The 72,089-nt window shown below is 46.8% G+C and overlaps 1 protein-coding gene across 2 annotated transcripts; it reads left to right on the forward strand.

Annotated features, from left to right (window-relative positions):
• Positions 1–28,070: 28,070 nt before the first annotated feature.
• Positions 28,071–59,640, forward strand: LOC144753947 (carbohydrate sulfotransferase 5-like). Of its 2 annotated transcripts, none has more exons than XM_078641472.1 (2): positions 28,071–28,202; positions 58,107–59,640. In XM_078641472.1, the coding sequence occupies exon 2, from the start codon at positions 58,119–58,121 to the stop codon at positions 59,223–59,225; it is 1,107 nt and encodes a 368-aa protein (XP_078497598.1). In that variant the 5' UTR covers positions 28,071–28,202; positions 58,107–58,118; the 3' UTR covers positions 59,226–59,640. The 2 variants fall into 2 exon arrangements, with proteins under 2 accessions (XP_078497598.1, XP_078497599.1); XM_078641473.1 differs by lacking the exon at positions 28,071–28,202 and adding an exon at positions 55,189–55,538.
• Positions 59,641–72,089: the final 12,449 nt, after the last annotated feature.

Here is a 72,089-nt window from a genome sequence, read left to right on the forward strand (position 1 = left end):
CTCTCGACCCATTCGGACCCCCTGTGTCCCATGATACATGAAAAGTAAGCGAAAACAAATTAAAACATAGAAATAAATGAATGTATTACATATCATGATTTCGTACTTCAGGATTATTATTATAAAAATATACTATGCTATTAAGGGTAAGTGCTACACATAACAACACGATGAGCAACAGCACGAGCTTCACCTCGTTATCACATTAAGCGGCCATCTTATAGCCATTACGCATGCGCACCCTTTCCCTCCAGAACTACATCTAAGTAGAGTCACGTGAGTGTGACTAACGCATGCGCAGAAGCGAAAATTCAAGCAGCGGCCATTTTAGGTACAAGGGTTATTTGCATTAGTAGAACACATAGGCAAGCTTCACTAATACACACGCATATCAAAAATAAAGGAGATTAGTAAAACGTACAATTTGGATTACGGGATTATAACAGATTTCGAGGTTCTTGACTCGAGCAAGTCGCGATGCGAAATCTTTCTCTATCACTAGTATTCCGTTCTTTGAAGTTATTGGTAGTAATTGAGGTATTCCCTGCTTGCAAACAAGCGTAGAATAGGAATATTCCCTCTTTGCAGGCAGCGAAGGACAGGTAGTACGGACCTTTGTCCACGACCTATTGAGATATTTATTTTGACCGCTTGTACGTCATGCCTGTCTTCTCAAAATTGTTTGATTGTTTTGGACCGGACCGTTTGTTAGAGGTCAGTCATCCAGCACCGCCGGAAGGCATCCCTAACAAGGACATGTATGTCAAATATGGAGTAGCCATCGTTGCTTACAGCAAACTATGGCACAAATATACTAGAAAGGACCGGGTAAATCAGTGGCCACTGACGGGACCTTTCGATCTTGCTAAAATAGAAATCTTAGAAATAGCGCTCTTTAAAAAGAAAACTACGCCAGCCATGCTCGACAACTTCGGCCTCTGGCGAAAAGAAGCAATACAAAGAAAGAAAAGAGATGAAGCCAGACAGGATAAGGAAACACGAAAGTCTGCTTACCAGAGCTGTAAAAAGTTAGAAGATGATATCAAAGAAAGAGAGAACGATAAAAGAGAACAAGAAGTGAAAATAACAGGCCAGTGCCGTGTTAGAACGCCTTCAACTTTGTACCCAGAGTTACCGGCTAAGCAAAGAATAAACGATGACCTCTTATTGGGTCCCCCGATTATTTACATGCCACCTCCTTAGGCCCCTAATCATTCCGTAGTACAGCAACAAGAGCAACAAGGTACCAGCGGAGACGCCACGATCGTTTCCGCTCCAATCGAGTCACTTGCACCAAGTGCCTCATCAACGAACACATTAGTGGTAATAGGACCAATAGAAAAAGGGTTACCCAGGGTTCCACGACTAAGTACGCACGAGCGGGCAAACATTGACAAGATAGTCAAAACCCTAGTGAATAGGAGAGAAACAAAAGAGTATGTGACAGACATATGCAATTCCTATGACGCAAGCCACAAGCGATTCTTCATTGGGCGCTTCTGCTACTACGCACTTACTGCCTATGAAGAGAAATACCAGGATGTAAGACCAGGGAGGCTAATGGCTCTTTATAGAAAAGTGGACATAGGAGACGAGAATGACAGCGAGGTAGAGGAACTCTTCTTGTCCACGTTAGAAGTATTCCGCCACCTCAGAGAACAAGGGCGGATAGATGTAGACAGAGCATCGAAGCCAGTAACTCCCCCAATAGAGAAGCCAAATAACATGATGCCGATAAAGGAGGCTGCCCCGGATTGGGTCCCCCCTAGAGGACAAGGGCCTCATGACGACATAAATCACCAGGACGCTAAAGGGAGGGTGGTGTACAATTGGGTGTATCAGCCATGGGCCAGGCAGGACATCCAGACATTCCGTAAATCTCTTCCAGATTTACAGAAGAATCCCACTGCCTTTTACACAATAATGACACTTGCCAACATTGACTTGTTCTTTGGGTTATGTTTGCCGGCCGATGTGTGGAAGCAGGTCAGGAAGATAAATCACACAGAATTGTTCGGCCATACCTGGGAACAACTCGACACATTAGACAAGCAGCGGAATCCTGGCCAAAAACCAGGTAAAGCTATATTGGACCGCCCCGATAAAATAGCGCAGAAAGTAAAAACATTGATACCAGAGAAAAAGATAGACTGGTCCATAGTGACAGCGTGCCGCCAGAAACCACAAGAGGATGTTTCCGAGTATTTCTCAAGATTCGAGACAGTGTTCTCCGACTACAGTGGACAGGACATGTCCACTGCGACCGGACACCACTTATTCGTGCAGAATTACGTTAAAGGATTACTACCGGAGGTATCCCAGAAATTACAGAGTAGCGAAAGTAGTTGGGCAGCCTCTAAGCCAGCGGCTATTCTCCAAATGGCCCAGTATTATGAGCATCAGAAGAACGAGAATGACAGAGCCACAGAAAAGAAAAAGAAAGACTTAAAGGAAAGAGTAATGATAGCCCAGCTCCATGGGGTGAATACAGGACGGGAACCATACAAAGGAGGATACCAACAGAATGTCCCTAGAGTACAACCGCCTAGAAATGACTCAGTGACACCATATGTACGATGCCAGGGCTTAGGACAAGACTAATGTGCATTCTGCAAGGAATACGGACACTGGAAATCTCAATGCCCAGCCTTATTAGGGGCTAGTAGAGGCAGAGGGATGAGAGAAATACCACATGAACAGGGAGGAAGAGGACGTGGAAGAGGGTATGCGAACGAAGCTAGCGAAGGAAGGCCAGGAAGAGTAAACACGTTTGACCGCCCTAGACAGAACCAGTGCCAATAGACAGATTACGATAATATGTATGACTTTGCATAGGATAGCCAGGGGCAAGGGAGGGATCCAGTCGAGCTCTATGTTGACCAGCAAGGCCCTTATGTCACCACAAAGGTTCTGGGCACAGAGTCGCCATTTTTGGTAGACACAGGAGCAACAAGTAGTGCGCTATCCAAACGACTGATTCCAGGGCACCCTTGTCTGGCTCACACATCACCTCAATAGGATTTGACGGTACACCCTCCACCAACCCTTTGTCCAGACCGATCCCCTTCAAACTTGAGAACGATGTTATCAACACGACGTTCCTTCTCTCCTCCAACACTCCAGACGCCATTATGGGTCTCGATCTACTGAAGTTTTTCCGTGCGACTATCAGATGTTCGCCAGACAGAGTACGAGTCATCTTATATGACAATCACCAACACCCGAGAGATAATCCAGCCCAACACATGTATCCCATTTCTGAGACAGACATATCTCTACTAGACACTTTGCCCTCGCATCTGTGGGCTAGGGCTGATTCTGACATAGGACGAATGATGATTGACCCAGTAGATGTGACAATACGACCAGACGCAACCTTACCGAAAATACCCCAGTATAAGATATCGCCAGAGGGCAAGAAAGCCTTGACCGAAATCATATAGGGGCACATGCATCAACATTTTTTGCATTCGCAAACGGTGCGAATCGGAAAAATCGGCCGTTTGCGAATGCAAAAACCGTTATTGGGATGCATCAAACTTTTGTGCACAATTCGCATTTTTTAGAATTTCTAAAAAATGCGAATGCATTTAAGGAATCGCATTTGTGCGATTCCTTAAATGCAATGCATCATTTTTTCTAAAATTGCGAATTCAAAAATTGGAAGTGCAAATTAACACGAGGTTGACCCTCGTGTTAATTTGCGAAAATTGTTAAAAAAGAAAAAAAATGCATTTTTATAACTTGCATGTTACAGACACACATGTCTTAAAAATCCACTTAAAAATACATTTTTGGACCCCCCCTGCACCCGTGGAATGCATCAACAAATTGCGAATTCTTAACTGCCTTCCCATTGACTCCTATGGGCCTTTCGGCCCATAGGAATCAATGGGAATTGCGAAAATGCACTTTGGAATTCGCTATTTATTTGCGAATCGGTAGAAATTGCGATTTTTACCGATTCCCAAATAAATAGAGAAAAAATTGATGCATAGCATTTTGCAATTCTTAATTTGCGATTCGGTAATTTTCGCAAATTAAGAATCGCAAATGCTATCAATGATGCATGTGCCCCTTAGTCACTAGTAGAGGCAGGAGTGGTAGAAGAGGTAGTGAGCAATGTTTGTAATAGTCCTATTTTTGAGTTCAAATCTTTTTTTATTGAGCAATAACAAAAATGAGAGCGGCAATAAAGCATCAGTAATTATACAAGCATATTGGAGATATGCCGAATCAAGCATGGGTCAACACCTATAAAACGATACATGAAATAAAGAAAAGTAAAGTATATTAAACAATAAAATAAACATCATTCCGTATCTGTAAAAGAGGTGATAACAAAGTAACAAACAGTAATCCATCATCCTTGCATTATTACTGTTTTGCACAATTCCGTAGAAGCCTTCCATCCAAATCCATCCATGTAATACCATGCAATACCTCGTCATCCCTGCGCTTTACGTCTAAAGTTATTATGCCCATGTAATATGGATCATACCCAGTACAGTTTGTGCAGTAGTCACCCCAAGGAATAACTAAGTATCGATTTAGTCAGGCAGCATCTCATGGTGGGTCGAAGGTGAAGGAGGCCTGATCTAAGGAGGACCATAGTTTTTTGTTGGTGACTTGCCATGGTGACGAGTGTAGAGCAGGATTGTCAGTGCCCCTAATGCAGGACAGCCATTCCCTCCAGGCATTGAAGGAGACCTCAGCCGCTGTTTTGCAATTAACTCTAGTATATATAACACCCGCCCTACCTTCCATCCTCACAATCACGGAAGCCACGGACTGAGGAGGAAGCACAACGAGGCTGGGGGCTGAGTAAGTACGGCATAGCCGCAAGGGGTAGACACAAGATTGGTGCAATACTTGGTTTTAACCAGGTTTTTTCTTTGTAGTTACCTGCCATCAAACTACAGGGAAAGGAAACCATGTTTCCCTTCTTTTTCTATCTCACCTGCAGTTGGACCCCCAAATACCCTTTTGTCCGGTGTTGGCTCATGGGGCATTGTTCCTCACCTACCCAGTATGTATTTTAAGGATGAGTACATACCCTTTCTAACTAAACCTGTTGTACCATATCCAAGACAAGTGTGTGTGTTTAACTGAATGTGTGTTTAACAATGTGAAGCTATTCACAGATCCTTAGCACCAGATTATGGCTCTATGTGTGTTCTCTTTTTTCACAGGTATTTTAGAAAATAGCGCTGTGGGATCCACGCATTAATAATCCCGTGCTCTTGTCTTTCAGGCATACTACATCAGTATCTTAGCATTAGCAAGGGAATTGTATAAATATAAAATGTATATCTATACACATTGATAAAAAAAATCACCACTACACCTTTTTGTACATACACATTTTATTGTGGAAAGACATGAGTGAGTGACAGGGGGATCTGACCCCGGTCCTGACGAAGGGGCATGGCGCCCCGAAACATGTTGACCCGCACAGGAAAGTAAGCCCATTAACCCGCTTAACCTTTCCGACACCACATTTTTAATTGATACCAGCCAGTGTTTATTAAAAAGGTTTTTCTATCACTAGGCCAGGTATTTTTTAACATCACCTTATTACTTCACCCCTGACCCTACTGACACTCACTCCAACTCACTCACATAGCACCCACATTTAAAAGGTGCTCCAGCGTAGTCGCTTGTCGCAGCACTGCCCCGTCCGGCAGCGGGGCGGGAAGACCCCAATGATGAAGCATGACACCAAGGGCCCTTTTGGTGTGTGAGGGGCATTTTAACACACTGTGTGTATTCCATTAACAACAGGATATACACAGATCTTCCTTGAGGTGAACCTTTTTGATTAATAGTACTTTCGCAAGAGGAGGACGTGCCCACCTCGGTGCCACCCAGCACCACCTCTTCTATCCCTCTTTTTGATTCCCTCACAACATATTTAGGTCACCTCTTATCGAAAGAAGGGAGGAAGCTCACCCCCATACAGGATCCAGGCAATTCTAGACACTCCCGTTCCCGAGAATCAGAAGCAAGTCCGCTCTCTGATAGGCCTCACCTCCTTCCGCCGACAGTGGTTACCAAACTTTAGCCTCATTGTCAAACCCCTTCTCTCCCTCTTAGCCAAAGACACCCCCTCACCTTTCCCTTGGACACCCGAATGCCAGTCAGCATTCAAAGAATTGCGAGATGCCCTTTGTTCAGCACCTGTTCTAGGAACCCCGGACTACTCCAAACCATTCTTCCTCTACACACATGAAAGGGAGGGATGTGCATTGTCTGTCTTAGCGCAATCAATTGGTCACAAACATCGCCCTTATGCATACATCTCTGCCACCCTCGACCCAGTAACTAGAGCGTTGCCAGCGTGCTTGCGCGCTGTGGCAGCTACAGCAGTATCCATACGCCAGAGCGAAGGAATAGTGCCTCCAACCCAATAACCATGTTAGTACCCCATGCAGTCGACACACTACTGAACCAGACCCAGCATCTGACTAGCGCACGACTGACAGGTTACGAATTGACCCTGTTAGCACCACACATCACCCTGAAGCGATGTACCACTCTCAATCCAGCCACATTGTTACCTCTACCCGAAAACGACCCTGGTGTGACTCCACTGCACGATTGCGTGACCCTCACTGACGAACAGACAAAGAGTAGAGTAGATCTCCGAGACACTGCCTTTCCAGAGCCAGATGGGGAACTATGGGTAGATGGCTCGTGCCTAAAACTTCCCGATGGCACCACCTCAGCAGCATATGCCATAACCACAGCCCGAACCATCCTAGAGACAGCCCGCATTGCTCAACGATCCGCACAAGCAGCAGAGCTCATTGCCCTTACACAAGCCTGTATTTTAGTGTCTGGCACCACAGTCAACGTATACACTGATAGCCAGTATGCCTTTGGGGTGGTTCATCATTTTGGGCTCCTTTGGAGGGAAAGAGGGTTCCTGACCTCCCACGGCACACCCATCCTACATGGAGATCTAGTCTCAGCATTAACAGAAGCAGTCCTCCTCCCCAAGCAGTTGGCAGTAATTAAGTGCCAGGCTCACAAGAAAGTGACCGATCTCATTGGCCAGGGAAACGCACTAGCTGACATTACTGCCCGAACCACAGCCCAGAACAGAACCACGACACAGATGTACGTGACCAGGTCACAACTGATGCTAGAACGACTATAAGGGACATACAAACAACAGGCACACAGGATGAACTGACTGAATGGGCTCGGGTGGGACCAAAAGACGAAGAAGGCTGCTGGAGGACAAAAGACGGGGACAAATGGCTGCTACCAAATGCCTATCTGATCCCTATATTGATCATGGCACATTTACCCGCACACATAGGATCTGCCCTCATGACCGAACTGATCACCAGAGTATGGCATAACAGTAAGATAGCAGAATCCGCAAAACGACTAGTACAGCAATGCATAGTATGCCTGCAACACAACCCAGGGAAAGGGACCGTCGTGCCACGGGGAGGGTTTGGAGTCCCCGACCATCCCTTTGAAGTCCTCCAAATGGACTACATCCAGCTAGAAAGATGCTGCGGTCTTAAATACGTACTGGTGATCGTGTTCTCTTTTAGTAAATGGGTGGAGGCTTACCCCACCAGCGACAACACCGCCTTAGCCACAGCGAAGGTGTTACTAACAGAATTCTTCCCTCGATATGGCCTTTGTAGAATTTTATGGAGCGACAATGGCCCCCACTTCGTAGCAGAAGTTATACAAAACATATTAAAGGGGTTGGGGTGAAGCAAAAGTTCCACGCCGTTTTCCACCCCCAATCAGCGGGCCTGGTAGAGAGACACAATGCTACACTAAAACTGAAGCTAGCAAAAATAGTCGCCACAACTGGGTTGAAATGGCCAGACGCTCTCCCACTGGCATTGCTATGAATGCGCTCCACCCCAACAAAACACCGACGGACCCCCTATGAAGTGGTCTTTGGCAGACCCATGAACATTTGGGCGGCACCAAAGCCAACTTCCATCCACGATGTCCCGGACATACTAATGTCTGATTACCTGTACAAGTTAACGAGCGAACTAACTCTTATCCACCAACAGGTGCTGCATGCCATTCCAGACGTATCCCGCGGCCCAGGACATGATATCCAGCCTGGGGACTTCGTGCTGATTCGAAACTTCCAGAGGTCGAAGAGTCTAGAACCCAGGTGGATGGGCCCCAGACAAGTCCTAATTACCACCCGAACTGCCCTTCGAGTGGAAGGAAAGAAGAACTGGGTGCATGCGCACCACTGCAAGAAGATACCTCCAACACTGATGGCCCCCGGAGAAGTGAACAGCCAAGAAGAGCTCCTGACCAAAGACCGACCAGCCCTGAGTTGCTATGCACAAACAGAGACACTTGAATTGGCAGAGTCTCCCGACCCCACGGTACCATCCAAGGAGGGGTACAATTTGAGGTCGACGGAAGGAGAGTGCTCCGACAAGCAGACCACTAACTTAGTCAAAAAGTCTCAGATCGATAGCTAACACTACAAGACTACCGGGAGATACGCTAGATGAAAGTATGTGGTTCTGCTAGTCGTCGAGTCTCTTGAAGGTGATGGAAGATCCCGGACGACCGAAGAACCACCGCGACGACTCCAAACTTGGCAAACTGCACAGTGCAAAGACAATAACTCTTGTGGCAGCACCTCTCACCTGCCTCTTGCTGATTGTTGCCATCTGGTACCTTGAAGAAAATGCTCCCGCTTACAGGACAAAGTCACCCACCATGCAACCCACCACCAAGAAAGAACATTACCTGCTGTCACTGTCGCCGTGCCTCCGAGAACGGTGCAAAGAATTCTGGAACAATTCCTTTGTACAATTATTGCACCAGCACAATCTTGCCGCAAATGCCACAACCTGTCGGATCTGTGGGTTGCTACCTCATATGCAATCAACGGGAGAGAAAGGGTTGAGGAGGCCACTCTTCAACCCCTAATCATCAAATTACAACAACAAAAGAGTGCCTGATACTGTGAATTCGCAAGTGACAGTATCCCTACCTAAAGGAAATCACAGTTTAGAAAGAAATATACTAACATGAGCGGTCAACAGACTGAAAAAAAGGAGAAGAAAAAACTATTTTCTAAAAAGAACCCTCACTCACCCTAGTGGTGACATGCTTCATCATGGGTTTCCCACAGGTCAGTGATACAGGTGATTGTTAAAAGATCACAGCTGGACCCAAACAACTTTATTAGTGGACCAGCTGTTCACATTAAAAACAGTGAGGCCACATGGTGGTTTGTATTAGAACCCCAGTGTCCTGGTGTAGATGGTCAACATGTTTCTGCTGTCTAATGCGTGTTATGCTCAGCTTTCTTCAGGACCAGTGAAATAAAAGATAAAGAAAGAGTCCTCCGGGGGTCCACGCTCGCTAAGGCGTGTCCACTCCGTGGGGACACCAGTGTGAAAACAAGGATACAAATCTTTCCTTATTTAACTCACGGTTTTACCCGCAGCCAGTACTCCTGGAATTTGCCCGGAGACGATCTGTAAATCAATACAAAAAACACACATGAATATCATGTGCATGCTAGGCAGTCTCATCGACCTGAGGTGTATGAACTATTTTGAATCTAAGGTTTACCAAGACCCTTTCTGGGTCTCCTTCTTACATAGTACATATTCTGTAACTGACTGCATTTCAGTCACTATCTACAGATGGACCTCATTATATTTTAAAGGTCTAATGGAATTATGTACGTATCTCCTGGATTCATGGTAGCAACTTGCCCCTACACCTCCCAAGGAGTCGTATCCCACGATTAAAACCAGTGCAGTACCCCATTAAAAACCGGTCAAGACCCTGGTTAAAGAGTTAAATGATCAGTAATCCCAGGCAAATCATAGAGAAAGCCTTAAGTCAAACATACAATCACTTACATAGCTCACAAAGCAAGCGTGCCACATGGACTATCAGTGTGGCAATTTCTTCACGTTATGCTCGTTCTGAAAAAAGCAAAACAGATAGCCAGTATCAGCGTAATGATGCTACTAGATTCTATAGCAACAAACCCCTTTCGTGTGGCTGCGAAGCGAGCACTTTCTTGAAACACAACGACTCGCCGCCCGGAACCTAGATTTAGGTCCACTGTAGTCCGGATCTTGCTTACAATACACCCGCCACAGTATTTTATCAGAAGTCCCGTGCACGTGACCCTTCCAGGTGTCACGTGGTAGGGATCACCGTATAGTAGGCGGGTGCTCCAAAACGGATCGCCCGCAACTCTTTGCTAATTTTAGAGTTTTGAATCCCAGAACAGAAATGTTATTCAGGGTAAAGTCAGGCACCAATTGTAAAGTTTCACAGTGCACTCGATAACAAAACCGATCTATCAGAAAAAGTACACTTCCGGTAAGCGTGCACTTCCGGTAACCGGTCAGGAGACACTAGACCGTCAACTTCCCTTCTCTAGTGATCGAAATCACGAAGCTTTATTAGTCAGCAATCATTGAACAACATTTGTTGTTACATCGATATTTTAAGAAAGATAAAAGCCAGTTCCTGCTAATCCTATGTTCTGTAGGAAATTACAGCTCCTCGGTGGTGACAATATTTTGCTGCTAGCACATTTATACAAATGGTTACAGAAAACCACCATTTAGCCGATAAATATCTAGATGTCCATTAGACACTTATCTCGGGTATCTACTGCTTTCTGTTGTCACTCTAAAAAGGGGGCAGAACAAGCCAAATAAAACATTGGGGACCAAGTAAATAGCGTATCCCAATTGTTACAGAGGTCATATTTACAGAATTCATCCTTAAATCCAAAGTTGTGTATGAGGTCATCTTCTGGGTTTCATCTGTGGATCATGCTACGCAAGAGAACACTTAAAATTGATCAGTGTCTCAGAACACTACCCCATGGTATGTCATCATTCAGACCCTTAAAATGAGACGACAGGCGGTGCACCCACCTCTGTTCCTGTTCAAAGAGTCTATTCTCAGTACCATGTTGTAAATGCTTGATCACTGTCCAATGGATCTCATTGGGGGAATGTCTGTGCTCTAAGAAGTGTGTGGTCATTTCAGTATTGTTCTTACCACATCTTATGCTACTCCTATGTTAACATATGTGGAGTTTGACCATCCTTTTAGTCATCCCCACATATCTTAACCCGCAAGGACAGGTTATCAAATGCACGACATTGCTTGTATTGCAATTTGTGTGGCTTCTTTGTTCCCAAGTTTTGCTGGGTTCCAACTCCAATGTTTTTGAGCTTGAGGTACATAGACACACACTGCAACTGCCACAAGGGTAGTGGCCCACCACAGGTGGTAAACCCCAGGCATTCAGAACACTTCTGGGGGTTTCATGAAATTTTTGTGGGCGTGTGTGAACCAGAGCGTCCTTAAGACTCCGAGCTCTCTTATAGGAGAACAAAGGTTTCGCCCAGTTGCAATTGTTGGATGTAAGAATCCTCCAATGTTTTTTAATACTCCGGCTCACTATATTGGATGCTGCGTTATACGTAGTAACACATGTCAATGGAACTTCATTGATGTTATTCTTCGGAATCTCTTCTAAAAGGGAATCGCGATTTTGATTACGAGCCCTTTTGTAACTTCTTGTGAGAAGGTGTTTGGGATAGCCTCGGTTGTGCAGTTTATCTGTCAGGCTACTAGATTGTTCCTTGTAATCTCTGACATCGCTGCAGTTCCTCCTAATTCGGAGGTTGCTACCTCATGCCACTGAACATTCCATTCCTTTCATCCCTTCACCCTTCTCTGTTCATGGACCCTGCCTTGCCTGGTTAATGCTCCTTCAAGAGAGCTACAAAGACAATGCCACGTCCGATGGGACCATCAAACAGTTTTACAATGAGTTCTGGTTGAATAAAACGGGGAGAACCTCTGCTCCCTTCTGCCCTCTGACTTCGAATGCAACCTTTCCTATGAACATTCCTGCCAAAGAAAGAATTGAAATGCAGGTGTACCACAACCCAGCCAGACCCACCTTTTCCTATCTGAAAAAACGAACTGCCGCAACACTGACAGTGGCCCTATCTGTGGTGAACGTCTCAGGCCTAGTCTGCATCGAAGGCCACGGGACTAAGATCGTAGGTCACAGCTCTTGCCAGATAATGAAGACTCTGAACACTGCCGACCCTCCTTCATTTGTTGCATCTCCCAACATGTACTTTATCTGTAGTACCAAAGCCTACACCTGGCTCCCAAAAGGCTGGGGGGGCACTTGCTACATTGCCTTTGTTCTGCCGCCAACCTACACAGCATCTGCAATCCATCACAGAGAAAGGCGATCCAAAGATACAGAACAAGCAGACTCTGACGCATCACAGTTCCTTGATGCAGCAAAAGGACTCGTCCCGCTCTGGGGCCCGATGGCAAACAGCCGAGCCATCCGACACCTATCACTAGAAGTAGAAACAGCCTTGAACGTCACAGCTGGCATCCTCACCAACAACACAGCTGAGCTTCAGGCAGTCCGCTTGGTAGCTTTGCAGAACCGTCTTGTTCTAGACCTGGTACTGGCGACCGTGGAGGAGCATGCCGCATCATCGGTGCCAGCTGCTGCACTTTCGTCCCTGACAGCTCGCCTTCAGTCTACAAAGCAATTGAACATCTCCACAGGCTGGCATCCGAGATCCACCAAGAACCAGAGATTTGGACACTGGGAACCTGGTTTTGGGGCACATTAAAGGAATGGGGTTGGAAGTTATTGATGGTCCTCTTGGTTCCGTTCTTAGTAATATGTGGCTGCTGTTTGGGGATACACTGTATGCCACCCTTGTGCTCTCTTTGTTTGAACTCTTTGCGCCCTAAGACTTTGGACACTCAATTCGAAAGCATGAAAGCAATGTATGACAGAGAGGTACAAGACATTATGGACATTGACGTGAACTGACAAGCTGGCTAGGATATGTTTAAAGGGGCGACTGTAACAATACAAAACGACAAATATGAACATTGCCGGCACCATCTTGCTTAGCGAAGGCCTCCGCGAGCGCGTAAGCAGCAACCATTTTAGATATCACAGCCATTTAATTCACTGCTAGTCACCTATGAATCCCCCTGACCTCGCAATCATCCCCAGCACCCTGACTATGCATGACCAAACATACTGGGGTTATAAAACCTTGTCCTCGTGACAAAGCCCCGGAGCCACTTTCCGCCCTAAACCCATTTGTCCTTTCATCCTCTGCACATGAGCAAAGCCTACTGATAACCTCCCTGACCGCACCTGGCTGCTCAATCCGGTCTCAGGCACTAACCGACCCCTGCAGACATAGTTTATTGCCCCCACACGGCAGGACTTGTAGCACTAACAAAGAAGTCTATTTTAATCAATAGCACGAACCCTCAGATCTGACTGATCCCACACACTTTTAGATCCTGTCGGAATGTCCAGGTGCAAGATAGCAATCATCTGTTAGATTTGGGAGGGGAGGGGCGACAGCTGCTGGGTGTGTGTGGGAACCTGCTGGAGGCAGGAATTCCAAGGATGTTTGACCACCAATAAACTAACTGAAATGTGTATAAAAGACTGAGCAGCGGAGAAGTTGCTAGAGCACCTCCTGACGATAGCCCCGGTGTCCGAAGCGATGTGTTCTCCTCTAGAGAAATAAACCTGTTCTTCGCCTTCCAATTACCAGCGCCTGCCTCGTTATTTGATCTCTAAATCTTAAGGTGAATTAGAGGTGGTTTGCACCAAGCGGCATCGAAAGTCTTGGGAGTCTCGCTGCTTTTCATCACCTGGCTGGCTAACTCAACATCTAGGAGCTCAGTGATTCCAGAAATAGAATCGGAAACGGGCGATCGCTTGTATACCCATGAGGGTATAAATAACAGATTGGACCAATACTGTTATTTATTATACACCCCCCCTGCCAGCTTTGCTCTGACAGATCCATGACTTTTTGGACCCATTGGTGCTCCTGAGGAAGCGGAGTCCCTGGATGGGCTATTACGCTGGAGGAAATATGAACCACGATTAATGTGACAGCCCAAGGTAAGATCCTTGCGACCGATGGTCTACCAGTGGAATTCTATGCAGCATATGCTGCGGAAATAGCTCCAAAATTGGTCACCCTCTATTCAGTAGCCAGAGAGATGGGGTTACCTGCCTACCTCTATGGGGAAGGCGTCATCTCTACGGGGGAGGCGTTGGTTGTCCAGTTCCTGATGCCGGGCCAACTCCCTAATGATGTTAGGGCTTAACGCCTCCTATCCCCCGCTGTATCTTTCAAAATCTTGAGCCTTTGTTGGTTCAATTTGTTTGGGGATCGGATAGGTGCCACATGGAACTAACTAAGTTGCAGTACCCGATGAAAGAAGGGTGGGGGGGGGGTAGCAGCACCAGGCTTTGAAGCCTACTACTTAGCAGTGCAACTTAAATGGTTCAATCAATGGATTTTTGGGGGGGGAGGCAACCCGAATAGCCCCACACTATTCCACATACTGCTGAACCCCAGGCTTGTTTTCGGTCCAGTGAAGACATGGCTTGGCAGTTCGGGTTGGACTGTTCCCATGAGGCACATGTTCAAGACTGATTTGCATATGGCTGTGTCTGAACTGGGGTGGCAAAGTGAGCTAAAGAACGATGATGGATTCAACTCAGATCTGTGACTGGGGGTGAGTGTGTGAAAAATTTCAGCGCTCAGTCCATCATCTCCTTGTGTTTCCTGTGCCTCATGGGAACAGCCCAGACCGAACTGCCAATCCAGGTCCTCCCTGGACCGGAAACAAGCATCCTGGGACCGGTTTCTGGGCATTACCCTTCATCAGCCAGGTTAGCTTGAATCCAGTGGCACAGTGAGCAAGGGACCCACGTCTGGGCATACCCATCCCACTTAGATGGATTTAATGAATGACATTGTTCTGCATTCTGTCCATCAATTGTTAATGCTAATTTTAATGTTAATGTGAATGGAATTTGTACAGCGCACGAATACCCTCAGGTGTCTTGGCACTAGCGGACTAAAAGTGCTGTGCTCACCTATATGACTACTGAAATAACCTTTATCTATTATTTACTAGGATTGGAACCTGTAGCCTGCAGAGTTGGGCACATTCACATAAAGAGAAGGGACACAATCACTATATCAGACTCCACTGGTGTGATAGGCCTAAAGCCACGTGTAGGGTTCCATTGCAGTCTGTGGCAGAGGGAAGGTTGCGCTGGGGCGCATTGTGAGTCGTATCTGTTCTGTGTATGAGAGAAACGTGTACATCTGTTGTCATTGCTGTAGCTGGTTTGTGTCTCAGGCAAGCCTAAACTGCTGCTAAATGTGCTGTATCATGTATGTGAGAGAAGCTATCATATTGCTCACTTTGCAGTTTGTTCTGTATGTGCATGAGAAAATGCACGCACTGTTGCTGCTTCTGCTGTATCATGTATAAGAGAAAAGATATCATGTGGCTCACTCTGCAGTTTATCCTGCATTTATAAAGAGGGGAACAAAACTGCAAGTACCAGAATGCAAAGACAAAATACAGAACTTAATGAATACCCACATTGAACATTCAGTAACTTTAGCAATGTGACCTCATACTGGGCCTTGATCTCACCCCCCCACCCCACTTGCCCAGGCCCAGCCTCTTAGTGACGTGCCATTGCGTCTCGAGTTGGTAGCAGTTGCGCTTGGTGGTTCTAAGCTCTGGGGTGTACCAGCTGGCTTGCTTTAAGGTTTTGTTGACTTTTGCTGGTTTCAGCAGGGAGACTCTGTTGGTGTATTTGGTGTTCCAGACAGAGAAGTTCTGGATGGCCTGGTCAAGGTCTGCTGAAGTTTCAGGTTGTGTGGTGCTGAGGGCCTGTGTCCACTGAGTCTCGGTTACCTTGCTCCAACTGTGGTGGGTGGCGCTGTGGTGCTTGGTGATGGTGTACTGGGCGTCGGCGATGGTGAAGTGAATGATGGTGTGGTCAGTCCAAATGAGTTATGTGACATGGGGGAATTTGATTCTGTCGCTGGAGATAAAAATGGCATTGAGTGTGCGCCTGACTTTGTGCGAGGGTTCAGTGACCAGTTGGGTGAGACCAATGTCATTCACGTTCTCCAGGATGGTAATAGAGGGGGAGTTGTTAGGGTCATCAATGTGGAAATTGAGATTTGTCAGTAGGACATAGTGGTGGGAGTTTATGGCTAAGGGGGCAATGAGGTTGGAGATGATATTGCAGAACTCTGGGTTTGTAAGCGAGGGTGCCTCTTACAATTGTCTGAGCATCGGTTTATAGTCGGAAGTTGAGGTGTTCCATTAGAGGCATTGAGTCGTTGTTAGTGATGCTGCATGTATGGTTTCTTTGAAGATGAAGGCGATGCCCCCTGCATGTCCGTTGGAGTGGTTTCTGTGTATCATTTTGTAGCCGTTGGGCGTGGCGAAGTCAGGGTTCTAGGAGGTGTTAAGTCACCTTTCAGTGATGAAGGCCATGTCAGGGGAGAGGGTGGTGAGGGTGTCCCAGATTTACATGGTGTCTTTGCTGAGGGAGTGGGCATTGAGTAGGATGCATTGGAGTGGTTCCAGGTTGTTCTTGGTCTACTGAGCAGAAGCACCGTGGGGTCCAGTGTGGGCAGGTGGTCCTGTGTAGCAGGAGAAGCAGCAGTGGTTGAAGGTGAAGGCTTGGGTTGTGTAGCAGCGGATGGCGAGGAGGCCAGGGGTCCTGGCACTGGGCGTGGTCCAGGCACAGAGGGGGGCAGATGGGCTAACACTTCCGACAAGTGAGGCAGGTCAAGTGTTTCAAGCAACGCGACCAGAGGTATCTTTATAGCCGATATGAGGGAAAGAAGTGGCACATTTTGCAGTTTAAACACATTGGACACGCCTAATTTGATTTTGATTGAAATATTGGAGTCCATGGTTACACCTAGATTCCTCACTAGGGTTGAGTTATTTGTGGAGGCCTGGATGCTAAGGCCATTTTGTTCATGGGTGGTGTTTGATCCTTTTTCCTCATATGAATATTTCGATTTGTGACATGTTTATTTTGCTGTGGCTTGAGATCATCCTTTATGTGACCTCTTGAGGCAATGCCCTTTTAGGTATGAGTGAAAGTCAGATGGGTTTTCACACTTTAATCTAATTTGTGTATTATCTGAATAACAGTAGCAGTTGAGGTCGAAGGAGGAGATTAGGTCTGGTGGAGAGCTAATGCAAGTGTCATAAGTGAGGTATACCTGCTAGGCACTTTAGCTGTGAATTGAATGTAGCAACCTGAAGGGATAAGTGAGATGATGATCTGTCTGATAGAAAAGATGCAATCTGCTTCACTTCATTTCCTGTACTCTGATGTTGTCAAGTCGCCGTAGAAGCTTGGCGTGAAGAACAGTATCAAAGGCAAGGAAGAGTTCAAGTAATAAGCAGGCTGGTACTCCAATGCAGATATTTGTCTTAAAGCGCATCTTCCAAACTTTCTATCTTATTTGCTAAAACAGTCTGTTATTGGACATAAGTTAGAAGGATCTATTGTTTCAAGGCATTTTTGTTTTATGTTGGGTTTATGTATGACATTAAGAGTTCCTTTGGGAGCATTACTGTTTTCAGGGAGTTGTTGACAGTTCTGGCTGCATTGGCTACAGTGCTATTCCAGATGACATTGGTCTGCTGATGATTCTGCTGGCTACAAGAGTTTTCAGCATTGATGAATTTTAATTCTTCTGTGGTCAGGAAGGTTAAAGGTGATTAACTGTAGTTGCATTCATGTTTTGTTATCTGGTGAAATAAGCTGTGCTGCCAGAATTGCGGCTGAGCAGTAAGAAGGCAAGGAGGAAGGCTGACACCGGTGGGTGGGAAGTATTTCAGGTTTGTCTTGCAGACAGCAAGGGTTAGTGGTTTGAAGGCCTTTTTACTGAGTTGCCAAGGAACCAAGATGTCCTTAGGTACTACCACTTTAGATATTGCAGTTGACTGACCCTTCGTACTCTGAACTCTTCTAGAGGGGCTGTTGCTTCTGACCTTTAGGCCCCTCATCAGATCGACAGGCCCCTCGGCAGCTCTCCCTGTTCAGATCTCCCTTCCTGTGTTACGCGCTCTTGGCTGCGGTCAGCTCACCAAGCTGCAGCTCAGTTCTCCAGGATGTAGGGATGGCCTCCCAGAAGCAAGGCAGACATCAGGTATTGCTTCAGCCAGCTTTGTTTGCTACCATCTCCAGAAGAAAAGTAAATACAACATCCACATTTTTCACCATTTCAAATCCGCAGAATGGCTAGTACCGCAGGAGTGCATGGAAATAATGTATATTTAGACCAATGCCTATACACATTTGCACTTGTTTAGTGCCCACAAAACATCAGATTTACAGGAGGCAACTAAACATGTACAGAGTGAAAAAACCATACTAGAAGCTATAATAATTTAGAAAAACATAATATAGCCTGAACATGCTCTGTGAGGTATACAGTCATGATGCTCCATCCTGAATATTAGACTCTGAGTATCTGGTATTCCAGAGATTGATTTTGGCCCTACCCTTGTGCTAATCTAGTGTATAGAGTCCTATGCTGACCCTTGACATGACTGGGGTCCTGGACCTGTCTTGTGACCGGGAGGCACATGTCAAGCATGGCCTCATTTTCCCACCAGCCTGCACAGGTTTATCATGTAGATCAATGGTGCGCTACACTATGTTTCGTGAATCCATAGTCGTGACCAGACCTTTTTATCTGTGTCACTGGAGTGGAGGTCCCACCCATGGGAAGTTCTGCTTCAGTGCGCTAATCCTAATCCTTGTGCTAACATTACCAATATCTGTTTTGTGTGTTTAGCTTGTGTGGTACATGCAATATGTACACCTGTGTGACCGTGTAATGGAGGCCTCTAACCTCCATTCTGGAAGCCCCTAACCTGCTCTTGTGCACAATATGGAGGTGAGATTAATAATTTTTCATTAATTTTCGCAAACAGGGTAAGTATTTTCCTGATATTCCTAAAGCTGGAGGGAGGAGACCCAGACAGTGAAGTGTTGATGCAGAAGACAAGACACCTTTAGAAATTCACTGAAGACCTTTTGCTGGGAGGAGCTGCTGATTAGTCTTCCAGTAGCACTGCTATTTGGAAGATTGTGGGGGGAAGAATGAGACTTAAGTCTCTTTTTCAGAGTGGAAAACATATTTAGGTGAGCCCTGTTCACTGTATAGTGTGACTGTTGCTAAGCTCTCGCCTCTTTGTACCTCTGTTGTGGTTACTCCAGGATGCAACTCCTTTACTATATGGAGCATCACTGTACTCTGCAGCATACTGTGATGACTGCTGTATACCCGGAGCTGGGGTCTGTCTGACAGCCAACTTCCCAGATGACACGGGTTATACCCTGGTGTTTTGCCTGGCTGCAAGCACTGTATCTCTGACCCTAAGTGCCTGGAAGCCAGCATGCCTACTGAGAGAGGGAAAGATCCTGCCAACCCTTTATGAGGTGTTGGAGTACCAGTCAGACTCTGGTGCTGTAGGTCTACCCAGGAGAACGGAGACTGCAAACACCAATTGGTGAGCCCGATAGTATGGGTACAGCCTCTCCAGAAGTGAGGTGCCAAATGGGAATTGCGTATTGTACTATAACCCTGCCGCAGTGCAAAAGAACAATTGTGGGTGTCTCGCTGCTAAAGTGAAAGACCTGAAGTCCAATTCTAAGTTTACCTTTGTGAATTGGGCCCTTGGACTTCAGGTCTAAACTTAGACTTCAGGTCTAAGTTTAACTTTGTAAATCTGGCCCAAAGTGTTTGTTGCACACCAATTGGCTGCTTAGGGTTGTTACCTTGCCTAATATGTCTCCCCCATTAAAATGTAATGACATGTGGATGTATGACGGTACAACGCGTACCTTTACGACGCAGGTTTAACAATGCAAGTCGTTACAACGACTTGCGTTGGGGGGCGCTGGATAGTGAATAGTTTAATTTACTATTCCAACTCCAGTCCCCGTGGATAGTAGGGAAGGTGTTGGATAGTAAATTAAACTATCCCCTATCCTAGAGTGCCCTCCAGCGAAAGTCATTGTAACGACTTTCGTTGTAAATCCTGCGTTGTAACGGTACCGCGTTGTAACGGTTCCGTTGTAAAGGATGTTTCCCGCTGGCAGCAGTATGACTGGTAGGAGTATTGGTGAATAGAGCTTGTCAATAAGGGTTTGTCCCTCATTCAAGTGGTTGCTATATAAAGTCTGAGCTTCTTTATGTTTTTTCTTCCCCATCTGCACTTATGACGTGCAGAAAGCACACCCACCCTTTCAGGCACTTCAGTGGACGTGCTGTTCGCTGCAGTCATAGCCTGCGGGGGGCTGCATCAAAACGCCCCCTACCAATACTTAATCCTCCCACGCAAACCCACAGCCTCAGTTCACTTTCCCCAACTAAACCAGCTCCTCCATAACCAGCTCCCCTCTCCCACACTAGCCCCAACAGCCTCAGCTCGCTCTTCTCTCCAGTAGCAGCCCCTGCAGTGTCCTGCCACTAAGCAGGCCAGTGGGCTCGGATGCTGGCCCACACTGTGGCTGCAAAGACAAGTCTGGCCACCGGCCCCCACCTCCTTCCTTCATGGCAGCCTATGAAGGCCAACAAGGCTCACGTTCCTACCAGCTAGTGCATCTACAGCCTGTGCCCCCTCATCACACCTCAGCCTGCAGTCCCCACTCGACTCTCACACCAGCCGCAGCCTCAGATGCAGTGCTTCACCCTTTGCCTGTGGTGCCTGCTTCGCCTCCAGTAGTTTCCGCCTGCTTTCCCCTACTGTACCACATCACCACCACTCCCTCCCGGCTTACCCCGACAAACGATGACTGATCTCACACCCATATCAGCCCCCTCAGCCCAATCTCCCTTCCCATTCCACCCCACAGCCTCAGAACACTCTTCCCTCCTGCGCCGCCCTGTGGTTGCCTTTGGAACTGAATAGCATCTAGTACTAGGGGCAGAGCAGATCTGCATTTGTGGACATATGTGCATGGTTACAAGTGTGGGATAATGTAATGTGTGCTGTGTGAAGGGGGTGCCCATGTAAGTGCTGGTTGACAGTGAGTGGTGTGAATGCATGGTCAGTGTTGTGAGTGCTGAGTGGCAGGTGTGCCTGAATGAGTGCACGGTCAGTGGGCTGCCCATGTGACAGCTGGGTGACTAGTGTGTCCATGTGAGTAATGGGAGGGCGGAATGCCCTGTGAGTTCAGTGAGTGATGAACCTGTGTCAGTGTAGCCGCCCACCCCCTTTTGTCAATCAAACCCCCTCTCTCTTCATCTGGTAGCTAAATTGTGCAACGTGAAACCAGGATACCGGGGATCAAACGGTTTACTGGCTTGACAAAATTGTGTGATTCTAGACAATTACCTTACTTCATTATGTCCCTTATTCCCGTGTCATCTCATTTGAGTGTACCTTAATGAACCTCAGTTTAGTATGTGTGCTCTACAAAAAGCTCACTTACATATGTTTCAATAGATTTGAATTTTGCTTCATATATTATTAAAACCTTAGCAGGATTCACATGATAATGTGAATAACAACTCCTCCCCAAACAGCCACAGTTCACCCTCATCCAAGCGCACATCCATTTACCTACCTTCATCAATCAATTTGCAACGCTAGATCTATCCATCCACTCCTGTATCCACCCACTTATGCCACCACATCCATCCATCTACTCATCTATTCATCCTTGTATACAATCAGGTAGCCATCAATTCACCCAACCATCCATCTACCCAATACCCATCTGTTTGAGCCTGTGATCGGTGACTGCATGTATGTCTGTATTTATATTTGTATGTGGGTGGGTACATGTACGTGGTTTAACCATGCATACAAACACATTGCACAGTGGCATACTCTTATTATAATACCGAACACGTAAATCTAAAATAAGACTTACCTACTGGCTTTGGCAAAGGTTATTTTGCTGTTGCATTGGATTGTCTTAATTTGAGGTCGTGCTTCATGAATTGGACATGTAGCAGTTTCTTTTTAATCGCCATGGTACATACGACTGAGTGGCCTCTGTTTCTGCTGAATTCTAAGTTAAGTATTCTCTTCAGAGAGATCAAACATTAAAAACAAAAGTTCACGTGAAGGTCGTGTGGAGTGATGGGATTTTAATTTACCTCTGTTTGATTTCCCTGTTGAACCCATGCCGGAGCTTCCTCGGGTGGAGAGGGCTGCTCATACCACATGCCCATTCAGTGGTTGGTTTCTTGGCAGAGAGGGCCAAGTACAACATGGCGACGTGGCTTTTCTGCATGTTTTTTCCACGGTACTGCTAACGTTGTCATCACTTCTTCTCTCCGAGGTCACTGTCTGGCCTGGGACACACCTAAAGTCAACAGATGGGATAATGCAGGGGCGTGGCGGTGGGCGCCTCCCAGGAGCTCAGCAGGGGGCCTCCGGCGGATGATGCGCCTTGGCGCGAGTGAAGCCTCCTGGTGCCTGCTAGAGGAGGCTCAGACTTCAGGAGAGGCAGCAGATGTAAGCAGATAGAAGGGGCCCGCCGTCCTCAGAGTCCCTGGCAGCAGGACACCGCGGCCCCTCCAGGGACAGGAGTAAGCTGCAGACCACACGGGTGGTCCTTGCAGGATTGCGGTGCAAAGCGCTGCTCTCTCTTGGGTACCTGTCTCCATAACAAAGGTAAGTTCATGTTTTTCCACAGTACCGGAGGGGTGTCGGTGTGCTTTACACTGACACAAAATGAGGAAACAGAAGACTTGACGACTTATTGATACAACAGAAGCCACACAGTTAACAGCTGGCGCTGCACTGAACATCTGTTGACTCATTAAGAAGAAGTGGAAGATAATGGAGGACAGATGAACTAGGTGGGCATGATGAGGGAGAGCTGGGGGGGGAGATCCATGGAAGGCATCAGATGAAGAGGAGGGCCTGGGTCAGGATCACACTTACAATATAAACCTGCAGCTGTGGGGCCTCAGAGAGTGACCTAGCATCGTCGTGGTCAGGATTACACGTAAGAGATAAACCTGCAGCTGTGGAGCCTCAGAGAGTGACCTAGCATTGGCAGGGTTCGATTATACTTAAAAGATAAACCTGCAGCTTTGGAACCTCAGGGAGTGACTTAGTATGCCCTGGGTCAGGATTACACTCAAGAGATAAACCTGCAGCCTTGGAACCTCAGAGAGTGACCTAGCATGGCCGAGGTCAGGAGTACACTTAAGAGATAGACCTGCAGCCGTGGAGCCTCAGAGAGTGACCTAGCATGGCCGAGGTCAGGATTACATTTAAGAGATAAACCTGCAGCTTTGGAACCTCAGAGAGTGACCTAGCATCGTCGTGGTCAGGATTACACGTAAGAGATAAACCTGCAGCTGTGGAGCCTCAGAGAGTGACCTAGCATTGGCAGGGTTCGATTATACTTAAAAGATAAACCTGCAGCTTTGGAACCTCAGGGAGTGACTTAGTATGCCCTGGGTCAGGATTACACTCAAGAGATAAACCTGCAGCCTTGGAACCTCAGAGAGTGACCTAGCATGGCCGAGGTCAGGAGTACACTTAAGAGATAGACCTGCAGCCGTGGAGCCTCAGAGAGTGACCTAGCATGGCCGAGGTCAGGATTACATTTAAGAGATAAACCTGCAGCTTTGGAACCTCAGAGAGTGACCTAGCATGGCCGAGGTCAGGATTACATTTAAGAGATAAACCTGCAGCTTTGGAACCTCAGGGAGCGACCTAGCATGGCCGAGGTCAGGATTACATTTAAGAGATAAACCTGCAGCTTTGGAACCTCAGAGAGTGACCTAGCATGGCCGAGGTCAGGATTACATTTAAGAGATAAACCTGCAGCTTTGGAACCTCAGAGAGTGACCTAGCATGGCCGAGGTCAGGATTACATTTAAGAGATAAACCTGCAGCTTTGGAACCTCAGAGAGTGACCTAGCATGGCCGAGGTCAGGATTACATTTAAGAGATAAACCTGCAGCCGTGGAACGTCAGAGAGTGACCTAGCATGGCCGAGGTCAGGATTACACTTAAGAGATAAACCTGCAGCCTTGGAACCTCAGGGAGCGACCTAGCATGGCCGAGGTCAGGGTTACATTTAAGAGATAAACCTGCAGCTTTGGAACCTCAGAGAGTGACCTAGCATGGCCGAGGTCAGGATTACATTTAAGAGATAAACCTGCAGCCGTGGAACCTCAAAGAGTGACCTAGCATGGCCGAGGTCAGGAATACATTTAAGAGATAAACCTGCAGCTTTGGAACCTCAGAGAGTGACCTAGCATGGCCGAGGTCAGGATTACATTTAAGAGATAAACCTGCAGCCTTGGAACCTCAGGGAGCGACCTAGCATGGCCGAGGTCAGGGTTACATTTAAGAGATAAACCTGCAGCTTTGGAACCTCAGAGAGTGACCTAGCATGGCCGAGGTCAGGATTACATTTAAGAGATAAACCTGCAGCCGTGGAACCTCAGAGAGTGACCTAGCATGGCCTTGGTCAGGATTACATTTAAGAGATAAACCTGCAGCTTTGGAACCTCAGAGAGTGACCTAGCATGGCCGAGGTCAGGATTACATTTAAGAGATAAACCTGCAGCCTTGGAACCTCAGGGAGTGACCTAGCATGGCCGAGGTCAGGATTACACTTAAGAGATAAACCTGCAGCCGTGGAACCTCAGAGAGTGACCTAGCATGGCCGAGGTCAGGATTACACTCAAGAGATAAACCTGCAGCTTTGGAACCTCAGGGAGTGACCTAGCATGGCCTTGGTCAGAATTACACTCAAGAGATAAACCTGCAGCCGTGGAACCTCAGAGAGTGACCTAGCATGGCCGAGGTCAGGATTACACTCAAGAGATAAACCTGCAGCCGTGGAACCTCAGAGAGTGACCTAGCATGGCCGAGGTCAGGATTACACTTAAGGGATAAACCTGCAGCTGTGGAGCCTCAGAGAGTGACCTAGCATTGCCTTGGTCAGGATTACACTCAAGAGATAAACCTGCAGCTTTGGAACCTCAGGGAGTGACCTAGCATGGCCTTGGTCAGGATTACACTCAAGAGATAAACCTGTAGCCGTGGGGCCTCAGGGAGTGACTTAGCATGGCCGAGGTCAGGATTACACTTAAGAGATAAATCTGCAGCCGTGGAGCCTCAAAGAGTGACCTAGCATTGTCAGGGTTAGATTATACTTAAGAGATAAACCTGCAGCCGTGGAACCTCAGAGAGTGACCTAGCATGGCCGAGGTCAGGATTACACTCAAGAGATAAACCTGCAGCTTTGAAACCTCAGGGAGTGACTTAGTATGCCCTGGGTCAGGATTACACTCAAGAGATAAACCTGCAGCTTTGGAACCTCAGAGAGTGACCTAGCATGGCCGAGGTCAGGATTACACTTAAGAGATAAATCTGCAGCCGTGGAACCTCAGAGAGGGATGTATGACATAACAACACATACTTTTACAACGCATGCTTTTACAACGCAAGTATTACAACGCATAGCACTTAGGGGTCCCCGTGGACACTAGGGAAGGTGTTGGATAGTAAATTAAATCTATTCCCTATCCTAGAGCGCCCCCCAGCGCAATGCGTTGTAATGGTTTTCGTTGTAAAACCTGCGTTGTAATAGCACTGCATGATAAAAGTTGCGTTGTAAAGGATGTTTCCCCTCAGAGAGTGACCTAGCATGGCCGAGGTCAGGATTACACTTAAGAGATAAACCTGCAGCTTTGGAACCTCAGAGAGTGACCTAGCATGGCCGAGGTCAGGATTACACTTAAGAGATAAATCTGCAGCCGTGGAACCTCAGAGAGGGATGTATGACATAACAACACATACTTTTACAACGCATGCTTTTACAACGCAAGTATTACAACGCATAGCACTTAGGGGTCCCCGTGGACACTAGGGAAGGTGTTGGATAGTAAATTAAATCTATTCCCTATCCTAGAGCGCCCCCCAGCGCAATGCGTTGTAATGGTTTTCGTTGTAAAACCTGCGTTGTAATAGCACTGCATGATAAAAGTTGCGTTGTAAAGGATGTTTCCCCTCAGAGAGTGACCTAGCATGGCCGAGGTCAGGATTACACTTAAGAGATAAACCTGCAGCTTTGGAACCTCAGAGAGTGACCTAGCATGGCCGAGGTCAGGATTACACTTAAGGGATAAACCTGCAGCTTTGGAACCTCAGAGAGTGACCTAGCATGGCCGAGGTCAGGATTACACTTAAGAGATAAACCTGCAGCTTTGGAACCTCAGAGAATGACCTAGCATGGCCGAGGTCAGGATTACACTCAAGAGATAAACCTGCAGCTTTGGAACCTCAGGGAGTGACTTAGTATGCCCTGGGTCAGGATTACACTCAAGAGATAGATAAACCTGCAGCTTTGGAACCTCAGGGAGTGACTTAGTGTGCCATGGGTCAGGATTACACTCAAGAGATAAACCTGCAGCTTTGGAACCTCAGAGAGGGACCTAGCATGGCCGAGGTAAGGATTACACTCAAGAGATAAACCTGCAGCTTTGGAACCTCAGGGAGTGACTTAGTATGCCCTGGGTCAGGATTACACTCAAGAGATAAACCTGCAACCCTGGTACCTCGAGAGCTGCCAAAATGGCCTTGACCTGCTGCATAATAAAAAGAGAATTGTTCTACACTAGACCCTTAATCAGGGGCCTCCTGTGGCGTGGATCAGGAATATAGTAAGCACATAAATGTTTAGAAGTCACACATCAGACAGAGGGCAGCCTATACATATCAATCATGAAAAGTGCTGGTGAAGGGAACCAATTTCCACTCCCATATTCCCTTAAATCAGGCCTATAATTCAGGTATGAACCCCAACAGTCCTATATGGCAGGTTTCAGTCTCTGACCAATTCCAGTATGGGAATGGATCAGAAAGAAGTCAGCGAATTCCCACAAACTCTCAAGTTCATGCTTGTTCCCAAACTTCCCAAGCTATCCGTGTCCTGGAACACTCACTCCTGCGCCCTCGGAGTAGCACTCACTCAGGTGCAATAGTACACCATTGTGGGGTAATACTGCCTAAGTAAATGGGTTTACCTTATTGTGAATGCCTTATACTTAGAAATCAGGCCGTGTCAAGGTGTAAGTGGAACTTAACTTACAAATGATTGTGGAAAACTAGCTCTAAGTGTCAACGGTCTGTGATTTTCTTTTAGGTCAAACATTGTACAACTTTTATAAATAAATCTAGCACTTGTGATTTTTAAAGGCTCAAAGTTTATTTTTATTATTGAGTCATGTTCAACCTACTGTTTCCCTTCCAAACCTTGTGACTGAAGTAAGGCTGGCATGGTTATGTGGAACTTTAGTAATTGCACAGCACCTCCACCTTGTCACAGCTGTATGTATGTATGTATGTATGTATGTATTTGGGATTTGTATAGCACAGTCTAAGCCCAAAGGCAGTGGAGTTTGCTCAGTGTGGGAGTACATGTGTGGTATTACTTAATTGAGACCTTGTAGAGTCATAGTGAGAAGAATGCTGGTCAAATGGATATTGAGATCCCTGGAGATTTATTCTGTGAAGATCCCAGGGGGATCTCAACCAAGATGCCAAAGAGATCAAACCAGTCTGTCCAGACCAGTCCGCATGCAGAGGCCCTTCCTTCATACGTGTAAGCTACCGTGTAAGCTACCGTCACACTCTAAGTACCATGAACATGAGGTCACCACAGGTATGTGCTGTGCACTGAGCTGTTCAATGCTGGCTCAGAGTAGGGGTGAGGAGGCTAGTGGAGATGCGTGGTGCCACTGCCTCTGCAAAAACATGGTGAGATGCTGCACAGGGCCAGCATCCATGGCTAGCATGTCAGCTATGTCAGGCAGAAATATACATTCTTACTAAGGAGCAGGAATAGGTTGTAGTAGCTAGTCAGGGTAGTGCAGTGTAGTGCCTTGGTAGGATAATGACTCTCAGCCTAGGCACTACAACAGAGCACAGGGCAATAATACCCAGATGGTACCTCAACAAATGAAAGCCAAACATCCATATGGACTTGAAATTCCAAGCTTACAAAGACGCCAGGTCTCCAGAGAGACCGGGGCAGTGGAAAGCTGTCCTGACAACCAGGCTGACATCCCACAGGAGGCAGCAGTTGAATGTGGGCAAATTCCAAAAGAAAACATTCCGCGCTAGGAGACCGCGGAACCCTAAGAACAGACTGGAGAACCAGGAGAGGCAGCAGGGCAGCAGGCCAAGACCAAGGGACCCGGGAGGTGAAGGGCAGGATGGACTGATGTCAGAGGGGACTTCATCATTTTCTATCTCAGGCTACAATTTTGAAGAAACCTCAGGTACAAGAGTGTGTGATTGTAATGAATGAAGATGTGTTGAGGTTTCTTATCGGTCATTACTCTGTTTATTTCCGAACACAGACATTCAACACAGGCACAAGGAGGTGCAGCTGCTGCCTTCACCCTCAGCACCTGGAAAGGACCTCAGGGAAATTCAAACACTAACATTCTTCAGCACGAATGAAGAATACAGAACACTCCTTATGTAATAGTTTGTTTCACAAAGATAAAGAAATAAGACACAAAACACCTCCCTCCTTACACAAACACGCCTAACTGCAGACCCACCATCAAAACCAAGAAGTGCCACAGAAACACGGTCAGCAGAGGGATGGGTACCCACCAGAGGAGAACTAACACACAACAACACCATCGCCATAGTACCATCAGGCATCCTGGCCTGATCATGTGGATATTGTCACCTGTACCACAAGTTGCTGCATGTAAATCATTTTGTCCAGCTGATCCCGCCCCCTCCCAACCCCCCTAAAATACCACGTGGATCTTGCAGTCCACACCAGGCCTCTGGACGTGGGAGTGAAATCAAGTCAGAGTCACTGTGGAGTTCCACCTCATCACACCGCTCCCACCAAGAGCTGACATCAGACCTTCTAGGCACACTAGACCATCCCGCCCCCTGCACTCTTTGAGAACCAGCTGAAGTGCCACACCTTGCCATCGCTCAATCTAACTGAGTTATATGCACATGCTTGACTTGAAGTGGTAGAGAGAACTTGCTTCCCCCTTCCTTGATCAAGAACCTGAGTTCACCTAGCCACTGTCCAAGACGCAAGAAGAGTTCCTTGGTGTCCTGCTTCCTGTCATAATACTCCTTAACAGTGGTTTAAGCCCTCCATATATTCCACCTGACAACCTATGAAAGTGAAAAATGTGTACAAGAATGTGAATATGTGCCTGTGCTCAAAGCTTTGCTAAGAAGTCCATGGCCTGTGTAGTTAAATGTCAGGGAGCTGAATTCCAAGGCTGTGAATTCTTAAATCCACCCGATGCCTCTTCTATCCACTACCAGAAACTCCCCACCCCTTTCTCTCACTCTTGCAGGTTCCTGCTTTCTCCCTTTACCCAGTTCTTTCTTTCTTTCTTTATGCATTTGTATATAGCGCAATCTTTACCTGAAGGTGTCAGAGCGCTTTACAGTAGAACCAGTTATGTTATGTTAAGGGGATTTTGTATAGCGCACTGTCACCAGAGGTATCATGGCGCTGAAAGGGTGCTGAGGAAACAGAGGGAATTTAGCGGGATTGTGGAAAAAGCCAGGTTTTTAATGATTTGCGAAATTGAATGAGAGTACCGGAAGTCCTAACTGAGAGGGGGAGAGAGTTCCAAAGTTTGGGGCCGAGAAAGGCAAATCTTCGACCCCCAGATCTACAGAGTTTGAAGGGAGGGACCACCAGAAGATGTAAGTGAAGTGATCTAAGGTTACGTGAGGGACAGTAGGGGCAGATAAGGGATTTCAGAAAGGCGGGACAGGAACCAGAGAGAGATTTGAAAATAAGACAGCCAACCTTAAAGGCAGCCCTTAGGCTGACCGGGAGCCAGTGTAGCTTGGTAAGGAGGGGTTTGGCGGACTGCCACTTCGGAATCCCGAGGGCCAGTCTCGCCGCCTGGTTTTGAATGACTTGCAACCTATTGATGGAACATTTGGGCAAGCCGTAGTAGATGGAATTTGAAAAATCCAGGCGGGAGAGAACAAGGGCCATGATGACTTGAAGCAAGGCATCGGGAGTAAGAAGGTAGGCCACCTTCCTGATCCTGCGCAGTTGGAACATGCAGGAGGAAACCACTGTCCCCACCTGCGGCCCAGAGAGAGCCCAGCGTCAATAGTGACCCAGAGGCTTTTCACCGAGGTTACCGGGGAGGGAGGAGAGCCAAGCTCTGTCGGCCAGAAATGTGGACCCCAGTGGACGGCGCTCTTACCCGGCAGGAGGAGCTCCGTCTTACCGGGGTTCAATTTCAACTGGTTCTGACACATCCACTGGAAGATATGGGACATGACTGCCTGAAAAGTGGGGATAGAAGAAGAAGAGACATACATACATAAGGACTTCAGAGTACACGAATTACATAAAAGATACAAATAGATAAACTCTAAACTCACATAAGAATGGTAGTAAGTACATAAGTCTACTACAGATATTAGTGGTTAAGAGTTACATGTATACAAGTTGCAAATTCACTCAAGATTACATTTTAAGAAAGGTAGAAGCAATTCGGGTTGAGCATATAAATATATATATATATATATATATATATATATATATATATATATATATATATTACATATTTACACAGCATGAGACAGTTTTTCCATCTTTCTCTTCCTCCATCTTTCCGCTTTGTGGATTTTCTCTTTTTTGCTCTTGGTAAATGTCTGAAGTAAAAATAAGTGCTGGCCCCGAAACTGAGTGCCTGTGACTCCTACTGGCAAATACCCGCTCAAATTAAGCACTTATTTATGGTCATCAATCCTTCTACCTCTCTACAAATGTTCATGCTAAGTTGTCCCTAGTGAAAGGCTCTTAATTCCTACCACATTTTACAACTATCTTCACAGCACCCATGATCACTCAGTTAAAGTGCTCAATAGCTCCATTACCTGCAGGGCGGTAAAGAGAAGTGTTCTTGTGAACCACACCATTATGCTTAAGCAACTCATCCAAGACCTTAGAATTAAACTAAGCCTATTGCCTGCCACAATATAACTCAGCAACCCCTCTCTCTGGAAAACCTAATCCATGAAATTCACAACACCACTGGCATTGGTCCTGTTAAAGAAACAGAACTCAGGCCAACTGGAGTAAAAATCCCAGGGCAAAAAGACATATTTCATGCAAGAAATGTGGCTTATTATATGGTGTGGTTGTGCGACCTTATTGTGTAACAAGGACACAATTCAGGTCCAGTCGGGTTTGTTTGTAAACCGTTAGGGCAGTCCTGGCCAGCACTGGCTCAGAGCAGTCAGACTTTATCAAAGCATTAAGAAGTACAAAAACAGCCGAATAAGAAGAAAACGCAACACAATAAAAATTTGACACCAGGATCGAGTACGGAAGTGTCTCTCTTTGCGGCCTCCCCAAAGCTATAACAGCACCACTAACGCTGCAGCTAGACTCATCACGGGCTCAAAAAAAAGGTCCCACCTCTCCCCCGACTTGAAAGCCTTGAATTGGCTACCATGGGAAGCCAGAATTCACCTAAAAATAGCCTGCATGACCCACAAAGCCATTCACCATAAAACACCCAGCTATCTCTCTCAGAAACTGTCTGTCTCTGGGGGTAAGAGATCCACAAGAAGTGCACAAAACCTATTACTGAAGCCACACAGATTTAATAAGACGAAAACGTATAAACGCTCTGACACGCTCCTTCTCAGGGATGGCTCCTCGGATCTGGAACGCACCACCCACAGTAACCAGACTTATCACATCTACTGCATTGTTCAAAAAGGAAGTAAAGGTGATTCTCAAGGAAAAATTCACATGATCATCACCTAAGGATACCATGACTTATATGGGTGCAAACAGACAACCTACATGGCACTGATGCTCTCTCGGCCCGCACTTTTCTCTTTATTTTATTTTGCACAACGTAGGATGCAGATTTGATCTACCTCATTTGTTTAAAAGTAATTGTTTAATTGGTTCACCCTAAATTGGCATGTTAACCTACATATAACCTCCTACTATATGGTACCCGGGGTATCCAGGGCCTGTAAATCAATGTAGGGTGAATCAATTAAACAAATAATTTTAAGGGTTTTCAACTTATGCTTTCACATTATATATCCATCTTAATATCTATCTATCTATCTATCTATCTATCTATCTATCTATCTATCTATCTGTCTGTCTGTCTGTCTGTCTGTCTCCTTTGTGGTTGCTCTAGGTTTCCCTCCAGGACCGTCTCTCACCTTTCGGTTACTCTCTTTCTCAGCCTCGTTTCTTCTTTTTCTCTATCCCTCTCATCACTTTTTCTAAGCCAGAGTGCTCTGAAAGCCTCTTCTGGCTTCTTTCCTGAAGCCACTCCCTCAACATTGCTATTACAGAGCCCACTGTTTGCCAAAGGGCTCAGCGAGGCCAGCCTTTTTCTTTGTGAGGATCTGTGCAAATAGTCCTGGGTGGGTAAGATTTGCCACATGTCCTTTGCTTGACATATCCATTAATAATTGGAAGTGTGACAAACCTGAGGCTTTAGGGCTTTCCCAGATATCCACACCCAGGGTAATTTTGACGGTTATTCTGAAGTTTGAAAGTAAAATACCATGCACTAGGTGAGAGTAACACTCTATCTCCATCATTAGAGTTAAAGAACATGAATAAAAAGGTAGCTTTTCTTCAATGCCTCTTCAGGCATCTGTCTTTTTAAAACATGCTTTACACTAAATAATATACAGATTAATGCAGAGAAAGCCGTATACCGACTGCTCTGAACAACATCCATTGCGTGTACCCAGATCGACTTCTCAGAAATGTGATTTGTCAACCTTTTCAGATCTGAAGGACTGAGGGGGCTTGTTGGCCAGGTGTCTCTAGGTTCACGGGCAGCTTCTTTGTAGAGGTCTTAGATCCACGGACTTCAAGAGAGAAGAGGCAGTCGCTGTTGGAAGGGGTGGTCACGGCTGTCTGTGCTGTCTGTGCTGGTGCTGAAGATTGTGAGGGCACACATTCCTGTAGCAGAAGGTTAACACAAAGTTTTGGTGGCTGGAGGTGTCAGTTGTTGGAGGAAACTGGACAGTCTATGAAGAAGAAATTATGGTGTGTGGTAAATTGCTTGGGTGAGAACACAAAGCCTTCTTAGATGTTCTCCATTACCAACATCATCGGGGTATTGGCTTCAGTTGATTAAGGATACAAAGCACTGCCTGGGATAGAGTTTTGCTTCTTGCCAGGAAGTTTGTGATAGGAGGAATTGATCTGAGCAATGTTTAGAATAGACCTTTTGGGGCAGGTGTGTCATTACTACTTGTTTGATCTTGGCTATGTGCTGTAGTTGTGAGACAGACACTTTAGTAGGGAGGGCACAGGGAAAATTCCAATAAGCCTTGGAAAGGAGGGGGGCTGCTAATAAGGTTGGGTGGGATGCACGCTCATCGGCTTATGCAGCCATAAAAGAAGTCCAGATGGAGAAGCGGACTTATTTTTATTGGTGGACATAGTTTGCTGCAATAGAGAAATAATACTCCAGGGTGCCTTGTCTATCGGGAATAGTTCATGAGTTCCTCTTCATGGCTGCCTTTCAAACCCATGTATTTTTAGCTCTTATATTTGCAAAACTCGATTTTAAAATGAATTGTTGGGTCTTATTAAAAATTAAGGGAGGAAGGAATGCACAAGCTCCCTCGGAGAGGGAGGGACTTGCTCGTTCCTACAGTCTGGTATGGACCTTGTTCTAAAACATTTTGTAGGGCTCCATTTCACTCCTATCCAGTCCCTTCTCTTGGTTAAGTCTGTTGCTGGTGCTGGGCTCAGCCGCAGCCATGTAAAGCAATGAGAGGGGGGTGAGCAGGGCCGGCTTTAGCATTAGTGGCACCCTGTGCGACAATGTTTGTTGGCGCACCCCCCCCCCCATGACCACCTCTGTCATGAATTCCCTCACTAGTATCCTTTAACAGTGCCCCTTAAGTCTGCATAACCACTGTCTCTCAGATTCATTTAGGGGCATATTTACAAGGGCCATATCTCCGCTTTTTTGGCTTTTAAAGACAAAAAAGGAGAGATAAAAATATCGCCCTATTTATAAGAGGGTGATAACATGCATTAGCGCATGTTAGCACCCTGTTACCCGACGCCTCCCTTTGCCTTTCTAATGAGATGCAAAGTGGAAGTCACTGGGCAGAACAACTTTGTAAATATCGTTGATGTGCACATCGTGATATTTACAAGGAGGCCCAAGCATTTTTGCAGATGTTAGTTTCTGGCGAAAACGTCTGCAAAAATGCTGACTTACCTATACTTTATATTGGAGGTGGATTATGCTGATACGACCACAAGGTCGTATCAGCAAGGTTATCGACATTTTCCATGGAACATCGCTGGAAAACCAGCAATGTTCCATGGAAAACAAAGCTATCGCTGGAATTGCACTATGTGTTGTTAATACAGCGCTAGCATGGCGATAATTATCAGCGATAGCCGGCGATAACAATTCTCACGCTAAGAACGGCCAGTGATAATTATCGCTGGCCATTGATAATATGCGAATTAGTTTTTTATAACACCACTGATAACAGTGTAAGGTGTCAGAGCACTTTACATTACACACACATTCCACAGGGACAGTCATATGCGTGTAAATCAGTGTATAGGAAATGTTACATCACACAGAACTACAAGGTGTAGTATAGGATTGACATGTCATCGATACTGGCAGGCAATATAGCTTGAGTCCTTATTCTGGAAAAGCGCAAATTCAGAATTTAAAACATAACATCATTGTTAGGGATTCTCTTTAATAATAAGAATTGTTTTCTACCCAAATAAACCCTTTTCACAAGATTAGGATGATAAAAGACTGGGCAAAGAAATATATAGTGCTAACTTATACCTTGCAGTTTGAATGCAGCTCTTTCATGACAGTTAATAGCTCAATGTTCTATATTAGGATTTTGACTTATAAACGAAAAGTATCAAAAGGAGGTCTCTTACAGAAGCAGTAACCCACTGACCTATTTACATTATATGCTGTTTTTTATCTACATGGTACACATTCTTAGCAGCAAGCATTTTAACCCTCAGTTCTACCTTTGGATGAGTTACAACTTCCACTAGACAAACCTCCAGCCTCTTTCCAGGAAGACGATTAATCATAGGAGTTATCTTGACATTTTAATTGATGCCTGAAAATGGCTGGAGGCCAGGAAGCTGGAGCAGGTGCTTCTAAAGTGATAAGATTCTTGTAAGAATGACAACCCCACCCCAAGTGAGCGCCCGGTGCGATGGCACCGATCGTACCGCCCTAGAGCTGGCCCTGGGGGCGAGTGTGGACTGGCGCAGGTGCGAGTGTGTGTGTGTGTGTTGTGTGTGCACTTAAAAAAAAAAGCAGAAAACAATTTTTTTTAAAACTGTTTTTATTGGCATTTTGAATCAAATCAGAAATAATCGACATAGGCCAATTAATTTTCCAGCTCACCGAACACTCCCCCGTCCCCCCGCCTGCAGAAAACAATTATTGTTATAGGAAGGAAATAATGAGACCCTTCACAAGGTAATAGTACCGCGAAGAGAGAGCGAGATCTTCAGACGGAGGTGAAGGGCTGGGACCGTCTCAAGCAAACTTCTGTCCCAGGCGCCAATCCACGGGCCCACTGCGGACTGGTAATCACTGGATCCCTTAATCACTGGATCCCTTTTACGGGGCCAGGCTCGTACAGTTGAAATACCAGAAGGATAGCTGGGTTTTCACTTTGTGTTTTACATCAAAAAGTTGTGTCTCTAAAAGACCCCCAGCTTCCATAATATCTAATTTAGATGCGATCATGGTGCCACGTGAACAATCAAACCTGAATGAACCAATGAAAATGGGAACTGAGGCTTTTATCTGAACTATACAAATCCCAGATATTTGACGAAGTCTACAGACTTCAAAGGACCCCCAGCAAGGAGATAAAAGCGCAGATGAGTAGGGCATATGCTTGAGGCTGAGAAGAATGACTACTCTGCTGTCTGCATCTCAATTGTGGCTGTGAACTCCAAGCGCAGCTGATCCTGATATTAACAGCATGCCAGAAAGAGCTGCCACTGTTGGGACATGGATATAAGTTTACACATGTTGCCTGCCCACGTGGCAGTGGTGGCACATGGATGGGTGAGGGCCTCAGCAGGGGTCTTGGATGCCACAGCTGGAAGCTGATCGTCTTCCTCGTTCTTGGCTTCAAAGATTGAGAAGAGGCAAAGCACTCAGAGACAGAGGTTTCATGATGATGAAAAAGTGACAGTCGGTGTGTCTAAGACATTACAATTTATAGGGTAATAGAAAGTGAATGCCTTTGAATATCAAGTATATCGAGGTGAAATGTTTAGGCCAATGTCTTCACTCTGATTCTCTTGGGGGACAAATCCTTCTTACGTTTCTACCTCTGTTCAATCAATCAATCAATCAATCAAAGCATTTATATAGCGCACTACTCACCCAGAGGGTCTCAAGGCGCTGGGGGAGGGGGGTCCGCTACTGCTCGAACAGCCAGGTCTTGAGTTGCTTCCTGAAGGCGAGGTGGTCCTGGGTCAGGCGGAGGTGAGTCGGGAGGGAGTTCCATGTCTTGGCGGCGAGGTAGGAGAAGGACCGTCCCCCTGTGGTGGCTCTTCGGATGCGGGGGACGGCGACGAGGGCGTGGCCGGTCGATCGAAGCTGGCGTTTGGGAGCGTAGAAGTTGAGGCGGCTGTTGAGGTATCCTGGGCCTTGGTTGTGTAGGGCTTTGTGTGCGTGGGTGAGGAGTCGGAAGGTGATTCTCTTGTTGACCGGGAGCCAGTGCAGGTCTCTCAGGTGTCCGGAGATGTGGCTGCGACGGGGGATGTCCAGGATGAGACGTGCCGAGGCGTTCTGGATCCGCTGGAGTTTCTTCTGGAGCTTGGCGGTGGTTCCAGCGTAGAGGGAGTTGCCGTAGTCCAGACGGCTGGTGACGAGGGCCTGGGTGACCGTCTTCCTGGTCTCGGTGGGGATCCACCGGAAGATCTTACGTAGCATGCGCAGGATGTTGAAGCACGACGAGGAGACGGCGTTGACTTGTCTGGTCATGGAGAGGGAGGAGTCCAGGATGAAGCCTAGGTTGCGTGCGTGGTCAGTTGGTTTGGGTGCGCTGCCTAGGGCGGGGGGCCACCAGGAGTCATCCCAGGCGGAGGGTGAGGATCCCAGGATGAGGACTTCCGTCTTGTCCGAGTTCAGTTTCAGGCGGCTGTTCTTCATCCATTCGGATGCCTCTTTCATCCCTTCGTGAAGGTTGGCTCTGGCGGTGGCGGGGTCGTTGGTGAGGGAGAGAATCAGCTGGGTGTCGTCGGCGTAGGAGATGATGTTGAGGTTGTGCTGGCGGGCGATGTCTGCGAGGGGGCTCATGTAGACGTTGAAGAGGGTTGGACTGAGCCAGGAGCCTTGAGGAACGCCGCAGATGACTTCGGTGGCTTCAGATCTGAACGGGGGGAGGCGGACTTGTAAAAAGTTCAATCGGGTCGGGGACAATCGATATTTGCCCGGCGGTATTGCCTCTGTGACCCTCTAGTTATTAAATCAAATGAAGAGGCAGGCGCTGGAGACTGGAAAGCAGGAAACAAGTTTTTTTTTATTCTCTCCGGAGGAGAACACAACGAAACGGACAGAAGGTATCGTTCTGAGGTGCTCTAACTGTATTCCTGAGGCCTCGCCTCTTATACCCACATTTATGACTTTATTGTAGATTACACATACATGTTAAAGCTTTGATGTACGGAAAAGACATTCTCGGAACTCCCCTTTGGGCCCGTTCCCATACACATTTACAGTTGAAGTCCCCACCCTAGTCACAACAGGTGATGAGCATCGCGCAGCTGGATAATCCGCCGATTCACGGAATGTGGGGGGTTTGATCGGGTCTCATGGGGTGGGGGCTTTGATCAACCCGGGGATTCTTTGATGGGGGAAGCTTTCTATTGTACGGGGAGGGGCAAGGATGGTATCGGCAGAGCTGGGTGTCGGCTTGGGAACGGGGAGGACAAAACGGGCACACGGGGAAAAAGGGGGTTTGCATCTAAGGGCCGGAGATCATGAAAGGAAAGCAGGGAGGTGTCGCGCTGGGAACAGGATGAGGGCCTGGGGCAGAGCAGCGCCGAAGAGGGGTTTATGACTCAAGGCAGGTGCAAGCAGGGGGTTGGTCAGCGTGCAGGCTTAGCGAAGGCAAAGGGCTATGTCAGGGGCCAGCGGCATGCAAAAGGGTTTGTTCTGATCGGGGCATCTTAAAATGGCGGGCGCGCACGACAAAAGTGTGGCATCAGGGGAAGAGGCAAGATGGCGCAGATAATGTTCACCAAAACGCACTAATTTTCCACAGTCCTCCCTTTAACATATTCAAGACATCTTGCTGGTTCATTTTCTATTCTGTTCTACTGTGGTGAGCATGAGAAAAAACGGTAGGAACCCTAGATGAAAAAAGAGTTGTAAACAATACATTTTGAGGTTTCAAGTTTTTTTAGGAGGTGCACCTATTTGATAAACTTTGATAAATTTGTTCAGCAGGAAAGTCATAGGAATGAAATACAAAAACGGCGAGCAGCAAGTACATATCATAACGTGAACTGGCAGGTTAATACATATGTCAGATTCGGTTTGGAGCAGGATCAATACAATGGCGGCTGGGAGAGAAATGAGGCATAAAAAAACGGTGATTGAGGATGTCAAATGTTCGAAGTTTTATGAGTTCTCATTGTTCTTTGTGGTCTTTCGCTGGCGCTGTTGAGCACCGGCGGTGGAGCTACAAGTCCAGCTCTGTTCTAAGTTCTGCGTTGCAGGGCACGACCCTTTCCTCGCGTTTCTGGTCGGAAAGGTCCTTTTCGCCCTGTGTCCTTTGAGGTGATTGTCAGAAAGTTCCGATGGAAGAAGAGCGTTCAAAACAGTCCATAGGGTAGGTCAGAGGAAAAAGGGGGATGGAGCAAGGCCAAATTGGGAACAAACTAGGGGAACGAGAGACTTCAAATAGGCGGGCGTGTGACGGAATTCAGAGAGCGGGGACTTGTCGACAGGCACTGGACGTCGAGCAGGGGCATCAGGTCGACCCTTTCTTTTCATGCTGTCGAAAACAGTGCCTCGTCCTGCAGCTCTTTTCAGTCGTGGTCTCGCCTTGGCTAATGTCGCAGGTGTTCCTTAGTCTGCAGTCAGGCCTCGTGCTCCCACATCCGGTCCTTCTCTCCTCCAACAGCAGTACCCTTAAACAAGTTTGAAAAGACAGTCTTTAGAAAATTTGCAGATGAAGATAATCAAAAAGTCTATTTCTCTCCCAGCTCCAGGCAAAGAATGAAAATGTCCGTTATATTTAATGTTCACAACTGGCATATGAATGACCGGTGGCGGACCTGTTGGATTTACTATGACTTTCCTTCATAATTATTTATTACAGGCATGACAGTTCATCTGATGGTAACCCACCTTCGGGAGACAAATCTGGCAAAGATATGCCGTTCTCTAGAGTTTTACATTTACAAAAGGGTACAGTGAGTCGTCAACATGGTACTACACAGGTATTTTGCTGAGAGACGAACATGGCTAAACATTTCCTTTCTATCGGTGCATCCTGCTTTTCAACTACTGCGGGGTTCATTTTGATGATTTCTTTACCTTGGTCTAGTCTGTTAACCTTGTAAAACATCGTTCTGGGTCCTACGTAACCTTTTACAGCCCGGTTACTTAACTAGGAAGGACAGGGGTTTTATGGGAAACAACCAGGGACATAGACAGGGGGGGTAACGGGGGTGGTCACTTTTCCGGTTTGGGTATTGCGACAATTCGGGGAGGGGAGGGTCGCGTATTCTGAGGTCCTTGATTTATACTATAGGAGCCGTTTGACATGTAGTTCCCTTATTTCGGGTCAGATTAGGGAACCTCTGTCGTCTTACCTGTCCTTTCCCTTACGGCCCAACCTGGGTTCATTGACTTCTAGCGGAAAAGGAGAGGTAATGACGCGGCCTCAGGGTGATTGTATTAAAGACGAGCGTTTGTGCAAATACTGACGGTATTTGAAGCCAATTAGGTGGTGTGCTAGGGGTGGCAATCGGCCAATTTCGGGGCTAACCACTCGGAAGAGTGGTAGTGAAAAAAATAGAGAGAGAGAGAGAGAGAGAGAGAGAGTGAGAGAGAGAGAGAGAGAGAGAGAGAGAGAGAGAGAGAGAGAGAGAGAGGGAGAGAGAGAGAGAGAGAGAGAGAGAGAGAGAGAGAGTGCAACGGCAGGCTAAATAGTACACGTGCAACAGAGAGGGTGGCAGTGTATTCAAGAAAGGCTATTTAGGGCATTACACAGTAAAGGGTATTCATGAGTCCGCGTTAGAATCTTGTAATCATGCAGTTTGAGCATTAGACAGGGTAGAGGGGACGTGCTTTGAGAAAAGGAAAGAAGGAAAAAAGGAGGTACCATTTTGTCGCACTTTCTCGCATTCTCGGTCCTTTGACCAGTTGGGTCAACGCCTCAGTCACACACACACACATTCCCTCACAGTTTCGCATCATACGTGACATGGGTTCATTCGTCCGGTCTGGTTTAAGGGTGATCACTTTCTATCAAGTTGTGCTAATTTTCCGGGTCTGCTCGATACGTGAGTAGTTTGCAGGCGTGCTTAGACACCACCCTGCGGCGCTAGTCCGTCTCGTGTATTTAGACATGGCAAGGTCTCAGATCTTCGCCACACCTTGGCTGTAATCTCTGATGTAACCTGCAGAGGGAGGAAAAAAGGGGGGGGGGTGGGGGAGACAGCATTCGCGCGCATTCAAATACATGGATTCATAAGTCCTTTACTTACCTCTTACTCGTCTTTCCTCCTTGGGGCAGGGTCCCCGGGGATATGGTTTCCGGAGTCGAGGGGGGGGTAGTGTGTTCATGCAGGGCGTGTGCGGGGAAACATAAAAAGGAAACCAGAGGTGCCTAGTGCGAGGTATCTAGTCAAAGGATATATCTCACTATCGGGATCCTTAAACCTCTTTCAACGCCGTGGCGTTCTAAAGTTCTTCGGTTCTTGGGTCCCTGCTACTTTGGAACGTTGTACTTTATAATATTTACATTATTTCATTTCACCCTCCTTTTACATTCCCTCATTTACACCATTCGTTTTACCCATCCTTGGAAGTCAAGGTCTTCCTCTACGCGAGAGTTCATGAGTCAGTCGCGTACTTTTGAAGGCGGGGTGTCGTGTTGTCGATCCGATCCGTCCTCCAGGGCTGGGCAACCATCTTCTTTTAACCTTAAAGAGAGAGCAGAGTAGGGTGCACAGAAAAGAACTTTCCCACCCATCCCATATTGTTTTAAAATAAAGCATGCAATACCCGTCCATAGTTTCAAAGACTTTATTTTGCAAAATCATTTCAGCATATGGATTATGAGGGTGCGGTCGTATTTGGTCGGTCGTGGCAATGGCTAAAGTGCGTACAGTGGGGGGTGTCGTTTGCAGCAATAAAAACATCGGAAAGGTTTACTCGTTCATTTGTAAGTAACTAAAACGTCTATTAATTGGCTGGGGGTTCGGGGGTATTTAATTTCATAATTCAGAAGCATAATCACAATAGTTGTAATCAGATTTCCTATATGCATACCGTACGTGTGCGTCGTAAATGAGGTTTACATCAGTTATAAAAATATAATACATTGTACATTCGTAATCAACATTTGCAACGGGGATCTTTTCACACTATTCGTCGAGTGAGTTCTCTTCGTCTTTTCTAGCCAAGTGTACAAAGGATCATATAAAATCTCAGAACATCAAGTTTATATTAGTGCGAAGGAACACCACGAGGTGTTCGTAAGTTCCGATTGATACCAGCGCCATTTTGGGCGGGGCCGGCACAGTCCGGAAGCAGCATCAGGGGGAAATGTTTCCATTACTGGCAGTTTGGACCAGAGTCCTTTTCGGCAGTTCTAGAATTCACGCTAACAGAAGGTGTGGCAATGTCATGTTTGTTTCGTTGGCGATCGAGGCAGCCGTCCCTTACCGGAAACCTGCAAAGGCCGAAGGTTCCGCCGGGGACCTTTGTATGATCTTCAAGGCTGCGGAGATGCTGTCGGAGATGGGGGCTCGTGCTCCATGGGACAAATGTTCGAGTTATACGGCTGGCCAAAGTTACTCTAGTGGCCGGGGCCCGCCTTCCAGCGGATCCAGACGCCATTTTGAGGCCCTACAGGGGCCACTCTCGTCGAGTTTGCAAGAATGGAAGAGATCCTTCGGAGTGAAAGGAAGAGGTCCCTGTTTTGTGTAAGCGGGACGTTCAGCTGGGGTGCAGCTGTGATGCCCCCACCTGGGGGGGGGGGGCGAGGGAGACTCGTTCACATCGTCTCCTTCTCCCGGTGCACTCCATGCCGCTGCTTTTCATCGCCCCGCATGAAGGCCTCTCCACATCCGGCGTTCCCCAAGTGCCACCATTGTACGTTCGGTGCTGCGCAAGTACTGGGGTGCCACCATGGTGTGTCCGGTGCTGTGGAAGTATGGGCACCATCGCCTGACTGGGGATGTTCGGCGTCGGGCTGGGGGCTGGGAAACCTCCTACCGGTGGAGGTGGGAGAGGCTCGTCCGCGTCGCCTCTCCCTCCCAGCCCAACTTGGACAAATTGTTGTGGAGGTACGTGCAGGACATCCCGCCGTCCAGGACTGCTGCGGCTGTGATGGAAGAGAAAAGGAAGAGGTGCCTCGTTCTCCCCTTGACATGTGGCGGGACTACCTTAGTCTTTCCAGGCCCGTTGCGGCCGGCCAAGGAGACATGTGGCGGGACTACCTGCAAATGCCCAGGCTGCGGGCTCCTGCCTCTCCTCCGGCTCCCCCATACGTTAAGATTTCCTGACCAAGAGTTGGCGGCGGGGCTCGCCTTATATGGGTTGCCGTTGGTTGGGCGTAGCCGTAACCCTGCCCTACTTTGGAAGGTTCCAGAATGGGGGGGGGGCGAATGTTCTGTTTGACTTTCATTTTCAAAGTTTATCGTTATTATTCCTTGTTTGTTGTGTTAAATTAAAAGTTCAAGTTCATTGATGGTCTACGGATTTTGTTTTACCATTTCTTTCTTTCCAGGTTGCTTTTATGCTAAGTTTCTGCTAACAGAGGTCGAGTAACACGGAAACACGTGTAGAGGGATGACGCAGATTTGTACATTACATACACACAAACTCAGACGGGGGACAGTACAAGTACGACATACAAAGACCCAAGTCAAATATAAAAACAGTTATTGGTCATAATTATCTCTTTCCGTCTGTGAATTTTAAACGAGGCTGGGTTCCCGTCTTGACATTGCCCGACCTAGGAGAACTTGAGCATGCCGCTGAGATTTTCCTGGCGAAATCTGTGCCATCGGGCATAATCAAACGTGGTAGTTCTGTCTGGTCTGTCTATGTAAGTCGGGTTCTTCTTTGTCTCGCGCCTTTTCTCGTACTGTCGGTCTGTCGTTCTTGTCGGCCCTTTGCCTTTACTCACGCTCAGTAGAGTCGGGCATTGGGCTTTCCAGTGTCCGACATACCTACAAAAAGCGCATTGGTTTGACCCTAAGTCTGGTCGTCCTTTGCATAGTGTCGGGGGATAAGTTGTGGGTAGCGGTGTCCTGGGGTTGTCCTGTCGGTATATTTCTCTACTTGGTTTGTCCTCGTCTTTTCTCTGTCGTTTCGTAGCCTCTCTGCGCCACATACCGAGACTGTCGAGCATAATTGGCGTTGTCTTATTATTTCGAAGGGCTATTTCTAACGTTTCTATTTTATCAAGGTCAAAGGATCCTGCCAGTGGCCACTGTTTGTCTTGGCTATCTTCGGTATACCTGTGCCATAATTTATTATAAGCTATGGTGACTAACCCATAGTTTATGAACATGTCCTTATTAGGGGTGCCTTCTAGTGGAGCTATATGGTCCACCTCTAGCACCCGGTCCGGGCTAAACAGGCTATTTATCAGTGGGGAGAAGACAGACATGACGGCTCGTAACGAGGGACTAAAAGTCAGCACTGCCTATCTTATCACTAGGTGCAAAGACTAGACAGAATATTTCTATTCTACGTTGTTTGCAGGTAGTGAATACCTCATGGATCAAAAAACCAAAAGACCAATAAATAACAATGGGGAGAATGAGTAGGACCGCAAAGATCTGCGTTACCTACCCTTTTCACTATCTGCAAAAAGGGTGGTCACTTCCCTGTTTGCAGACAGGGAATCTCCAGGAAACAATATTTTGCGAACAACAGTTCAGTTTCAAGCAATTATTAAGTGGGGGAGAAAGAAGACAAGCACGGCTGCTACCCTACCTATCCTCCACTGCTTGCAAAGAGAGAGAGCCTGTTGTTTCTCTGTTTGCAGACAGTGAATCTCCAAATAAAAAAAATAAAAATAAAACGAGCAATACTAGTATTTTGAACAATCAAGCAATCAAACAAATTTTCCGCAACTTGTCGTGGCAACACGACCTTACCCGGACCATGTGGACAGTTTCTTGTCTTCCGAATCCAGCGCCCGATCGTCCTCTTTTTCTCGTATTTCTCACGGCACTCCTGATGGTTCCCAGTCAGGACCGTAGATCACTCGAGAGAGGTCTGTTCGGAACTAGTGAAGTTCGGATGATCGGCTGCCAGACGAGGGTCTATTGGGCAAGAGCTCTCCCGATCGTTGCAGTCGTTCACTCTGTCGTCGGGACCTCTCCCACTGGATCCACGAGTCGCTGATGGGCCCCACGCTTGGGACGCCAATTGTAAAAAGTTCAATCGGGTCGGGGACAATCGATATTTGCCCGGCGGTATTGCCTCTGTGACCCTCTAGTTATTAAATCAAATGAAGAGGCAGGCGCTGGAGACTGGAAAGCAGGAAACAAGGTTTTTTTTATTCTCTCCGGAGGAGAACACAACGAAACGGACAGAAGGTATCGTTCTGAGGTGCTCTAACTGTATTCCTGAGGCCTCGCCTCTTATACCCACATTTATGACTTTATTGTAGATTACACATACATGTTAAAGCTTTGATGTACGGAAAAGACATTCTCGGAACTCCCCTTTGGGCCCGTTCCCATACACATTTACAGTTGAAGTCCCCACCCTAGTCACAACAGGTGATGAGCATCGCGCAGCTGGATAATCCGCCGATTCACGGAATGTGGGGGGTTTGATCGGGTCTCATGGGGTGGGGGCTTTGATCAACCCGGGGATTCTTTGATGGGGGAAGCTTTCTATTGTACGGGGAGGGGCAAGGATGGTATCGGCAGACCTGGGTGTCGGCTTGGGAACGGGGAGGACAAAACGGGCACACGGGGAAAAAGGGGGTTTGCATCTAAGGGCCGGAGATCATGAAAGGAAAGCAGGGAGGTGTCGCGCTGGGAACAGGATGAGGGCCTGGGGCAGAGCAGCGCCGAAGAGGGGTTTATGACTCAAGGCAGGTGCAAGCAGGGGGTTGGTCAGCGTGCAGGCTTAGCGAAGGCAAAGGGCTATGTCAGGGGCCAGCGGCATGCAAAAGGGTTTGTTCTGATCGGGGCATCTTAAAATGGCGGGCGCGCACGACAAAAGTGTGGCATCAGGGGAAGAGGCAAGATGGCGCAGATAATGTTCACCAAAACGCACTAATTTTCCACAGACTCTCTGTGTCCTTCCGGCGAGGAAGGAGATGATCCACTCCAGTGCCTTCTCCTGGATTCCGACGTTGCTGAGTTGCTGCACTAGTGTACGGTGGCAGACAGTGTCGAAGGCCGCGGAGAGGTCTAGGAGGATGAGGGCTGCTGTTTCTCCGTTGTCGAGCAGTGCTCGGATGTCATCGGTGGCTGCGATCAGGGCGGTCTCGGTGCTGTGGTTGGCCCGGAAGCCGGACTGCGAGAGGTCGAGGGATCCGTTCGTCTCGAGGAAGGCGGCCAGCTGCCTGTTCCTTCTTCCGCTACCTTTTCTTCCTCCGCTACTGCTTGTTTACCTTTTTGCCTTCTAATCATTTGTTACTGAGCCATCCTGAGGTACCCCAAGTGCTCTCTCTTCCTCCATTGCCAGAATAGCTGACACCATTTCTGTTTTCCTATTAAACCCCGGCCCCTCCCCTTGTCCCCCATTCATGCTAAAGTCACTCGCGGGCTTGTTCCCTCACCGGCCCACTGGGCCCTCCCATCCTGCCTGCACTGCGGGGCAACACCTCTCTGCTGGCACCCTACCTTACAGCATCCTCCTCCGCTGGCTCTGCTTGGAGAACCTACCTGCTGTGAATCTCTGATGTTTCCTCCAACCTGACCCAGTTCCCAGCGGACCAATCCGGACTCTTTAAATAGTGTGTGTAGGAAAGTAGGATCTGCTTCTTATGGTTACCCCCACTTTTTGCTTTATGTTATACTGTTTTTGACTAGTCTGACTGGGATCCTGCTAATCAGGACCCCAGTCTATCTGCTTTGTCCCTAAAATATTATGTTATGTACTTAGGTACACTCCAGATTAGATACTGGGGTACTCTTGTCAGTCCCTTGTATATGGTACCCATGTACCCAGGGCATAGGTACCCTAGAGGCCTCCCATGGGCTGAAGCATGTGTTATGCCACCCATGAGAGGCCATGCAAAATGGATCTACAGGCCTGCCGTTGCAGCCTGTCTGAGTTGGTGCATGCACCACTTATTTAAGATATAGGTACACTGTTTCTAAGGGTCACTTCACTTAAAACCTATAAGTCACCCCTGTAGCAGGCCTTGACAATCCTGAAGGCAGGGTGCTTAGTTCTAAGAGAGAGGGTGCCATTGCATGAACAGAACACCTCTGCAGCCTACGGAGACCATTCTCCCGGGTTGTTAGTGTTGCAGCCATTTATGACATATAGAGTGGCATTACGCGACCTTGTGATGACCAACTCCAACAGAATGAAATACCCCTTCAATAGCAGCAGCGCCCCCTGCCCAGGAGTGGAGATCAGTGCAGTTACTACCACTCATTCTACTAGGATCTCTCCTCCGCCATCTCAGGGCATCTTTCCTCAAACCCTGACTCCACTGTGTACTGGGTACAGAGAGCATGGCCAGTACGATCTCAGTAGCATCTCCCTGAACCCTGGTTGCCCGGGTCCCATGTGAGCTCACCCCAGTCCACTCTCCTATACCCTGCCCTCCATAATGCCACAGGATCTCAAATGCCCTAAAGGCGCCTTCTGTTCTCCTGAAACGAGGGTGACCAACCGTCCGTAAATTTCACGGACCATCCGTAATTGGGACCTCACGTCCATTGTCCATGAGGATCCCTTTTACGGACGCCTTTTGTCCGTAATTTTAGCCATTTCAGGGAGCAGCACTGCTCCCCTGTGAGAGGCCTTAGCCCCTTTATGCTAGCGCCTCACACTCCTCCCCGAGCTCAAGTGCATCCCCACCCCGCCCATTGTCATTCTGTATTCCGGCTAATTGATACATACAGAATGACAATGGGGCAGTCTGGGCTCCTATAAGGACTTCCCGAAAATTCTGAAATATTCAAATTGATGGGGGATTTATTCTAATGGATCAATTTTCGCTTGTTTTGCTCATGCAGTTCCGCAAGAAATTAAAAACCTGGTTGTTTAACCAATAGTTTTCCCCTAGAAAGGTACCCGGATGATGCAAGCTACACTGAGCATTATTTACGCAAATATTTTAGCGCCGAGACGCCTGCGGGTATTTGTCGCGCTTTATAAATGGCAACAAATAAATAAATAAATAAATATAAGCAGATAAAATCTCAGCTCGGCCTGGACACACACGTATTTTGTCGCAGAAAGTTAAAATTGCTGAATTCATTTAAATGGTTCCTATTCTGCACAGAATGTTACCAGTATAGTGCGGCGACCGGTGGGAGGGGGTGGAAAACTCCCCACTTAATGGACATTTGGCACAGCCATGTGGGAATTGGTTCCTCTTTCTGAATCCAAACGTGTCCCTTTTAAGTATGGAGCGGTTGTAACTCACTCAAGTATCGTCATTGCTGACTCCAGTTCACGAGAACTGTGCAATTTAGATAGCAGCGAGTGCTCTCAACTTAAACGGGCGACTTTATTGATACCATACCAAGATGCTGGAGGATAGCTGCCAGTCACTAGCGTCTTCAGAGAGGGCCAGATGGTGCCCTGCTCTATTTGTTCAGCCTTAGAGAATGCAAGATGGCTCAAGGAGTTCCATGCTCACTGCTGGCACTTGAGATGGTCTGAAGGTCAGAAGTCCGAATCCCAACAAAGCTGACTCAGCCTATCATCCTGCTAAGGACGGTAATATGAGTCATGTGGCGGCCTCCTCCTGCCTCAGTGTACAGCATGGCATTCTGTTAGATGGATGAAAGGTGAAACGCCCATGCTGCAACGTGAGAAAACAGTTTATATAAAGAAGCTTGAGAAACAAGTTAAAAATAACGGGTTATAGTTCTTTCAGTGTCGCATCATTTTAGAACTGACCCGTTTTCAATATTATATTCAACAGCCATGATTGCTGCTTTTTCATTTTAAGCAACTAACAACCATTGACAAAGTCAATAGTCCTGGCTTGTCGTAGGTGCAATGCATTATATATCCAGATGCAATGACAAAAACAACATAATACCAGTCGGGCAGAACACTATGCTAAGCACATATTTTTAGCCTAGGTGTTTTAAGCCACACCCTTAATTACATCGAAAACCCCTTTTGAAGAGACTCCCCCAGTGTTTTTTAACCCACTTAAGGCCCTGGAAACAACACAATGTCACCGTCACCTCACGTCCTGGCACTGTGCATCATGCATGAATCATGACTTCTAAGTTTTCAGATTACCTATGTGCAGGGGCATAGTGAACCCTCCCCCACCCCACCCCTTGCTTTAGGAAGTACAGAAAGATGAAGTTATTGATGGGCCTCCTCTATCTGCGACTCTGCAGACAAAGGCTCAGCTCATAATGTGAAAAAGTGGGTGAGTAAATAAGTAAAGGATTGGCTGGATGGATTAGTGAAAGGAAGAATGAAAGGGTGAATGGATAGATAATGAAAGAAAGGATGGGTGAGTGAGTGAGTGGAAGGATGGATGAGAGGAAAGGTAAATAGATGGATGTTTGGGTGGGAGGATAGATGGATGGGTAAAAGGGTGGATGGGTGAGTGAAAGGATGGATGGATAAGTGAAAGGGTAGCTGATGGGCGAGTGAATTGGTGGATGGATGAGTAAAAGGATGGCTGGATTGATGAATTGATAAGTGAAAGGGTGAATGAATGGATGAGTGAAAGGGTGGATGTAAGGATAGATGAGTGAGTGAAAGAGGGTAGATGGACAAAAGGATGGATAAATAAGTAAAAAAGTGTAAGGGTGGATGGATGAGAGAACGGATGGATGGATGAGTGAAAGGATGGATGAGTAATAGGGTCAATGGATGGATTCCTGAATGGATGAATAGATGGGTGGGTTGGTGGAAGGATGGATGGATATGTGAAAAGGGGATGGAGAGAGAAAGGGAGGATGAATGACGGAAATGCTGAATGGGTGGAAAGATAAGTGACTGAGTGGATGGATGAGTAAGTGAAAAAATGGCTGGATGGTTGAAAGGGTAAATGGCTGGATGGATGAGTAAATAGATGGATGGGTGGAAGAGTGGAAGGATGAGTGTATGGATGGACGGGGTGAAAGGGTGGATGGATGAATAATGGATGAATAAGTGAAAGGGTGAATGGAGGGATGGATGAGTAGTGAAATAATGGATGGAAGGATACATGGTGGGTAGGTTTGCAAATGGTTGAAAATGTTTGGATATAGATGGGCACATAGATGGAAGGACAGAATGAATGGTGAAGACTGAATGATAGATAAAAGAATGAGTACACCTTGTAGCACCCTTTATCTTAAGTAACATTTCCTATACATTGACTTTCACGTTTATATGAGTCATTGTCTCTATATGCTGTGTGTGTGTTGTAACGTACTCCGACACCCTGCACTACAAACTTGGGATGAGTAGCACTATATAAGAAATTAAATACACATGAGAGACAGTCTATGTGAAGATGAGGGGCACCATTGGAGGGTGGTAGCAAGGCTTGACTGGTTGGACCGGGCATCAAGTGTTTCCCTGAGAGGCTGGAAAGGGGGAGGGGGGACTGCAAAGTTCCTTGTATATCCAGTAGTTTTCAATCAACAGTAAAAGCGGCCCCACTTGTATTCAGGTATGGTTCACCATTGTCTGGTGTCTAATATCTACTGGAGCAAGATGAGAGTTTTGAATCGTCTAAATTAGCAAGCTGCGGCATACTGAAAAACCATGAAGTGCACGATTGTCTCAACCTAATAGAAACTTATTTTGACTTGTACTTAAATGGTTGTCTATTTACTTACTTTTATACTATTGCGCGACCTCCTCTGACGTGTCCATAAAACATACCTTTTGTCCCAAAGTTTTGTCCTGAATTTTGACCTCCTGTCCTGAATTTTTGTCCTAAATTTTGACCCTTTGTCCTGAATTTTTACACTCACCGTCCTGAATTTTCATCCATGCCAGTTGGTCACCCTACCTGAAACAGATCTCTGAGGCTCTGCTGGGAACCCGCACGCCCACGGCCCACCTGCAACGCACTGATTGCTCTGACTGCACCCCATGTCTTGCTTGGGGATAGGCCAAGAGGGGGCAGCAAAGACTAAATAAGATATGTGTGTCCTCCACACCCTGCTCCCCGCCCTGAACTGTCCTGTAGCAATAACCCCGGGCTCTTTTAGTTCCTGCATGGCCATGTTAACACGAGTGTTACTCGACAACACACGCACGCATACACGCATGCACGCACGCACAACACGCGAGCGCGCGACAGGAAACCACCAAAGACACAACCGGTTGCCTTACCCAGGCTGGGGGAAGGGGAGGGGCGTTGACTTTCTTGCACCACTGTCCATGACGCACTGGCTACGCCACTGTCCCCAGCCTTTTCTATCAAGATCAGCTACACTAAATACCACACCGAATGACCACAGTCCGCAGACTGGTAGTACAGGGTGTCGGACTGCCTTTCCTCACATGGCCACCCTTGTCGGTTAGCGCCACGAAGCCAGACAAAAGATGGCAGCTCCTCTCATAGGCAAGGTGCCAATGTTGTCTCCACATATTTGCCCTTCAAGCCTAGCTGACAATCTACTCTCACCCAGCCCTCACCCAGCCCTCATGGGGCAAAGCTGGAGCTACCCTGCTACGCTATTAGTTAACAAGCACGAGTAAAGTCAAAATCCAAAGTTCTAGCTGTAATTTGTAAATATATGCAAATGCAGGAATACACAATTGCACACAATTTGTGCCATGCCTCTCACTGTATAATCTACCTCCTTCTGCCCCTCTTGTCTCTGCTTGATTTTTATTTACCAAGCTTGTGGTGCTATAAGACACCAGAAACACACGTTTATGGAATAAAGATGATCAGAACCTCAGTCTGGAGGACTAAAAAACAAGGCACGGGCATTGGGGCACAGAACGCGAGATGTGGCATACATACACTGCACAATTGTGCATGTCAGTGTTTGCAGCCCTTGCCCCATGAAACCCAGACATATTGTTGTTGGCAGTGCTTATCGTCAATGTGTTTGAGGTTTTTAACATGCATTGTTTTTGTTATGATGAGCATGTATTAGAGTCAGGTAAAGGTAACAAAAATTTGTCAGCATTTTGGCGATCCTAAGTGACGGTCAAGAAATAACCGAAATAAAGAGAAACGGGGGAGGGGAAATGGAGAGAACGGAAGTTGAATAAGAAGGCCCTGCTGATTAAATGTACCAGGAGACACAAACTGCATGCTTAAATGTACTAATCGTACACACATGTACACTTAGGGAGTATGCAGTGGGGGGTGCTTCTGTTGCTCCATACCGGTCATCACTGCGGACGCTGGTCAGTTCTAGGGCAAAAGAGTGGCCAAATGGTCTTCACGACCCAGTCATGGCTTGTGGCCCCAAAACTTTAGTTGCCCAGTGGAGCATCACTCATTCCACTCCCAAACCCCTGAACATATGCAGGTACCTGGGCGGTACAGTAGTCTGTGACTCCCACCAACAATCAGTGCCAGAGGTGTTCAAATCTGCTGCTACACGCCTGCTCCCATGAGAGACCACTTATGGTGGCACATCTGTTGTTACATGCACGCTCCCATGAGAGACCACTTATGGTGGAAAATCTGCTGCTACACGCGCGCTCCTATGAGTGACCACTTATGGTGGCACATCGGCTGCTAAATACCTATTTCCATGAGAGATCACTTATGGTGCACATCTTCTGCTACATGCGCGCTCCCATTAAGACCAGTTATTGTGGCACATCTGCTGCTACATGCGCGCTGCCATGAGAGACCACTTATGGTGGCACTTGGGCTGCTAAATACCTATTCCCATGAGAAACCACTTATGGTGGCACATCTTCTGCTACATGCGCGCTCCCATTAAGACCAGTTATGGTGGCACATCTGCTGCTACATGCGCGCTCCCATGAGAGACCACTTATGGTGGCACATCTGCTGCTACATGCGCACTCCCATGAGAGACCACATATGGTGTACATCTGCTGCCACACGTGCGTTCCCATGAGAGACCACTTATGGTGTAACATCTGCTGCTACACGTGCGCTCCCATGAACGACCAGTTATTGTGGCACATCTGCTGCTACATGCGTGCTCCCAAGAGAGATCACTTATTATGGCACATCTGCTGCTACATGCGCGCTCCCATGAGAGACCACTTATGGTGGCACATCTGCTGCTACATGCGCACTCCCATGAGAGACCACATATGGTGTACATCTGCTGCCACACGTACGTTCCCATGAGAGACCACTTATGGTGTAACATCTTCTGCTACACGTGCGCTCCCATGAACGACCAGTTATTGTGGCACATCTGCTGCTACATGCTTGCTCCCAAGAGAGATCACTTATTATGGCACATCTGCTGCTACATGCATGCTCCCATGAGAGACCACTTATGGTGGCACATCTGCTGCTACATGCTCGCTCCCATGAGAGACCACTTATGGTGGCACATCTGCTGCTACACGCGCGCTCCCATGAGAGACCACTTATGGTGGCACAATTGTGCTACATGCTCGCTCCCATGAGAGACCACTTATGGTGGCACATCTGCTGCTACATGCTCGCTCCCATGAGAGACCACTTATGGTGGCACATCTGCTGCTACACGCGCGCTCCCATGAGAGACCACTTATGGTGGCACATCTGCTGCTACATGCGTGCTCCCATGAGAGACCACTTATGGTGGCACATCTGCTGCTACATGCGTGCTCCCATGAGAGACCACTTATGGTGGCACATCTGCTGCTACACGCGCGCTCCCATGAGAGACCACTTATGGTGGCACATCTGCTGCTACACGCGCGCTCCCATGAGAGACCACTTATGGTTGCACATCTGTTGTTACATGCACGCTCCCATGAGAGACCACTTATGGTGGCACTTCTGCAGCTACATGCACGCTCCCATGAGAGACCACTCATGGTGGCACATCTGCTGCTACATGCACGCTCCTATGAGTGACCACTTATGGTGGCACATCTGCTGCAACATGCGCACTCCCATGAGAGACCACATATGGTGTACATCTGCTGCCACACATGCGTTCCCATGAGAGACCACTTATGGTGTAACATCTGCTGCTACACGTGCGCTCCCATGAACGACCAGTTATTGTGGCACATCTGCTGCAACATGCGCACTCCCATGAGAGACCACATATGGTGTACATCTGCTGCCACACGTGCGTTCCCATGAGAGACCACTTATTGTGGCTGACATCTGTTGTTACATGCGCGCTCCGATGAGAGACCAGTTATGGTGGAACATCTGCTGCTACGCGTGCACTCCCATGAGAGACCACTTATGGTGGCACATCTGCTGCCACATGCCCGCTGCCATGAGAGACCACTTCTTGTGGCGCCCCCTTCACCCCCCTAGGTTTCGTACCTGCATCTAACCTGACATGAAAGTCTCTTTGTTTTTAGCTTTGAAGGGTATAAGATCATTTGAAAAATGTGTAGGCTGTTGATCTTGAGAAGCAGAGCCAGGATGGAACAGCCACAATAGGCAGCTCTGGTGTACCGTTCAATACAGATAGAAAATGTGGTTATAAGATGTTAAATTAGGCGTAGGCAGTCTTCATTAATATGGACTCAACTTTGATTGTGAATAGACTGAGGTGAAAAACCTTAAAAACAATATCAGCATGAATATGGAAAATGTTTATGTGCAAAATAACATTTAGAGGCGAAATCACTTTCAGTTGCAAAATCAGTTAGGTCCTGATTATGAGTGAGCCAGTAAATTACAAATTAAGATTAGGAGTTTGTTGTATTTAACGCATTATCGGATGTGTTATGACCTCAGCTGTCGTTAAATTTCGGCAGGTTAAATCTGCTGAAATTTAACAGGGAAAATTGTACGGTATTTACCGAACCATGTGCATTTTGGTGCTTCAAACACCAAAAATACGCATGTTATCCCCACAAACTCATGATACGTGTTATTTATCACACACAATGAATACCGTACCCCATGGTTGTTTATCATGTGCAATAAATTATGCCTACAATCATAAACAGGGTCTTAGTTTCCAACCCACAATAAAAGTATGGAAACAGTTTTAGAAGCAAAAATCACATTGAAGAGTGTAATGCACTGCAGTACAAAATCACCTGCAGTGCAACACTTGGAGTATGAAACATGTCGTTAGAAATTGGGTCTCTAGTTGGCAAAGGTTTGAATGGAAATGTACCTAAAAAGTTTGTTTACCTCCTACACTAAGAGAACTGCCATTTGCATTCAGATTTGTTATTTTGCACTAAAGAATTACCCAAACGGTCAGCTTGGTAAAAATATCTACCTGAAACATAGCTTGTGTTCTAAAGTTATCAAGTACGGTACATCTCTGTTGGACTTGGCCCCTTTTCCCAAAAATTTTCGCTTTTTGCCCCCCAAATGTAGGATGTCTCCCCCATGGTAAAGGTTACTGAATAGGCCATGTGAGGTATGAGAAGCCCTGTGTAATGTTAAATGCAATGCAATGGTGTGTACATTTATTTTTCCCCATTGTAAACATGTACCCTGGTGAAATGCTGCATTTGTGTTTTGCATTTGAAATGGCTGCCATGGCTGTGCGTTGTGCCACCTGACTGCAGGAGGTTAGCAGTCTAGTTGTTAAGTACCCAGCCACTCCCGCATTTGGAGGGAAAGTCTGGCACCCAGGGTGCTCTACTCCTCCCCCTGAGCCAGTTAGAACTAGTTTGCCTGAGAATTCTAGAGGCTTCCAGTCTTTCTGGTATAGGTAGAGCAGTAGAGTTGTCATGTGCTGAGACAGAGCAGGGACATGAATGTGAGGGGACCTGCTGTCAGGGGATACCGCCACTTGGGCCTGTGTGCTGGACCCTGCACCCATCTAGGACCCCCCTACTGTCCCCGGGGCTTGTGAAGCCCCACTTCAGGAGTTCAGGCTGCTGTGTAGGAGGAGGGCCACGCTGCAGTGGGGATGGTGAAAGCCTACCACCCTGTTTTGATGATGCCCCCACTACCTGCTGACCTGGCCCAGTAGTGCCTACTACTCTGTCCCCCGGGCCCCTGAAGAAGGAGGGCCCACCTAGGTCCCTGAAGCTGCCGGGACCCTGCGCCACGCAAGCGCTGCGCAAAGAAGCGCCTAGAAGGGAAGGAGCATCTTGGACCCCCCCCAGGAGGTGAGGAGTGTTACCCCGGGGCTTACTGCTGGGACTGTCCGCCCCCCCTCCGCTGTGTGCCTGGAAGTGCTGGCCTGCAGAAGACTGCTTGTGTCCCAAGAGTGCTGTGACCAAGACTGCCCTGCTGATTGCCTGCCAAGCGCTATAATCTGGGAAGCGCTGGCCTGTTAAAGAACTGAATTGCTGAATTGCTGAGTGCCTGCTAAGTGCTATAATCGTGGAAGCGCTGTGCTGCAGAAGCCCTGGGTGGTCCTAAACTGCCTGAACTGTACTGCCTGCAGCTGGCCTGAGCGCTGTCAGCGCTGTTGTGACTGACCCCAAAGCGCCGCTGTGTACTCTAAGCGCTGTACCTGCTGTGCGCAGTGTTGGGAGGATTGTGCCCTCAAGGAGCTGTGGCACCTGTATGCAGAGCTGTTCAAGGAGGGAGCCTACCCCTCATTGCCCCCGGGGCTAGTGTTTGGCTGCCACGGAGGCCGTCCTGCCCCCTGGAGACTGTAGTTGGGCCCCGTTGGCCCCTGGTAAACTGAAGCGTCCCGAAAGGAACTGAGGCTCCTGAGCTGGGCATCAATAGAACAGATGCCTAGGGTTTATGTATTAAATGGTGTACTCGCATCGAGGAGGATGCCCTATGCCCTGAATTAAGCCTAGTGGTTGTATGCCCCCAGGTTCATCTTCAGTACACCCCTGAGGTATAGGGAGATCTATGCCCCAGGTGCTGATGTTGAGGTCCCTTGTTAAAGGTGTTTTAGGCCTGACAGGTTTCAGATTTACCTCCTGTTGTTAACGTTGTTGATGCCATTCATATTTGAACAGTGTTGCTGGCCTAAGGAGTTTATCCACAAGGGGCTTCCATGACTAATGTTTATCTTTATGCAGAGGGCTGTTATCTGCAGACTGATGTTACCAATGAGGTTAATATTTTACGCCTATTGATTGCTTGTATGCTGATGCCATGCATAAGGGGTCTTCACGCCTAATGATTTATTTTACGCTCCAGCCTTCTACCCAGGTGATGCTAAGGATTAATACCTGTGTTGGCCCGCGATATTGACCCTATGTTTATGCATTTGCTAACATCCTTTCATTTCAGCTCGACAATAATGGACTTACTTACCTTTTATTCTTTTTCCCATTTTCCTTGTAAATAATCCCCCTGACATCCATTGCCCTGGCGCCCGTTGGCGCCCTTTTGTGATTACTGGGCTTTACTGTGTTTTACCTTTGCAGGTTGGAGACAATACAAAAAGTATTCTTTTTCCAACCAGAAGTGGTGTTGTGTCTCTTTTGTAGTGTGCCTGGTGTGTCGACTGTGGGTACTGCGTGGATGCTTTACACATGTCCTCAGGAGTTTGGCCTGCCCGCTCTGCTCCATGCTACCCCCCGTAGAATTGGTAACCCCATTTCTAACAATCTCACATTATAATTTCTCCCTGAAATGATGCAATGTGGCATACTGGTGTAATTGAGCAAATCACGCTTAAATACCGTTAAGTGAAATTACGCCAGCGTAATAACATTTTTGCCCAGGCCCAGTTTAGACATGTATAGGAGGAAGATCCCTTTTAGTTGCATCAAAGTTAGGTGCACAAACATACTTAGATGCACAATCACCCTTGAGGCAAAGTCAGCAGATGTGTACAAAATGGGGTTCAGTATGATCACACATTTGGTTGACAACACAATAAGGTGTAAATTAGTCATTGGCACCCCATTAGCATGCGTGTGAATAATGTATATGAGCATAAGTCACTTTTAGCTTTAAATTAACTTTCTTGTGCAAAAACACATTTGGGTACAAAATCGCCCTTGGTGCAAAGAGAGAATCATTATGGTATTGCAATTTTGAGCAAAATCCGATTAGATGCAAAATTCCAAAGGTGAAAGCATTAGGAGTGTGTAAGTAAAAATCATATTTGGAAGGAAAACTACATTCAGGTTTAGCATTAAATTTACTTACAAAAATTGCCAGTGGTGCAGCATCAACAGAGCATGCAAACAATTTTAGGAGCACAAATGCACCTCAATGGCACTGCATGGACACTTTCCTTCACTATCCATGCACTGAAATAGGAGGCGCTCTTTAGGCAGATGAGCTAACACACAAAATAGCTAGAAGCTAATGGTGAGACTGAAATCATCCTCTGGCATGATCCAAAAGGTAAGTGGCACTTCTTCAAACAATGGCTGACTCTAATGGGGAATGGATGACCAGATGCTACTGTGTGTGTGCGCGCCATGACATGCGTCCTGGCAGACACCTTGTACTGTCTGTAGTTAGACTGCCTGTAGCTACACTTTGAAAGGGGATTGAAGCTAAGCAAACATTGACTACAGAAAAAAGCCCAACATTTGCATGGAAACCTATACTAAAGCAAATGCCACAACATGTACCTTACATATTCTGTATTCTGAAAGTCTTGAATAGATCTTATTATTTGTGATGAGCTATGCAGAGTGACCATTGTTTCATCAACACATTCTTTGTTTCTGTTTGCCTTAGTTATAAGCAATTTCCCTTTCTCTCTTGGGTCAGTCTTTCACTCCCTTTCTCTTTGCCTGTTTCCACAGAGTCCCTGCAGAATGGTTCGAAGAATCACCGTTTGCCGACTGTTCCTCTACCTAATAGCAGCTTTACTCCTCCTTCTCTGGTGCATGGCGTGGCAACGTTTCCGCTTATACGGACGCCCAGATTCACCAAGCAGGTCTAGGACAAGGCACCTACTCATCCTCTCCACATGGAGATCCGGTTCCACCTTTGTGGGTCAGATCTTCAACCAGAACCCCTCTGTCTTCTACCTGTCGGAGCCCACCAGGATGGTTTGGTCCACCATGTACAACAAGAGTCCCACCTTCCTTCACAAGCCCATGGCGGACCTTCTCAGGGAGCTCTTCCTCTGCAATCTGTCAGCGCTGAAGCCCTTCTTGGCTCGTAGTGAGTTTGTATCTGGTGTCTTCGGCTGGTCCACCAGCCGAGCTTTGTGTTCGCCACCAGCTTGCGACACATTACAGGGCTTGACTCCACAGGACGGACAAGAGTGTTACCATGTATGCCATCTAACCCCATTCGAGAGGGCAGAGCAGGCCTGCATGTCTCACAGTCACATTGTGGTCAAGGCGGTACGCTTCTTGGACCTGAAAGTCTTGTTTCCGCTGTTTGAAGATCCAAACCTCAACCTTCGAATTATCCATGTGGTGCGCGACCCACGGGCAATCGTAGTCTCCCGTGTGATCACAAGAGGGCTAGAGGCTGATGACAACATCATCAGCAATGCTCAGAATTCAAGTGCCAACATCTTCACTGTTATGAAGGAGATCTGCAATGCTCAGGTGAAGATCTACGAGGAAGCCCTGGAGGACCTTCCCCCATCTATGAAGGGCCGGTATGTGATTGTGCGCTATGAGGATCTGGTGAGAGACCCTATGCCTTATGTGCAGCACTGGTATGACCGCCTTGGCCTCACCGTGTTACCACAGTTGGAGTCCTGGGTCTACCACAACACTCAGCTCAGTCTCCAGAAGATACCAGAGCTTTGGAGGAAAAAACTCAAATTCCAAAAAGTCCAAGTCATTCAACAGGTATGCCAGAAGCAAATGGACACGTTTGGGTACAGGTTGGTAAATTCCAAAGAGGAGCAGGCAGACCAGTCTTTGGAAACCGTGTTGCCTCGAAGTCCCATCCAGACCTGACATCATTAGCAGGGCATCCTGACTCTGCTCTGAATCTCTTTGGTGACCTTGGGCAAGATCAGGTCCTGGTGATTGAGGTTCACATCTTAACTGTCCAGCAGATCAATGGGAGGATCTTTACAAGGATGCATTTTGTTGGGTTTTCTTTTGGCCTCAGTAGGTCCTGCTTTATGATCCCAGGAGACCACCAGTGGTGATCAGACATATGTTCTCCAGTAAGGTGCACTGTGTCATCAGTACTTGTAGCATGCATGTTACCTACTGGTTTGACTGTGTTGTGTGTAGTCTCCCTTAAGGGCAAGGCCCATCTTCCTGTGCATACCCCGCACATCACCTCCTGCGTAGTCAATGGTTACCAGAGATATTGTGTCCAAAGCTTTGGTGATGGGGCGGGTGAGAATGCTATTAAAGATCAGCAATGACAGAACAAAAGTATTCATTCATTTTTCTGTTACTGTACCAAATGATTACATACTGAGTAGTTTAACTCCTCCTTCGCCAATGGTCATGGGGAAAATACTGTCACCAGGTGGACAGCACGAGGGCCCCACTACAGTGAAGTCAAAGATGGTCATGCACCTCTTCAGGTTTCTTCCACCAAACAAGACACAGGGAGGTGGTGACCTGTCTGGCACTATCGCCTTTTTTGATAATAGGGAACAATTAGGAAAAAGGGGGCTAAATATGTCTCTCCAGATGAATGAAGGCAGCAGGTTTGGTCAGAAGGTTGGCGCGATTGGGGAGCAGATCTGGAGACGGCCCCGCCTTAGGAGGACGCTCACAAAGTGATGAACAGAGAGAGTACATGTGGAGCAGAGTGGGTGTAGTGCACCTGCCATTAAAGCCCCATTGGAGGACCAGCAACGGGGTGCGATAAATGTCAGGGGACTGCATGAAGCGGAAGTGGAGCAATAAGGGGATTGTGGGGTCTCCTAACACTCATCAGAATAATGAAAAAATATCTTAAACGAACAAGCAAAGACTAGCAGTAAAAAAAAAAATTGTAAGATAATGTATATAAAACTTCCAAAAATCCTTTGGACCCACTTAAAATTAAACAAATCGGATGTATAAATTTCTGCTAATTATCCAATCTACCAGCCCACATCAAAATACAATGCCATAAATACACTACTGAACAATCTGTTCGATACCAATTAATGTGGCTTCTGTCCACCCTACCAACACAGAGGCAGTGTTTCTAGAGGCTGCAGTTGCAGCTGTAATTCTCAAAGATTATGTAAGATTACTTTGTTTGTTATACTTGTTCTCCGCTGCCTTTGATACCTCTGACCACCTGGGGCGTAGGAGACACAACTTTTCTGGGGTGGGACAGGGACAACCTTGTGGACTTTCCAGTGACCCTATAGAAACCACCCATTGCATGAGACCGTAAACCCATTAAACAGATATAATTGGATAGTTTTGAAGTGAAATATTGAGAAAGGCAGGCATGTAGTCACAGTTTGCAAGTATGCATTATTGTTAATTGCATTCACAAAGTAATTAGACCAAATGCGGAAAAGTCATGTATACCTTTTTATAGTGCTACTCATAGTTTACTCAGTTCTATGACCTGCATGGTAAACTTTCTTTGCAGCAGGCACATCAACCCTCGGGGCTACTTTACGATGAGCCAAAACTTCCACTAGCAAAATGTCGAACTCTCACTAGTAGGAACATTAATCGCTAGAGTTATCTTGACATTTTTGTGGTTGCCTGAAAACTGCCTGATGCACAAGGAAGTTCATGTGCTTTTATACCCAAATTTTTTTTTAAACACAGCGCCCCCTTCCAAAGTCAACTCCAGGTGTGGCTGCATCAGTTGCCCCACCCTAAAGCCAGTCCTTCTCCTAGCAATGGGTCAGGACATGCATTTTCAAAAATGGGGTCAGAGCTAACCTCATAGACATTATATGAGGAAAAAGATCTGTGGTGGGGTGTTATACTACCCCAAATTCCAACAAGAAAAATAATTTAACAGATTTCTTGTAAATGATTTAAGGGACAGTAGACTTCCCCCCTGAGAATGTTTTTACATTTTTGGGATTACATTTCTAAAATGCAGCAGATCCTTTTGGGGCATTCATGAAATATTCCAGTACTTTCATGGTGCACCAGGGAAACCTGGCTTTTCCTAGGAGTAAATCAGATTTTTCTAATGTCTTAAGTCAGAAATAGCTGCCACTATACTAAGGTCCTAATTTTTCATGGGTGAGCCCCTTGTCAATGAGTATATTCAATATGACAATGCCAGAAATTTACCATGGATACTGCAGCCAGAGTCATGGGTACCTCTAAAACTTCCCTATGGTATACAAGGGTTAGAATTTTGCCATTGACACTCCCGATGAAATGATTACAGGAAATTTTATGACAAAAGTTACGTCAAATATCAGTTCCAACATTTTGCTATGGATCCACCCCATATGCTAAGAATTATGTGCATCATGTTTCTCTGTCCCTGCCACTGGATATGACTACTTTAGCAGCTTTCTAAGTTAGACTGTTCGAGACCCCACAGCCCATGATGGTGTCTTTATAGAAGCATGTCAGGGCCTGCAGATTGCCGTAGGTAACACCTCCCATCCATAAGATGTTAGTGCCCTTGTCCATAAGGCAAGATTTACCTCCAGTATGCCAGACCAGCACCACACTTGCATGTATAACAAACATACACACACAATTTCCCTATATCTCTTGCACTCTTTTGTACCTTTGTACTGTCACACACACGCACAACCTCACACACACATACACACTCTCTCTAACACAAACACACACACTCTCTCACACATACAGACACACACAAACAAACACACACACACACACACCCACCCACACGCACACACACATACACACACACGTGCACAGTGAACAAGGATACAGATCATAAAAGCCAAGAAACCCTCAGAAGGATTTGCAAGGCTGGCCTGCCAGACATTCTTCCATGATTGATTTGAAAGTTCTGCACCTGCAGAGATTATGCCCACCAAGAAAAAATGAAAACACTAAATGGACTTGAAAAATATGGTGCACTTTCACATGTGTGTGTATTTTTGGTTTTTTTTTTGTCCTCATTTAAATATAATATGCTCAATAATTCAGGATTTGGTATCTCTAACCCTTCCAAGTTTCTGAAGGATACATTTTTAAATGACCGGTATGGTTACACCCCAGCAGAGGATAAAGGATACCTTGTATCTCCAGAACCGCAACTTCGTCTACTTGTCTAGGTTTCAATCTTAGTCCTAAAAGTTTAGCGGCCAATACAGCCCCCTTCCTCGGGTTGTGGCCAAACAGACCAGTCCCCTGGACAGTTGTCTGTTTTACATATTATTTAATCATAGGACTTGGAAATCATGTATTTGAAACCAAAATATAATTAAAAAAATTTAAAAAAAGACAAAAGAACAAAATTAGCAGCCAATTACTCAAACGGGTGATTCTATGTGTGTGCCGCCCCTGTTTCTACCCAGTAGTCCCAAATTTACCAAAATGTAGCCTTTTTCGAGGGATTACAGGCTTGATCCAAAAGAGCTATCCTCTGGATGGAACAAGCCCATTCCTCTTCCGTAGGGGGGCATGGTAATATCCATTTAATACAAAGCTCCCTACGAGCTAATAAAATCAGGATGAATAATAAGGCTTTGTGATTTTTTGTTAATGCTCGTTCATCTAATTCTCTCAGGCCACTCCAAAGAGTACCGTTAGAGTTGCTAATTTCACTTCCAGCCCCATAATATCAGAAATGGCTTACCCACTTTATTCCAAATATGGGGTTATTACGGAGCAGCTCCAAAACATGTGAACCTCTTTGGCTTCTTCTCCTCCAAATTTAGGACATCTCTTGGTCACTCGATTACCCAATTTGGATAGCTTTTGGGAGTTCCAATAGGCCTTGTGAACTGTAAAAAGGTTTTTTTTTTAAAGAAGCAACATTTACATTTGACCAAAGGAGGGACATAGATACTTGCCTGATTTTTTCCAAATCTTCATCTGGCAGGTCCTTCTTCCATATTTCCATAAACGAGGCCTGCTCCTCTTCTCCACTCTGAGCAAGTAACCAGTACCAGTACCATTCTGCCACTTCTTTTTTTTTTATTAACGTGTGAACAGATCTTTGATGCCAAGTTCGAGTTCCCTTTTAGTTCTTTTTCTATTGCTTTTGTTCAGCTCAACAATTGGTAGTATTTAAACTTTGAGACTTGGTTTCCAGCTATTGCTACCAAATGTGGCCATGAGATGAATTCTCCGTTGACTATAAGTTGTCCCCAAATATTAATCTTGCATCTTCTCAAGGGGGTCGCCAACGCATCTGTCATACATAATGGCAACCCGGGTGAATCCCAGACTGGGGTAATGTGATTATAATATGGGATTTTTAGAATTAGGCTCACTTGGGACCAAAGCTTTGCTGTTGATATTAAAATCTTCAATTTTATCTTTTTTAAAAACTTAGGGTGACCAAATTTTAGAAGATAACACCCGGCTTTTTGAGTATATGTGTGTGTTTTACCAAATACATTATAGCTACTATTAGCTTCAAGAACATACAGGCATTGCTGAACAATGTTAAAATATCATAGCTTACAAATGTTGTGAATTACAAAACTTTGATATCAAGAAGAAAGCTCAAAAGAATTGGAAATGCACTTATTGTAGCCCTTTTTGTGTCTTTCGAAATGTTCATCATGTAAGGGTCAAGGATGGCATATACTCGGATGGTGGTGGGGTGGACATCACATCAGGCTTCTACAATGCAACCTTGGAGCAAGAAGACCTAGGTTCAAATCTGGACAAATATTGTGATCTTGGACAAATTATTTTCTGTATTTTCTCAGGTTACCTATCTGCCAAGAGAAAAGTATTATTTCATATTGAAGCAATATCAGCTTCCTACATCGATCTCCAGTGGTCAGATTCCAGAAGATGATGGATCAAACTCCCTAAAAAAAGTCACTCCACAAACTGTAGCTTCTAAGCACCAAATGATCAGGTGTCCCAGTTACCGAATGTAATGGTGGTTTGTTTACCAACCTCGAAAGGATGGAAGAATGAGCTGACCCTGCTGGGATTTGAACTCGAGACCAGCAGATCCCTCAATGTTTATGAAGCTTTTCATACCAATGTAATACCATTGCATTTTTCTTTCAAGAATAACAACTATCTGATTGTCAAACTGTTTTTAACTTCTATCATTACCACCATTTTTTCACAAATTGCCTGGGACTGGGACTCATCAGGCTTGTTTGGCAGACAATGAAAGTAATGGAATATTTCATAAATTGCCTTTTCAAAACCTACAGCTTTTTATGAGATTTACATGAAAACAGTGGTATGAATTGCCCTGTTTGGCACAGTGTTATCAAAACGTACAAGGGGGGAACGCCCAAACCTCACAGATGACATCCGGATCCTTTGCTTGGTGCAATTTGGAGCTGGAATTTGTAGTCCAACTTTGATGTTATCTTATGTGATTTTTAGGTCACTTATTGGTATGAATGAATGAATGAATAAATGAATGAATTAATAAATGAACGAATAAAGGTGTTTTTGTAGAGCAAGCAGTCACTGTAAAGAGGGGCCCGTGCTAAAGAATATGAAGTTCAATCATCCTCTGCCACAGCTTTATCACAGTAAGGAAAGCCATGTCTTGAGCTATTTCTGGAATAACAATTTGGACCCAAGGGACAGAGGTTCCAGAGGTAGCTGATTCCAAGCTTTAGCTGCCAAAAAAAGAGATAGAGCGGTCCACTTTCTTGACCACCTACTGCCAGGGCAGCTGTGGCTGACTGACGTGTTCTGAATAGGGGATACCACTCAAATCTTGCAGAGAGATGGAGCATGCCAGAAGGAAAAGGACCGGATGAACCAGAACCAAATCCTTAAAAAGCATCCTCTTCTTAATTGGGAGCCAGTGGAGTGATCTGGCATAATCAGGCACTGAAGCCCACCAAGGACGTTTTCATAACTAGGCGAGCTGCGGTGTTCTGGAGCACGTGCAACCTGCCTTAGGAAGCCCAAGATAAAGAGCATTGGCCTGGTCCAACCGAGACCGCATGAACCATAGCTTTCCGAGAATGCAGTTGAAGAAGAAAAAGAAACTTCTTAAGGGCCCGGAGCAACACATTTGTTTGCCATTAGTATTACATTGTGACAGTGTTGTTAAATTAACAGTACGAAAAAGTGGACAATATACTAAACCATCAGTCAGTGTCATGAAATTAACTCACTAATTAAAAAAATTAAGAGTCATTCAGGTATGGCGGCAATGACTCTGGAGAATACATGAGATAGTGTCATAAATATTGTGCACCACATACCAGTTTAGCTTTACTCCACAGTTTGTTTCTTAGCAAGGGATTGGGTTCTTTGGATAAAGGTGAGTGAAGCCTTGGGGTTGGGGGGAGGTAGAGGGCGAAAGCAACCACCAGATTAATTCTGTCTGGGATACCCACTAGACCGATGTCCTTCCGGCGATTGGTTTGCAATCTTTATGAAGTCTAGGGGGATTGTTTTTATTGTAAGTGACACAGGGTGAGGTCCAGACCTTCTCAGCACTGTTCAGGACACACATATCATATATGTGCATGCTGGGCAGCATGACTCCAAAGTGCCACCTGTACAGTATGGAGTCTAAAATGTGGTCTGGACTATATCCAGTCCCTAGAGGGAGGCATAGTTAGACAGTGGACCAAATGCATGGCCAGGCCACAGAACCACAAAGACTCTCATCTTGCAGCCTGGCACACACCTTGATAGACAGGCATTTAGAGTTGGGAGACGTGAGATGTCTCTCCCACTTGTGTGCCATCAGCAGGGGGTTGGATGACCCCACCCTAAAATGTTGTGGCTATAGTTTGGCCAGACGCAGTGACTGAAGATGTTAAAATAAATTCCCCAGGCACTAGATGGGGCAAGTTAAAACAGCATACTGGAGTGAGTCTGGTTTGTTTGCGAACTGCCCCCAGGCATTCTACACTGGTGGCAAGGAGGCCTGGCTACACGCCTCCTGTGCTTGACATTATCTGCCCTTGCCATGGTCCACTGACGCCCGCTGTGGTGCACACAGGGCTGCAAATCTGGAGTTGGTGACTCGTCCAGCCGGCTGATAGCCTGACACCAGGTGGTTAGTGTTCGTCTGCACCTCAAGCAAGTGCTGGTGCCTGCACTCGCTCTCACGTTGCCTGACTTCTGGCCGCCCACGTAGCCTCATCGCACCTCAACAAAAACATTGGCCTAGCCATACCATACGACAAAGAGGGGGTTGACAATGGCTGCAACACCTCACAGGCCTCTCCTCCAACAGTGGCACCCTGTCAAAGCACACCTCTTGCCGGTCCCCACATTTAGATCAGTGGCAACGCCTAACATGTGCAGTTAGGCCTGAAGGGGGGCATTTGCTAGCTCCTGTCAAGGCATTCAGAGCAACCGCATCCTCATCCGCCTGCAAGGGCACATGTGCTACCACACCCATGCCACATCCACCACATGAACATCTGACCTTGCTAGCATTGCAGCCAAGGCAGTACCACCAAGCCAAGAAGCCCGTCTTCATGGGTACCCATGCCTAGGCACCACGCAACTGAACTATCAACCCCACCCCCACTATCCACTTTCGCATCTGCTACACAGCCCTAATGGTGTCCATCCTGACACTGGAGCATTTTGCAGTCACTGGAACGCCGCCCACTCAAGTGGCCCATTGGAGAGAGTTGGCTGACTGGCTGGAGAAATAATTTGTTGCCCTTGACATCTCTTCATTTACATTTGGCTGTAGGGGACATCCACAAGTTCGCAAAGGGTATCGCAGAGGCAGGACCCCCCCATACAAATGGCAACCTCAAAGAATCCATCATAGCCTACTTCGAACCATATGTAAATCATGACTACAAGCGGCTCATCCTCCACCCGGCACGCCAACGTCTTTCCACTTTCCATTCTTCGAGATCTTCAACACACGAGTAAAGTTTTCTCAATTGAAAAGTATAGAGAAAAACAATAAACATTATTATTTATTGAAAAAATATTAAACTATTTTAATGAATAACAAACACGTAAATTACATTTAAATATGTACTATTCACCTATACACAACACAATAAAATGTTACAGCAGATTAAGATGAACATTACATTAACATTACAGCAGATTAACGTAAATGTATTAATTAATAATTACAATATATTATTATAATTAAATATTATTTCTTTTAACAAAATTTAAAAAATCCCAGGCACATCAGCATTTTAGTATGAGCCTAAACTTCAGAGCAAGAGAAGATCTTACTGGAGCTTCGAGTTGGTGATTGTCGCAGTGGGTGAGTCTTGGCATAAACTGGCCAGTTTGCAGCCGAGACAAGCCCAAACTTTAAGTTTCTCACCTTTTATCTCAAGAGGACATCTCCCTGATGCCAACTCGAGGGCACCTCTTAGGGATCAGGAGAAATTCCATCGGAGGCCGGCAGGAAGGCTTAGGCCTGCCCAGACAGGTCCAGTTGCAGCTGGTCAGCAGGGAGGCCTCTGGAAGCCTTTTGTCTCCCTTTAGCCCATGCAGGTTTGTCAACCAGTTGATCTTTGGAGGCACTCTGAGTAGCCTGGAATCAAGGCAAGGAGGTCCAGTCTTCCTTCCTCAGATACCAAGGCAGACCTTTAAGCAGTGTGGCAGTCCTTCTGGCAGAAGGGTAGTCCTTCCTCTGAAATTCCACAGGTCCAGAAGTGTTCTGATGAGTGCTTCTCAAGGTCCATTTTTATACCTGGTGGCCGTCTGTGTGGGAATTCACTGTCCTGTCCCCGAAACGGGTTCAGGTCAGTTCTTTCCCTGGTCCTGGCTTCAACCTGTCTAGGGGAACAAAGGCAAGGGCAGGCTTGGTGTCAGGTCCCTTTGTGTGTGCTGTGGGCACGGTCCTTGAAATGTAATCGGGTGGGCGGGGGGGTACAGCCCCCCAGTCATCCTGCTAGGAGATCCTCTCCCAGCTACACCCAGGTCCCATTGCTCACCGTCTGGGCCCAATACACATTCTTGATGGGAGAACCGACTTTAGCATTAAGGGGGATATTATATTACTGTTCATTTGAGTGCGAACAGTATTTATCTATCTGCTCCCAAATCTGAAGTTAGCTCTCATTAATTGAAATAAGGTAACCCTGTGTTAGCCTATGGGAGAGATTGGCCTTAAAACAGTGAAAAACAATTTTAGGAGTTTTTTAATGTCAGGACATGCAAAACATAAATACACTTGTCATACTTGTTAAATACCATGCACCCCTTAAAACAGTGAAAAACAATTTTAAGAGTTTTTCAATGTCAGGACATGCAAAACATAAATACACTTGTCATACTTGTTAAATACCATGCACCCCAATCTATGAGCTTTTAGGGCCTGCCTTAGGTTTTGCTTGTAAGTACTCAATTAATCAATCAATATGAACTTTATTCGGATAAAAACAACATGTCCATAAAAGTACAAGTTAAAAAACATTCATTATGATTAATATAGGCCTCCAGTAATACAGTACATAATTCATAGTTAGACGATCAGTAAAAACATTCAACTTAAAAACATGAAATGGAATACATATGATTTAACAGGGGTGCATAGAGTTACGGGTACGCACCGCCGGTTTCAGAAAAGATCCAACCCGATAGGTTAGTTCATCGTCATTTAGAGCCAGCACCATCCTGTTAGCTACCTTATAATCAATTGCATGTAAGGCTTAAAATATGGAATCAAAAATATTTTGGTGAGAAGTAAATAATAATAACAAAAGGATAAAAAGTGCAGCATTGATTGTTTTTGTTGGTTATTACAGGGACAGGGTAGGAGGTCAGGGTTGGTAATAAAACCCACAGGAAATGACAACAGATATTTCATAGTGTCAGTCCTTAGCCGAAAGAGTAAGCCCCTTTCCCAGCGGCCAATTGGTTTTAACAAATATCTAGGTACCGCTGGGGGCGCATTCTCAATTTGCATGTATCTGGCCACTGAGGTTTTTTTACATTCAGTAGCTAGTCTTGCTTTTTTATACAAGGCGTACAGGGTCTTTTTAAGGAATTTACTACTAATAGAGCTAAGGTCTGAAGGCTTTAATACACGTTCCAGGTTCACACTAGCTAAACCTTTGTGAACCGCGGCTAACCATGGTATGTCCATCCCCTTGTCACATTTCAAACACTCTAAAATTATCTCTCTTGTCAACAATGCTGCAGGAGGAGGGAGGAGCCAAGCTCGCGATCGTAATGGTCGGTTCGTAGCTCGGCTCCGTCAACCATCCGGCCTGCAACACATATCCTGCTTCATATCCTGCCCCAAGACGACACACTCGAGCGGATAAAGATACGTGAATTATTGCTCGTACTCACCGTTTGACCTGGAGGCTCCTGCGTGCAGTGATTCCGAAGTTCTGCCCCCGGAGAGAACGGGGCCTCCATGGAGTCGGGACCGGGGCCTCGCCTACTGGACTCAGCCTGGCGGTGGTGTCGATGATAGCCCCGGCCGAGAGAGGTGCCTGACTGCGAAGGGCCGTTGTGCGAGTAACCCGGTGGATCCGGCCCGGGCTTGCCGAGGCGGCAGTGGTGCTGGTGCGGGGTGCGGTGCTCCGAGGACTAATCGTGTGAGGGGATGCCCCCCGCCACTGTCCCGTCCATCCATCCTGGAGCCATGCGCCCGGACTCTGTTCGTAGACCGCGCAGGTGTTAGTGCGGCGGACCCCCGACTTTGGCGGCTCTCCTTTCTGCACCAAGGCTGCCATTAGCGGGGTCCCCCCCCTTCATTTTTTCCCTTTGTGTGCCGGAGGAGATCCGCATCTGTGTGCCGGCTTCGAGAGCCGTAGAGAGTGGTGTCGCGGCTGGAATTACAAAATGGCGGCCGACGACCTGGGCTGTGGATATCCCCAAATCGGTGGACCTGAGATGTTGGACGGCACGGAGACCTTGCTGTGTGAGCCTGAGCCTACTATCGGTGATGTTATCAACGCCTTGCGATCCCTGCACGCGGCCTTGATCCCCGGTGCCCCGGGGGAACCTGTGCGGTCCGCCGCCATCTTGGATGGTCGGCTATTCACGGTATCCTCTTGTTTCGATGGAGCCGCTACCTCGCCCCCCCTGGTCGCGGCGAAGATTACTGTCGCCGCTCATCGACAGGTCTGCACTCCGGTGGCATCGGAACCTTTGGTGACTCACTGTTTGGAGTTTGGAGACTTGGACCCCGGGCTCGGGCCTGTTCCTGTCCGAGCACCCAATGAACATGGTGGACTGTTGTCTATCTCTGCTTCGGTGGGGTCGTTGTCCTGTGCTGCGGGGGAGCTCCGGTTTTTTCAGATGGCGAGACTGAACTCCTGTGTTCTGTGGCTCGGGTTAATTTTCCTGGGACACTTGAATTATATACCCGGACTTCTGTTCTCTTGTCTGTTGATGGACCTCCCTGATCTACACCTTTGTCTGATATCCTTTCATTCGAGTGCTTTCTTCATACTGAGTTGCCTATTTCCTGCCGCTATGTGGTGGGTGGTGGTGGTCACTAAGAAAGGCCTGGGGTGAGACAACTTATTCCCGGTGGATCTCCGGGGTACAGCTTAGCGGAGGACCGGCCCGTACTCATGGCGCTGTGGGTGACCCCCTAGTGTGTTTTACGATTCTCGAGAATGTGTCGCTCTGGTTTTAAAATATTATGTTTGTATGGTTGGGCGGAGGATTGGGGCCGAACGTATTGTTAATTGATCCTTTTGTGGTAAATAAATAATTAAATACCTGTTCTATTTTTGACTAGATATACAATAACAGATAGCTCAATAAATAAGAGTCAAGATTCGAGGTATCTTGAGTTTGCAGGTTTTAATACAGCATAAAGGACAGCAACAGGACAACCTGCACGGGAATAGGATGGCAGCTGCCGGGGGCAGGATCTGGGAGCATAAGGGTAACTTTTAATAACAGTGCACAAGTATATATATACTAGAATGTTAGACCTGTCTGGATTTTTTGCGCAGTCCCTCCTCATTATTATTTATTTTGTCCCCTTTTTGCTCCTCATCCCCTTAATATTTTTTCTGTCTACTATTCTTTTTAGGTGTTGGTCAAGGGGATAGGTGTTCTTTTTCCCCCCATAATCTTTTACCTCAGGCCCAGAGGCCTGTTCTGTCAGGAAACTGTTGTAAATCACAAAATGGAGGGCCCTAACTGTTTTCAACTGCCACACCTTAGACTGCCCATAGGATAACCTTAGGCTTTCCAGAACCTTCTGGACCCTACTGGACTCTGTGTGGGTAGACTATAAAAGGCCAGGGGTCAGGAAGCCATTTTAGGTAGTCCATAGAGTGAGAGGAGAGAGGCTGTAGTGTGAGGAGGAGGACGCGCTAGAAGAGGCTAGTTGGTTAATTGAACTGACAACATCTTTCAGAAGACGTTCCCCCTTGTGCTCCTGACCGAACCCTTTCATTGGGCTAACATCGATTTGGACCAGACAAGCAACCAGGGACTTTGGACACCTTCCCAGTTTGGGCCGTGTCTCACATCCGCTTTAAAGACCCCCCATAGTCTTACTAACTAGCTCCCCGCCTTCCTGCCGAAGTTCTAGCCTACCCGGATTAGAAGAGCAGTGCCCGGTGTGGTTTGACAGCTTGTGAGGCCGAGGCGTCTCTGTCTGGAGGGCGCGAGGGGGCGTGAAGGAGAGCAGTCCGCGGAAGAGTGGCGCAGCTTGCTGTTCAAGCCGCGCGGCGGAATTGGTGGAGAGACGCTGATCCCCTGCGCAGGAGCAGAAGCGTGTACCTCCCGGCGGAAGGAGGCGGTGCAGTCTGTGCCACTGGTTCCCCCGCATCTGCGCAGCAGAGCCCAGCATCCGAGAGACGCGAGGAATTCTCCAGG

Source organism: Lissotriton helveticus, chromosome 5_1 (assembly GCF_964261635.1).
Source record: "Lissotriton helveticus chromosome 5_1, aLisHel1.1, whole genome shotgun sequence".
In the NCBI taxonomy this organism is placed as follows: domain Eukaryota; kingdom Metazoa; phylum Chordata; class Amphibia; order Caudata; family Salamandridae; genus Lissotriton; species Lissotriton helveticus.

What these genes read in the sequence shown, in the direction of transcription:
- LOC144753947 (XM_078641472.1), top strand. Translation starts at nt 58,119, where the DNA reads ATGGTTCGAAGAATCACCGTTTGCCGACTGTTCCTCTACCTAATAGCA.